The sequence below is a fragment of the Mobula hypostoma genome, chromosome 10, assembly GCF_963921235.1.
Source record: "Mobula hypostoma chromosome 10, sMobHyp1.1, whole genome shotgun sequence".
Classification (NCBI taxonomy): Eukaryota; Metazoa; Chordata; class Chondrichthyes; order Myliobatiformes; family Myliobatidae; genus Mobula; species Mobula hypostoma.
This window is the reverse complement of record NC_086106.1, coordinates 82,981,018-83,053,106: the sequence shown is the minus strand read 5'-3', so window position 1 is coordinate 83,053,106 and position 72,089 is coordinate 82,981,018.

Sequence of the window (72,089 nt, the reverse complement as noted above, 5' to 3'; positions counted from 1 at the left end):
ATTGATTCAATTTAAAATTGTACATCGTTATCATTTGACAAAGGAGGGACTTTCTAAAATCTTTTCTAATGTTGATAGTCATTGTGATAGATGTAAAACTGAGATAGCTACATTGGTACATATGTTTTGGTCTTGTTCTATATTGGAACAGTTCTGGAAGTCGGTTTTTTCAACAATTTCTAAAGCACATAAAATTAATTTACAACCTAATAAATTAACTGTGCTTTTTGGAATAATTCCTCAAAATATTCATGGTATTTCTGTGTCTGACCAACATGTTATTGCATTTGTTACATTGATAGCTAGGAGGGCCATTTTGTTGAAGTGGAAGGAAACATCAGCTTCCACTTTGTCACAATGGTTCTCTCAAGTGATGCTATGTCTTAGTTTGAAGAAAATTAGAAGTTGAACCTTTGAACCATTATTTGACTTTGAGAAAAGATGGGGCTCATTTGCTCGTTATTATCATTTGAGTTAATTGATATAATTTTTCCACGATCTAATTGTAAATTTTAATTGTAAAATTTTAATTGTAATTGTAATTGTAAATTTTAATTGTAAAATTTTAATTGTAAAATTGTAAAATTAGAAGTTGAATCTTTGAGCCATTATTTGATTTTGAGAAAAGATGGGGCTCATTTGCTCGTTATTATCATTTGAGTTAATTGATATAATTTTTCCACGATCTAATTGTAAATTCTTTTCTTGCTGGCGGTTTGATGTTTATTTTTAGAAGATTTTTGTATGACGCATGACTCCGGGGTTGTACACCTAATAGGTTCTTTTTTTTCCCCTCACTTTTCTGCTTAGTAGGATTTTTTTGTTATTGCAAAATTTTCTTTCAATCTTTAAGATAATGTCTTTTTTGAGACATTGTAACTGTCGTTACTTCAATGTACTCTTGTTATTTTTCCTGTAGCATATAACATGTGACGAATACACATAGATAAGATGTTAGCTGTCCTGTGTGATCAGCAGTTGGTCTGCCACCTGTCTTCAAGAGAGAGATAAGGGACACAATGAAACAGCACCTGGAGATGTGTAGAGAGCAGTCTGGAGCGGCTCCCCCTTTGAACCCTGAACTGTTTGAAGTGATGGACAGGCGATACCCCAGCAGGGGGATAAAAAGGGACAGGTTCGCTAAGGCAGGACACACACGACACCCGAGGTAACGAGACCCTGGAAGCGGTGCGCCTCTCACGAGTCGGTGGGAAGTACCGGACAACGCCCAGGGTAGAAAGGTACGATCAGCGGGAGCCCGCTGTGTGTCCGCCCTTGCCTGGGTGCCGGGTTCACTGCAGAGGATCGACCGCATCTGGAGGAGGGGTCACAGTCGGTGACCTCAGGTGACATCACCAAGGACCTGCCCAAAAGCTGCTTGTGAGCCATATCGCCGGTCTGTGAGTGAAGCCGTGTCTGAATGATCAGTTGTTCCCGTTCTCTCTCTTTCTCTCCCCACGTTGTCTATCACCATGGCAACGATTACTGCGAACTGAACTACTTTGGACTGAACTGTTGTGTCACTTTGAAATTTGGTCATTTACTCCTAGACAACGATAGAGCTTGATTGATGCTGTTATCTTAATTCTGTGCACATGTGTGTTTATCATTGCTGAACTGTTGCATTTATTATCCTTTCGATTACTGTGTTGCTTGTTTCTTTAATAAAACTTTCTTAGTTCTAGTACTCCAGACTCCAACTGAGTGATCCATTTCTGCTGGTTTGGCAACCCAGTTACGGGGTACGTAACAAACAATAAAAAGATTTGAAAAGAAAGAGTACACTCAAATCAGCGTGAGTTAATCAGTCTGATGGCCTAGTGGAAGAAGCTGTTATGAAGCCTGTTGATCCTGGCTTTTACGCTGCGGTACCGCTTCCCAGATGGTTGCAGCTGGAATAGATTGTGGTTGGGATGGCTTGGGTCCTCAGTGATCCTATGGGCCCTTTTTACACAGCTGTTCTTGTAACTATCCTGAATCATGGAAAGTTCACAACTACAGATGTGCCAGGCTGTCTGCACCACTCTCAGCAGAGTCCATAAGACCATAAGACCATAAGACAAAGGAGCAGAAGTCGGCCATTCGGCCCATCGAGTTTGCTCTGCCATTTTATCATAAGCTGATCCATTCTCCCATTTAGTCCCACTCCCCCGCTTCTCACCATAACCTTTGATGCTCTGGTGACTCAGATACCTATCAATCTCTGCCTTAAATACACCCAATGACTTGGCCTCCACTGCCGCCCATGGCAAAAAATTCCATAGATTCACCACCCTCTAGCTAAAAAAATTTCTTCGCATCTCTGTTCTGAATGGGCACTCTTCAATCCTTAAGTCATGCCCTCTCATACTAGACTCCCCCATCATGGGAAACAACTTTGCCACATCCACTCTGTCCATGCCTTTCAACATTCGAAATGTTTCTATAAGGTCTCCCCTCATTCTTCTAAACTCCAAGGAATACAGTCCAAGAGCGGACAAACGTTCCTCATATCTTAACCCTCTCATTCCCAGAATCGTTCCAGTGAATCTTCTCTGTACTCTCTCCAACGTCAGCACATCCTTTCTTAAATAAGGAGACCAAAACTGCCCACAGTACTCCAAGCGAGGTCTTACCAGCGCCTTATAGAGCCTCAACATCACATCCCTGCTCCTATACTCCATTCCTCTAGAAATGAATGTCAACATTGCATTGGCCTTCTTCACCACCGACTCAACCCGGAGGTTAACCTTAAGGGTATCCTGTACGAGGACTCCCAAGTCCCATTGCATCTCAGAACTTTGAATTCTTTCCCCACTTAAATAATAGTCTGCCCATTTATTTCTTCTGCCAAAGTGCGTAACCATACACTTTCCAACATTTTATTTCATTTGCCACTTCTTTGCCCACTCTTCCAATCTAACCAAATCTCTCTGCAGACTCTCTGTTTCCTCAGTACTACTGGCCCCTCCACATATCTTTGTATCATCAGCAAACTTAGCCACAAAGCCATCTATTCCATGATCGAAATCGTTGATGTACAACGTAAAAAGAAGCGGCCCCAACACGGACCCCTGAAACACCACTAGTAACCGGCAGCCAACCAGAATAGGATCCCTTTATTCCCACTCTCTGTTTCCCTGCCAATCAGCCAATGCTCTATCACATATGTAACTTTCCCATAATTCCATGGGCTCTTGTAAAGTAGCCTCATGTGTGGCACCTTGTCAAAGGCCTTCTGAAAATCCAAATATACAATATCCACTGCATCTCCCTTGTCTAGCCTACTTGTAATTTCCTCAAAAAATTGTAATAGGCTTGTCAGGCAGGATTTTCCTTTAAGGAAACCATGTTGAGTTCTGCCTATCTTGTCATATGCCTCCAGGTACTCCGTAACCTCATCCTTGACAATCGACTCCAACAACTTCCCAACCACTGATGTCAAGCTAACAGGTCTATAATTTCCTTTTTGCTTCCTTGCCCCCTTCTTAAATCGCGGAGTGACATTTGCAATCTTCCAGTCCTCTGGAACTATGCCAGGATCTATCGACTTTTGAAAGATCATTGCTATTGCCTCCGCAACCTCCACAGCTACTTCCTTCAGAACACGAGGGTGCATTCCATCTGGTCCGGGAGATTTATCTAACCTTGGACTATTCAGCTTCCTGAGTACTTTCTCTGTCGTAATTGTGACTGCGCACATTTCTCCTCCCTACCACCCTTGAGTATCCAGTATTCATTCTACAAATTCCCGCTCTTGAGATCCAGTGCCGACCTGATTTTCCCAACCCACTCGCATGTTAAAGTCCCCCACAATTATCATAACACTGCCCTTCTGACAAGCCTTTTCTATTTCCTGTTGTAATTTGTAGTCCACATCACTGCAGCTGTTAGGAGGCCTGTATATAACTGCCATCAGGGTCCTTTTACCCCTGCGATTTCTTAGCTCAACCCATAAAGATTCTGCACCTTCCGATCCTATGTCACCTCTTTCTAATGATTGAATATCATTTCTTACCAATAAAGCCACGCCACCCCCTCTGCCTACCTGCCTATCCTTCTGACACAGTGTGTATCCTTGGATGTTCAGCTTCCAGAGACATGCATCCTCTAGCCACGTCTCAGTGATGGCCATAATATCATACCTGCCAATCTGTAGCTGTCTGACAAGATCATCCACCTTATTCCTTATGCTGCATGCATTTAAGTATAACACCTTAAGACCAGTATTTGGTAGTTTTTGCTTTGATTTCACTGCAACTTTATTGCACTGCAACTCATCCCAATGGCTGCAAATTTGCCGCATCACCTGCCTGTATTTCCTGACATCTTTACTGCTCACTATCTTAGATTTATTTCTGTTTTCCCCTTCCTCTGCTCTATCATTCTGGTTCCCATCGCCCTGCCAAATTAGTTTAAACCCTCCCTAACAGCTCTATTAAACTTTCCCGCCAGGATATTGGTCCCCTTCGGGTTCAGGTGTAACCCGGCCATTTTGAACAGGTCACACTTCCCCCAGAAGAGATCCCAATGATCCAAGAATCTGAAGCCCTGGCCCCTGCACCAGTCTCTCAGCCACGCATTCACCTGCCTGATCCTACTATTCTTACCCTCGCTAGCACATGGCACGGGTAGCAATCCCGAGATTACTACCCTGGAGGTCCTGCTTCTCAGCTTTCTTCCTAACTCCCGGAAATATCTCTTCAGGACCTCCTCCCTTCTCCTATCTATGTCATTGGTACCAACATGTACCAAGACAGCTGGCTGCTCGCCCTCTCCCTTCAGAATATTCTGGACCCGATCCGAGACATCCCGTACCCTGGTACCTAGGAGGCAACACACCATGCGGGTATCTCTATTAGGCTATTAAGGGAGTCCTGCAATTAAGGGAAGGATGTAAGAAATAAAGTCAACTTAATTCAATTCAATTTGTTCTATTCCTCTCTCCTTCCACTTTCTCTCCAATTTAAACTTTTTCTATCTTTCCCAGTTTTGATAAATGTCCTAAATTGACATTGAATCTTTGGACACTATCTCTCTTTTTTAATATACAGTATTTCTGTTCTTGCACGTTTTTTAAAATCTATTCGATATACGTAATTGATTTACTTGTTTATTTATTAATATTATTATTATTTTTTCCCTCTGCTAGATTATGTATTGCATTGAACAGCTGCTGCTAGGTTAACACATTTCACGTCACATGCCAGTGATGATAAACCTGATTCTGATTCTGAACAGAAATGTTACATCTGCCTGAGTCAGAGTCACAACATCAATGCTGGTTCTGATAGAAACAAAGTTATTGGATGTTGGCAAAAGTAAGACCATAAGACCATAAGATATATGAGCAGAAGTAGGCTATTTGACCCATTGAGTCTGCTCCACCATTCAATCATGCGCTGATCCAATTCTTCCAGCCATCCCCACTCCCCTGCTTTCACCCCATACCCTTTGACGTCCTGGCTAATCAGGAACCTGTCTATCTCTGCCTTAAACGCACCCAGTGACTTGGCTTCCACAGATGCTCGTGGCAACAAATTCCACAGATTTACCACTCTCTGATTAAAGTAATTTCTCCTCATCTCCATTCTAAATGAACTTCCTTTAATCCTGAAGTCGTGACCTCTTGTCCTAGAATCCCCTACCAGGGGAAATAATTTTGCCATATCTAATCTGTTCAGGCCTTTTAACATTCGGAATATATCTATGAGATCCCCCCTCATTCTCCTGAACTCCGGGGAATACAGCCCAACGGCTGCCAGACATTCCTCGTACGGTAACCATTTCATTCCTGGAATCATTCTCGTGAATCGTCTCTGAACCTTGTCCAATGTCAGTATATCCTTTCGAAAATATGGAGCCCAAAACTGCACACAATACTCCAAGTGTGGTCTCACGAGTGCCTTAGAGAGCCTCAACATCAGATCTCTGCCCTTATATTCTATACCTCCAGAAATGAATGCCAACATTGCATTCACCTTCTTCGCCACTGACTCAACCTGGAGGTTAACCTTTAGGGTATCCTGCACAAGGGCTCCCAAGTCCCATTGCATCTCTGCATTTTGAATTCTCTCCCCATCTACATAATAGTCTGCCCATTTATTTCTTCCACCAAAGTGCATGACCATACCCTTTCCAACATTGTATTTCATTTGCCGCTTCTTTGCCCATTCCCCTAAACTATCTATGTTTCCCCGCAGGCTCTCTGTTTCCTCAACACTACCCACTCCTCCATCTATCTTTGTATCATCAGTAAATTTAGACGCAAATCCATTAATCCCATAGTCCAAATCACTGACATACATCATACAAGGCGGCGGTAGAATATACCCAGACAGAAGATAAGATGCCTATCCTCCTGTCTGCACAGGGCTCCTGTATAACAGTGGAAGAGATCATGGGTTGCTAGGTCAGAGTGATAATCTGATGGAGGATTAAAGTACCAGGTCGCAGAAAGCTCAGACCACCATTATGGACTAAACACGGGCATTCCACAAAGCAGTCAGCCATTTTAAAAAAAGACTTCATTGTGAATATTGCATTAATTAAACTCTTTTGCAAGAAAATGCAAGAGAATCATGCTTCACTTGGAAAGATTGTTAGTGTCCCAGTATGGTGAGAGGGAAGAAGTGAACGGTTTGGTAATACAAACCGTACAGCTGCTTGGGTGCAATTTCCAAGAAATCAAACAAGGTTCCACCACTGAATACATGGCAACATACCACATTCCTTTCTGCCCCTAAGTCACATATTTCAGCAGTTCAAAGGCACCATTTATATTCTGACTTCCTTGTTCATTCTTCCACACTGAGCAACCAATTACCACCCTACAATATATCCCCAAGCAATGCCAGAAGCCTGCATTTCCTGCTATGTATTTTGATGTTATTGCATTGTATATAGTTACTGTAAGTATAACCAGGGAGCCAGATCAGTGCTCAGACATCTTACTTGATTGGTATTCCTGATAAATCCCTCACTTAGCAAATTGATCGCGAAGTGTAAGCATGATCTTATCGTACGTTTTAAACTTGATAGCAATTTATTGTTTGTCATAAATATTTCTGATGGTGTAGTTTCTTCCACTCGTCCACCTTTCTCATTAGATCATTGCCAATTACCTGTGAAAGCAAGCAATTGCTCTTTTCAAGGCACAGTTTACTTGTTCTATCCTTTTAGAACTTCCTCAAGATTTGGATGTCCTAAAATCAATATACAGTGTGGCCTCCTGTGTGTCGATGAGACCCAACGTAGATTGGGAGACTGTTTCATTGAGCACCTATTCTCTGTCTGCCAGAAGAAGCAGTGGCCACCCATTTGAATTCCACCCCATTGCCATTCTGATATGTCAATCCATGGCCTCCTCTACTGTGGCAATGAGGCCACACTCAGACTGGAGGACAAGACCTTATATTCCAACTGGTTAGCCTTCAACCTGAAGGCATGAACATGGATTTCTCGAATTTCTGGTAATGCCTTGCCCACCTCCATCCACCCTTCACCAGTCCCCATCCCCATTTTCCCTCTCGCCTTATCTCCTTGCCTACCCATTGCCCCCCTTTGGTGCTCCTCCCCCCTTTTCTTTCTTCCATGACCTTCTGTTCTCTCCATCTAGATTCCCCCTGCTCCAGCCCTGTATCTCTTTCAACAATCAACTTCGCAGCTCTTTATATCATCCCTTCCCCTCGTGGTTTCAGCTTTCACCTTGTCTTTCTTCCTCTCCTCCCCCCACCTTTTAAATCAGCTCACCATCTTTTGTTCTCCAGTCCTGCTGAAGTGTCTCAGCCCAAAATGTTGACTGTACACTTTTCCAGAGATGCTGCCTGGCCTGCTGAGTTCCTCCAGCAGTTGTGTGTGTTAACCAATATACTTATTACTTAATTTGCAAAGTGGGCATAAAATAACAAGATTGAGAGGTCCATTCTATGCTAGCGACCATGTTTGTTGTTCTCATGGCTTGCTCATCGCAGTTATCATTAATGCTCACCAACACTACAAAAGTTAGCCTGAAGGGAAGGTGCATTATGCCTCCTGCAGACACTGGCATTTATTCTGGTAGTCATTTTGACCTGGAGAGCATATATAAGAGAAGGAGAGAGAGAGAGCGGAGGCCTTGATTGATGAGGAGCAAATGAGTAATCAGGTCCTCTGCAGCTGTCCGGGAGCCCATCAGCCACACGTGGTCAGTTGATACCTATGGCAGTCAATGCAAAGAGAAGCATGGAGAATCTGGATAAAGAATAAACACCTGTGGTCTGTGTTAGAGAAACTGACTTGAATTGCCATGTCCCAGCAAATGGACAATTTAGGTAGAGCTGCGTGCATCGTACCTACATCTCTAGGTCTTGATGAAGGATCTTCAACCTGAAACAGCAGTTCTGATTTTGGCAAAGGTCACCTCCATCAGCAACCAATCTTTTGGATATTTTACGTCCTTCATACCCACTGTCTCTGATCAGTGTTCTGGGGCTGAAATATTGACATCGATTCTGGCTGACTTGCTGATTTCCTCCAGCAATTTGTGTGAGTTATTCAAGGTTTCAAGCATCTGCAGAATCTCTTGTATTTACCATACCTTAATGGTGTTCTATCCCAGGCTGTCTGTAATACCAAGCAGAGCAACACAGCCCTACGGTTTAAGGACGAAGGGTCTAGACCTGAAACATTGAGTGTACATCTTCCTATATATGCTGCCTAGCCTGCTGCATCCCACCATCATTTTGTGTGTGTTGTATGAATTTCCAGCATTTGCAGAACTTCTCGTGTTTGGAATACTCATGCCTGCATCCCGGCATGTTGCCATTCATCTGTTTGAGCTAACCCATGCCTTATAGTTAATCTTCAAAAGAACATGCACAACCTGTTGGGTTCAGATACCTCTCCAAATCTCAAATAGTGGACAAGTTCTCTAATGACCTTCTCTTATAATGTAATCATACAAGGACCCACACTTCCCTGACACAAAGAGTAATTCCTTATATTTAATTCACCTTGTCTGACTTTATCCTCTCCCATCATTGTGCTAGAGCTTGTCATCGGTGGAAATGAATAAACAGTCGACGTTTTAGGCCGAGATCCTTCTTAGTCATAGTCATAGTCGTAGTCATACTTCATTGATCCTGGGGGAAATTGGTTTTCGTTACAGTTGAACCATGAATAATAAATAGTAATAAAACCATAAATAGTTAAATAGTAATATGTAAATTATTCCAGGAAATAAGTCCAGGACCAGTCTATTGACTCAGGGTGTCTGACCCTCGAAGGGAGGAGTTGTAAAGTTTGATGGCCACAGGCAGGAATGACTTCCTATGATGCTCAGTGCTGCATCTCGGTGGAATGAGTCTCTGACTGAATGTACTCCTGTGCCCACCCAGTACATTATGTAGTGGATGGGAGACATTGCCCAAGATGGCATGCAACTTGGACAGCATCCTCTTTTCAGACACCACCGTCAGAGAGTCAGGACTGGAAAGGAAAGGGGAGGACACCAGAATAAAAAGACAGGGGAGGGGAAGGAGGATAGCTGGAAGGAGGTAGGTGAAGCCAGGTGGGCAGGAAAGGTATAGGGCTGGGCAGGAAGGAATCTGATTGGAATGAAGAGTGGAAGATACGAGAAAGGGAAGGAAGCGGGGACCCGAGGGCGGTGATAAGCAGGTGAGAAGAGGTAAGAGGCCAGAGAGGGGAATAAAAGAAGAGGGAATTGGGGACAGAAAACATTTTTTTTAACGGAAGGAGAAATTGATATTCATGCCATCAGGTAGGAGGCTATCCAGACGGAGTATAATCTGTTTCTCCTGCACATCCACGCTGACAGTGGCTTCATCTCAACAGAATAGATGGCCATAATCCACCATGTCAGAACAGGAACGGGAATCAGAATTAAAACGTTCAGCTACCAGGAAGTTCCACTTTTGGCAGATGGAGCTGAGGTGCTCAACGAAGCGGTCTCCCGATTTCTGATGGGTATCATCAGTGAAGTAGAGCCCAGATCGGGAGCACCAGACACAATAGATGACCCCAGCAGATTTGCTGGTGAAGTGTTCTTCACCTGGAAGGACTGTTTGGGGCCCTGAATGGAGGTGAAGAAGTAGGTGAATGGGCAAGTTTAGCACTCGGCCACTTGCAGAGATAATTTTCGCGAGGGATATTAGTGTGGAGCGATGAATGGAGAAGGGAATCACAGAGAGAACAATCCCTGTGGAAGATGGGGAGAGGGTAGGATATAGAGATATGTATGGCGGTTGGATCATTTTGGAGATGGCGGAAGTTGTGGAGGATGATATGGCAAGGTTATTTCCCACGGTAGGGGATTCTAGGACAAGAGGGCATGACTTCAGGATTGAATGATATCCTTTTAGAACTGACATGTGGAGAAATTACTTTAGGCAGAGGGTGGTAAATCTGTGGAATTTGCTTTAGGAATATTCCTTTAGCCTTATTATGTATGTTATGTTAACATTTGCAACAAGCTAACTGGTCAGTTTTGTCCTGTTCATATATAAAATTCCCTATAAAAAGTATTCAACACCCAGAAGTTTTGACGTTTAATTGTTTTACACCATAGAATCACAATGGATTTAATTTGACACTGATCAACAGAAAACGTGTCTTTCATTTGAAAGTGATAAATAATTCTGCAAGTTGGTCTATATTTATTACAATTATTAAACATAAAATAACTGATTGCGTAATTACTCACCACTTCAAGTCAGTATTTAATAGGTATGCCTTTGGCAGCAATTACAACCTTGAGCCGATGAGCGTAGGTCTCTACCTGCTTTGCACATCTGGATACTGCAATTTTTCTGTATTATTCTTTACAAAACTGCTCAAGCTCTGCTGGATTGCATGGAGATTGTGAGTGAACAGCCCTTTCCAACTCCAGCCACAAATTCTCAATTGGATTGAGGTCTGAACTCTGACTTGGCCACTCTAGGACATTAACTTTGTTGTTTTAAAGCCATTCCTGTGTGGCTTTAGATTTATGCTTGGGGTCGTTGTCTTGCTGGTAAACAAATCTCCCAAGTCGTAGTTCTCTTGGAGACTGCATCAGGTTTCCCTCCAGGATTTCCCTGAAAGTTGCTGCATTCATTTTACCCTCTATGCCCACAACCCTTCCAGGGCCTGCTGCAGTGAAGCATCCTCCCAGCATGATGCAGCCATCATCGTGCTTCAGAGTGGGGTTGGTGTATTTTTCAGGATGTGCAGTGTTTCGCTTATGTCAAACATAGCGTTCAGTCTGATGGTTGAAAAGCTCAATTTTGATTTCATCAGACCATAGAACCTTCTTCCAACTGACTTTAGAGTCTCCCACATGCTTTCTGGCAAACACAAGCTAAGATTTCATTTGAGTTTCTTTCCAACAGTGGCTTTCTCTTTGCCACTCTCCCGTAAAGCTGTGACTGGTGAAGCACCTGGGCAACAGTTCTTGTACGTATGTGCAGTCTCTCCCATCTCAGCCACTGAAGCTTGTAACTCCTGCAGTTTCATAGGTCTCTTGGTGGCCTCCCTCACTAGTCCCCCTCTTGCACAATCACTCAGTTTTTGAGGATGGCCCGCTCCAGGTATATTTTCAGCTGTGCCATATTCTTTCCATTTGTTGATGATGAACTTAACTGTACTCCAAGGGATATTCACTGATTTGGAAATTTTCTTGCATCCATCTCCTGACTTGTGATTTTAACAACAACCTCTTACTCAATGTCAGCAAGACCAAGGAATTGATTATCGACTTCAGGAGGCAGAAACCAGAGATCTGTAAGCCAGTCCTTATCAGAGGATGAGAGGTGGATGGGGTCACCAATTTTAAATTCTTCATAGTTATCATTTGTAAGACTTGTCCTAGGCCCAGCACTTAAGGGCAATGATGAAGAAAGCATGGCAGTGCTTCAACTTCCTTAGGAGTTTTGAAGATTCATCATAACATACAAAACTCTGACAAACTTCTGTAGATGTGTGGTGGAGAGTATATTGACTGGCTGCATCACAGTCTGGTCCGGGAACACCAATGCCCATGAATGGAAAATCTTACAAAAAGTAGTGAATGTGGCCCAGTCTATCATGGGTAAAACTCTCCCACTCTTGAGCATATCTACACAAAGTGTTTTTGATGGAAAACAGCATCTATTATCAGGAACCTCCATCACACAGTTCATGCTCTTTTCTCACTGCTGCCATTGCGAAGAAGGTACAGGAGCCTCAGGACTCACATCACCAGGCTCAGAAACAGTCATTACCTCTCAATCATCAGGCTCTTGAACTAAATGTTGAGTCACATTCCTTGATATACTTCAAAATATATTCCCACAAGATAAGGTGGGATGGGGAATAACTTCTGTCTTTGCTGGTAATTTCAGTGTTTTGGCAAGTCTGACAATGTGGTTGTACTTCCCCGATACATGGGCAGAGATTGAGGACTGTGATACCAAGCGGAGAGGATCATGAAGGTATGGCAAAGGGAGGCAGAGGAGCATTTATTTACAAGACTGCTTTGAATCACTGGACTGTAGAATATTTATGCATTCAACTTCAGATCTGAATGAATATGCCACAATCATCAGTGACTTCATCAAGACCTGCACGGATAACTGTGAGTCTCCGAGAATTCAGTGAGTCATCCCAAATCAGAAGCCTTGGATGAACTGTGATATTTGCAGTCTGCTGACAGCTAGATTGATGGTGTTCAAACCTGACGATCTGGATTCCTACAGAAAGTCCAGGTACCACCAAAGGAATGCTATTGTGAGAGCAAAAAGGAAATTCCGAGTGAAATTAGAGACACATCCCAGTGCACCACAGCTGTGGCATGGTTTGCATGTCATTACATTCTGGCAGGGAAAGCCACAGAGCGTAACTGGCACTACTCCAGTGAGCGCCACGTCATTGATGCACGCTTTACAGGGGAGAGCGTGATCTGCTTTAGGGATCTTCTCCTCTGCTCTGCCAGGACCCCTGAGCCCTTAAGAGTTTCCTTAGCAGGAAGAGAGAATGGTTTTAGAGAGGAGTATGAATAAACACTGAGTAAACGGTTCTGTAGTCATGAACTACCCACTATTTAGGACAGTTACAAAGACAGTTGTGTAAAAAGGGGCCGAAGTATCACTGGGGACCCAAGTCATCCCAACCACAATCTATTCCATTTGTTATCATCCTGGAAATGGTACCGCAGCATAAAAGCCAGGACCAACAGGCTCCGGGACAGCTTCTTCCACCAAGCCATCAAACTGATTAACTCACACTGATTTGAGTGTACTCTATATTACATTGACTGTTCTATTTATTTTAAATGATTATAAATTACTATGATTGCACATTCCTCATTTAGATGGAGATGTAACGTAAAGATTTTTACTCCTCATGTACATGAAGGATTTAAGAAATAAAGTCAATTCAATACAATTTGTTCTATTCCTCTCTCCTTCCACCTTCTATCCAATTTAAACTTTTTCTCTCTTTCCCAGTTTTGATAAATGTCCTAAATTGACATTGAATCTTTGGACACTATCTCACTTTTTTTAAAATGTACAATATTTCTGTTCTTGCACTTTTTAAAAATCTATTCAATATACGTAATGGATTTACTTGTTTATTTATTAATATTATTTTCTATTTAATTTATTTTTTTCTCTCTGCTAGACTATGTATTGCATTGAAGCACTGCTGCTTGGTTAACACATTTCATGTCACATGCCAGTGATATTAAACCTTATTCTGATTCTGAACTGAAATTTTGCATCTGACTGAGTCACTGAGTCACAACAACAATGGCCGGTTCTGATGGAAACAAAGTTATTAGATGTTGGCAAAAATAGGGCCATAAGACCATAAGATATAGGAGCAGCAGTGGGCTATTTAGCCCATTGAGTCTGCTCCACCATTCAATCATGGGCTGATCCAATTCTTCCAGTCATCCCCACTCCCCTACTTTCTCCTCATACCCTTTGATGCCCTGGCTAATCAAGAACCTATCTATCTCTGCCTTAAATGCACCCAATGACTTGGCCTCCACAGCCGCTCGTGGCAACAAATTCCACAGATTTACAACTCTCTGACTAAAGTAAATTCTCCACATCTCTGTTCTAAATGGACATCCTTTAATCCTGAAGTCATGCCCTCTTATTCTTGACTCCCCTATCAGGGGAAATAATTTTGCTGTATTTAATATGTTCAGGCCTTTTAACATTCAGAATGTTTCTATGAGACCGCCCCCATCCCCCATTCACCTGAACTCCAGGGAATATAGCCCAAGAGCTGCCAGACGTTCCTCATGCTGTAACCCTTTTGTTCCTGGAATCATTCTCGTGAATCTTCTCTGAACCTTGTCCAATGTCAGTTTTGTCATTGTCATTCGGTCGCGTCTGTAATTTCCAGTTGGCGGAAGATTTCCCTCCACGCCGCTCTGACCCGACACTTGTCCAACTCACCCCTAGTCTTGTCCAGCTTGGTCCAATCCTTGATGTTATCCAGCCACGTCGTCCTTTGCCTTCCTCTTTCTTTCTTTCCCTCCAACTTTCCATATTGCAAGTCCGACAAGATGTTATCTCTCCGTGTAACATGTCCAGAATAAGCAACTTTTAACTTCATAATCTTCCCCAGCAATAGCCGTGATCTATCAACTTCGGACAAAACCCTCTCATCTGAAACTTTCTCTACCCAGCTAATCTTCAACATTCGTCGATAGCACCACATTTGAAAAGCACCTATTCTTTTCACGTCATCCTTCTTCAGGGTCCACTTTTCTGATCCATACCTCAGCACTGACCATACGTAACACTCGAGGAAGCAGATTCTACTTTGGATGTCTACCTTCCAATTGCATAGTAGATCTTTTAGGTTCATGAACTGGGTCTTAGCTGCACCTATTGTCATACTGATCTCAACTTCACATCTCCCATCATCTGTCAGACAACTGCCAAGGTATTCAAACTTTCACACCTGTTCAATGTCTTGTCCATTCACTTGTATCAATACCATTGTGAATGAATCTTTAGTGTTTGTTTTGCTTACGGCCATTGATTTTGTTTTCTTAGTCCGTAGTCAAGGCTTTTCTCATTCACTTTATTCAGCATAATTTGCAGTTCGCATTCGTTGTCAGCTAACAATGCATTGTTGTCCACATGCCTGATGTTATCCACCTTCCGGCCTCCGATTGGAAATGCTGTATCCTGCTGGTCAAATTCCCGAAAAATCCATTCTCTTTCGAGGTTAAAACTCCAACACAGCCTTGCCTTATGCCTCAGGGGTCCGTGTTGGGGCCGCTTCTTTTGACATTTTACATCAACAATTTGGATTATGGAATAGATGGCTTTGTGGCTAAGTTTACTGACGATACGAAGATAGGTGGAGGGCCGGTAGTACTGAGGAAACGAGGAGTCTGAATAGATTGACTTGGATAGATTGGAAGAATGGGCAAAGAAGAGGCAAATGAAATACAATGTTGGAAAGTGTATGGTTATACATTTTGGCAGAAGAAATCAACGGGCAGACTATTACTTAAATGGGGAAAGAATTCAAAGTTCTGAGATGCAACGGGACATAGGAGTCCTCGTACAGGATACCCTTAAAGGTTAACCTCCAGGTTGAGTCAGAGGTGAAGAAGGCGAATGCAATGTTGGTATTCATTTCTAGAGGAATAGAGTATAGGAGCAGGGATGTGATGTTGAGGCTCTATAAGGTGCTGGTGAGACCTCACTTGGGGTACTGTGGGCAGTTTTGGTCTCCTTATTTAAGAAAGGATGTGCTGATGTTGGAGAGGGTACAGAGAAGATTCACTAGAGTGATTCCGGGAATGAGAGAGTTAACATATGAGGAACGTTTGCCGCTCTTGGACTGTATTCCTTGGAGTTTAGAAGAATGAGGAGAGACCTCATAGAAACTTTTCGAATGTTAAAAGGCATGGACAGAGTGGATGTGGCAAAGTTGTTTCCCATGATGGGGGAGTCTAGTATGAGAGGGCATGACTTAAGGATTGAAGGGCGCCCATTCAGAACAGAGATGCGAAGGAATTTTTTTAGTCAGAGGGTGGTGAATCTATGGAATTTGTTGCCACGGGCAGCAGTGGAGGCCAAGTCATTGGGTGTATTTAAGGCAGAGATTCATAGATATCTCAGTAGCCAGGGCATCAAAGGTTATGGTGAGAAGGCGGGGGAGTGGGACTAAGTGGGAGAATGGATCAGCTCATGATAAAATGGCGGAGCAGACTCGATGGGTCGAATGGCCGACTTCTGCTCCTTTGTATTATGGTCTTATGGTCTCTTTTAATACATGTCCATGGTGATAGCTGATTTTCTACCCTGACTGCCACTTTCTGTTCCCAATACAAGTTCCTTATTATCTGCACATTCTGCCATCCCAGATCGTACGTTTTCAGCACCTCTATTACTTTCTCGTGTCTCACTTTATCAAAAGCCTTTTCATAGTCAATAAAGCATAAGTAGATGGTCTTTTGTGCCTCAGTGCATCTCTCCATGATGTTTCTCATCACAAATATTCCTTCCCTTGTTCCTGAGACTTTACAAAAACCAAACTGAGTTTCTCCAATTTCATCGCTGATTGTACCTTTCATTCTGCCGAATGCTATTTTCAACAGTAGCATGACGCAGTGAGACATTATGCTTATCGTCCTGTGTTTGTTACATTTTATTGTCCTTGGCTTTTATGGTAAGGTGATAAATACAGATTTGAGAAAGTCCTCTGGACGATTTCCTGTCATATAACTGTTGTTTAATATCGCTAAAATGTTTGTTTTTCCCTTCAGACCAAGTGATTTCAGAATTTCAGTGGAAATCTTATCTTCACTTATACTTTACACTTTATACTTTATTGTCGCCAAACAATTGATACTAGAATGTACAATCATCACAGCGATATTTGATTCTGCGCCTCCCGCTCCCTGGATTACAAATATTAAATATTAAAATTATTAAAAATAGTAAAAATTAGTCAATATTAAAAATATAAATTACACATCATAAATAGAAAATAGAAAAATGGAAAGTAAGGTAGTGCAAAAAAACCGAGAGGCAGGTCTGGATATTTGGGGGTACGGCCCAGATCCAGATCAGGATCCGTTCAGCAGACTTATCACAGTTGGAAAGAAGCTGTTTCCAAATCTGGCCATACGAGTGTTCAAGCTCCTGAGCCTTCTCCCGGAGGGAAGAGGGACTAAAAGTGGGTTGGCTGGGTGGGTCGTGTCCTTGATTATCCTGGCAGTACTGCTCCGACAGCGTGCGGTGTAAAGTGAGTCCAAGGACGGAAGATTGGTTTATGTGATGTGCTGGGCTGTGTTCACGATCTTCTACAGCTTCTTTCGGTCTTGGACAGGACAACTTCCATACCAGGTTGTGATGCACCCTAGAAGAATGCTTTCTACAGTGCATCTATAAAAATTAGTGAGGGTTTTAGGGGACAGGCCAAATTTCTTGAGTTTTCTCAGGAAGTAAAGGTGCTGGTGGGCCTTCTTGGCAGTGAAATCTGCTTGGTTGTACCAAGTCAGATCATTTGTGATATTGACCCCAAGGAACTTAAAGCTTTTGACCTGTTCCACTTGTGCACCACAGATGTAAATTGGGTTGTGTGGTCCGCGACCTCTTCTGAAGACAACAACCAAACCCTTCGTCTTGCTGGCGTTGAGGGATAGGTTGTTGTCTTCGCACCATGCCACCAGGTTCTTAATTTCTTCTCTGTACTCAAACTCATCATTACCTCAGATACGGCCTACAATTGTTGTGTCATCAGCAAACTTATATATTGAGTTTGATGGAAACTTGGCTACACAATCATGGGTGTACGGTGAGTACAGCCGGGGGCTGAGTACACAGCCTTGTGGAGCGCCGGTGCTCAGAGTGATTGTAGAGGAGAGCTTGTCCCCTATTTTTACAGCCTGGGTCCTGTCTGTGAGGAAGTTGAAGATCCAGCTGCAGATCTGAGTGTTAAGGCCCAGGTTCCAGAGCTTAGGAATCCGTTTATTTGGAATGATTGTATTAAAGGCAGAGCTGTAGTCAATGAAAAGGAGCCTTATGTATGCGTCTTTATTCTCCAGGTGTTCTAAGGTGGAATGTAGGGCCAGAGAGATGGCATCTGCCATTGACCTGTTGCTCCCGTAGGCGAATTGCAAAGCGTCGAGGTTGACCGGTAGGCTGTGGTTGATGTGTGCCACAACCAATCTCTCGAAGCACTTCATAGCAATTGATGTCAGAGCCGCAGGTCGATAGTTATTCAGAAATGCGACCTTGCTCTTCTTCGGCACTGGGATTATCGTTGCCTTCTTAAAACACGTGGGGATCTTAGACTGAAGCAAGGAGCAGTTGAAGATGTCAGCAAACACTCCAGCTAGCTTGCTTGTTCAGACCTGGATAACCCGTCCCAGGACGCCATCTGGGCCCATCGCCTTCCTTGGATTTATCTTCAGGAAGGCTCTTCTATCGTCCTCCTCGGAGAAGAGGGATCTCGATGTCACCAGGTCTGGTTCATCCAGAGGGAGCGGGACCCCTTCTGTTCGAATCTTGCGTAGAATTCGTTAAGTTCGTCAGGAAGAAAAGCGCCACAGTTATTGATATTCCCAGCCTTTTCATTGCGCCCAATGATCTCATTTAGACCCTACCATAGTCTACTGGCATCCCCCTGGTTAGCCTGGGCTTCCAACTTGACTCGATATTGCCTCTTGGCGCCCTTAATGGCTATCCGGATTTCACGCCTGGATTCCGTGTAGCAATGTGTGGTTAAGTGCCTTGCTCAAGGACACACACACTGCCTCAGCCAAGGCTCTAAAAAGCAACCTTCAAATCACTAGACAAACACCTTAACCACTTGGCCATGCGCCTATCATTGTACAATCAGCAAATTTAGCCACATATCCATTAATCCCATAGTCCAAATCATTGACATACATCGTACAAAGCAATGGTAGAATATACCCAGACAGAAGAAAAGATGCCTATCCTCCTGTTTGCACAGGGCTACTTTATAACAGTGGAAGAGGTCATGGGTTGCTAGGACAGAGTGGTAATCTGATGGAGGATTAAAGTACCAGGTGATAGGAAGCTCAGGCCTCCATTATGGACTAAACACGGACATTCCACAAAGCAGTCAGCCATTTGAAAAAAGACTTCATTGTGAATACTGCATTAATTAATCACTTTTGCAAGAAAATGCAAGAGAATCATGCTTCACTTGGAAAGATTGTTAGTGTCCCAGTATGGTGAGAGGGAAGAAGTGAACGGTTTGGTAATACAAACCCTACAGCTGCTTGGGTGCAATTTCCAAGAAATCGAACAAGGTTCCACCACTGAATACATGGCAACATACCACGTTCCTTTCTGCCCTACCTCACATATTTCAGCAGTTCAAAGGTACCATCTATATTCCAAATTCCTTGTTCATTCTTCCACACTGAGCAACCAATTCCCACCCTACAATATTTCCCCAAGCAACGCCAGAAGCCTGCATTTCCTGCTATGTATTTTGATGTTATTGCATTGTATATAATTACTGTAAGTATAACCAGGAAGCCATATCAGTGCTCAGATATTTTACTTGATTGATATTTCCGATAAATCCCTCACTTAGAAATATTGATCACGAAGTGTAAACATGATCTTATTGTACGTTATAAACTTGATAGCAATTTATTGTTTGTCATAAATATTTCTGATGGTGTAGTTTCTTCCACTCGTCCACCTTCCTCATTACATCATTGCCAATTACCTGTGAAAGCAAGCAATTGCTCTTTTCAAGGCACAGTTTACTTGTTCTATCCTTTTAGAACTTCCTCAAGATTTGGATGTCCTAAAATCAATATACAGTGTGGCCTCCTGTATGTCGACGAGACCCAACGTAGATTGGGAGACTGTTTCATTGAGCACTTATTCTCTGTCTGCCAGAAGAAGCAGTGGCCACCCATTTGAATTCCACCCCATTGCCATTCTGATATGTCAATCCATGGCCTCCTCTATTGTGGCAATGAGGCCACACTCAGACTGGAGGACAAGACCTTATATTCCAACTGCTTAGCCTTCAACCTGAAGGCATGAACATGGATTTCTCGAATTTCTGGTAATGCCTTGCCCACCTCCACCCACCCTTCACCAGTCCCCATCCCCATTTTCCCTCTCTTGCCTTATATCCTTGCCTACCCATGGCTTCCCTTTGGTGCTCCTCCCCCCTTTTCTTTCTTCCATGACCTTCTGTCCTCTCCATCTAGATTCCCCCTGCTCCAGCCCTGTATCTCTTTCAATAATCAACTTCACAGCTCTTTATATCATCCCTTCCCCTCGTGGTTTCACCTTTCACCTTGTCTTTCTTCCTCTCCTCCTCTTACCTTTTAAATCAGCTCACCATCATTTGTTCTCCAGTCCTGCTGAAGGGTCTCAGCCCAAAATGTTGACTGTACACTTTTCCAGAGATGTTGCCTGGCCTGCTGAGTTCCTCCAGCAGTTGTGTGTGTTAACCAATATACTTATTGCTTAATTTGCAAAGTGGGCATAAAATAACAAGATTGAGAGGTCCATTCTATGCTAGCGACCATGTTTGTTGTTCTCATGGTTTGCTCATCGCAGTTATCATTAATGCTCACCAACACTACAAAAGTTAGCCTGAAGGGAGGTGCATTATGCCTCCTGCAGACACTGGCATTTATTCTGGTAGTCATTTTGACCTGGAGAGCATATATAAGAGAAAGAGAGAGAGAGAGAGCGGAGGCCTTGATTGATGAGGAGCAAATGAGGAATCAGGTCCTCTGCAGCTGTCCGGGAGCCCCATCAGCCACATGTGGTCAGTTGATACCTATGGCAGTCAATGCAAAGAGAAGCATGGAGAATCTGGATAAAGAATAAACACCTGTGGTCTGTGTTAGAGAAACTGACTTGAATTGCCATGTCCCAGCAAATGGACAATTTAGGTAGAGCTGCGTGCATCGTACCTACATCTCTAGGTCTTGATGAAGGATCTTCAACCTGAAACAGCAGTTCTGATTTTGGCAAAGGTCACCTCCATCAGCAACCAATCTTTTGGATATTTTACGTCCTTCATACCCACTGTCTCTGATCAGTGTTCTGGGGCTGAAATATTGACATCGATTCTGGCTGACATGCTGATTTCCTCCAGCAATTTGTGTGAGTTATTCAAGGTTTCAAGCATCTGCAGAATCTCTTGTATTTACCATACCTTAATGGTGTTCTATCCCAGGCTGTCTGTAATACCAAGCAGAGCAACACAGCCCTACGGTTTAAGGACGAAGGGTCTAGACCTTCTGGAAGGGTCCCTGACACAAAGAGTAATTCCTTATATTTAATTCACCTTGTCTGACTTTATCCTCTCCCATCATTGTGCTAGAGCTTGTCATCGGTGGAAATGAATAAACAGTCGACGTTTTAGGCCGAGATCCTTCTTAGTCATAGTCATAGTCGTAGTCATACTTCATTGATCCCGGGGGAAATTGGTTTTCGTTACAGTTGAACCATGAATAATAAATAGTAATAAAACCATAAATAGTTAAATAGTAATATGTAAATTATTCCAGGAAATAAGTCCAGGACCAGTCTATTGATTCAGGGTGTCTGACCCTCGAAGGGAGGAGTTGTAAAGTTTGATGGCCACAGGCAGGAATGACTTCCTATGACACTCTGTGCTGCATCTCGGTGGAATGAGTCTCTGGCTGAATGTACTCCTGTGCCCACCCAGTACATTATGTAGTGGATGGGAGACATTGCCCAAGATGGCATGCAACTTGGACAGCATCCTCTTTTCAGACACCACCGTCAGAGAGTCAGGACTGGAAAGGAAAGGGGAGGACACCAGAATAAAAAGACAGGGGAGGGGAAGGAGGATAGCTGGAAGGAGGTAGGTGAAGCCAGGTGGGCAGGAAAGGTATAGGGCTGGGCAGGAAGGAATCTGATTGGAATGAAGAGTGGAAGATACGAGAAAGGGAAGGAGGCGGGGACCCGAGGGCGGTGATAAGCAGGTGAGAAGAGGTAAGAGGCCAGAGAGGGGAATAAAAGAAGAGGGGATTGGGGACAGAAAACATTTTTTTTAACAGAAGGAGAAATTGATATTCATGCCATCAGGTAGGAGGCTATCCAGACGGAGTATAATGTGTTTCTCCTGCACATCCACCCTGACAGTGGCTTCATCTCAACAGAATAGATGGCCATAATCCATCATGTCAGAACAGGAACGGGAATCAGAATTAAAATGTTCAGCTACCAGGAAGTTCCACTTTTGGCAGATGGAGCTGAGGTGCTCAACGAAGCGGTCTCCCGATTTCTGATGGGTATCATCAGTGAAGTAGAGCCCAGATCGGGAGCACCAGACACAATAGATGACCCCAGCAGATTTGCTGGTGAAGTGTTCTTCACCTGGAAGGACTGTTTGGGGCCCTGAATGGAGGTGAAGAAGTAGGTGAATGGGCAAGTTTAGCACTCGGCCACTTGCAGAGATAATTTTCGCGAGGGATATTAGTGTAGAACGATGAATGGAGAAGGGAATCACAGAGAGAAGAATCCCTGTGGAAGATGGGGAGAGGGTAGGATATAAAGATATGTATGGCGGCTGGATCATTTTGGAGATGGCGGAAATTGTGGAGGATGATATGGCAAGGTTATTTCCCACGGTAGGGGATTCTAGGACAAGAGGGCATGACTTCAGGATTGAATGATATCCTTTTAGAACTGACATGTGGAGAAATTACTTTAGGCAGAGGGTGGTAAATCTGTGGAATTTGCTTTAGGAATATTCCTTTAGCCTTATTATGTATGTTATGTTAACATTTGCAACAAGCTAACTGGTCAGTTTTGTCCTGTTCATATATAAAATTCCCTATAAAAAGTATTCAACACCCAGAAGTTTTGACGTTTAATTGTTTTACACCATAGAATCACAATGGATTTAATTTGACACTGATCAACAGAAAACGTGTCTTTCATTTGAAAGTGATAAATAATTCTGCAAGTTGGTCTATATTTATTACAATTATTAAACATAAAATAACTGATTGCGTAATTACTCACCCCCTCAAGTCAGTATTTAATAGGTATGCCTTTGGCAGCAATTACAACCTTGAGCCTATGAGCGTAGGTCTCTACCTGCTTTGCACATCTGGATACTGCAATTTTTTCCCCATTCTTCTTTACAAAACTGCTCAAGCTCTGCTGGATTGCATGGAGATTGTGAGTGAACAGCCCTTTCCAACTCCAGCCACAAATTCTCAATTGGATTGAGGTCTGGACTCTGACTTGGCCACTCTAGGACATTAACTTTGTTGTTTTAAAGCCATTCCTGTGTGGCTTTAGATTTATGCTTGGGGTCGTTGTCTTGCTGGTAAACAAATCTCCCAAGTTGTAGTTCTCTTGGAGACTGCATCAGGTTTCCCTCCAGGATTTCCCTGAAAGTTGCTGCATTAATTTTACCCTCTATGCCCACAACCCTTCCAGGGCCTGCTGCAGTGAAGCATCCTCCCAGCATGATGCAGCCATCATCGTGCTTCAGAGTGGGGTTGGTGTATTTTTCAGGATGTGCAGTGTTTCGCTTATGTCAAACATAGCGTTCAGTCTGATGGTTGAAAAGCTCAATTTTGATTTCATCAGACCATAGAACCTTCTTCCAACTGACTTCAGAGTCTCCCACATGCTTTCTGGCAAACACAAGCTAAGATTTCATTTGAGTTTCTTTCCAACAGTGGCTTTCTCTTTGCCACTCTCCCATAAAGCTGTGACTGGTGAAGCACCTGGGCAACAGTTCTTGTACGTATGTGCAGTCTCTCCCATCTCAGCCACTGAAGCTTGTAACTCCTGCAGTTTCATAGGTCTCTTGGTGGCCTCCCTCACTAGTCCCCCTCTTGCACAATCACTCAGTTTTTGAGGATGGCCCGCTCCAGGTATATTTTCAGCTGTGCCATATTCTTTCCATTTGTTGATGATGAACTTAACTGTACTCCAAGGGATATTCACTGATTTGGAAATTTTCTTGCATCCATCTCCTGACTTGTAATTTTAACAACAACCTCTTACTCAATGTCAGCAAGACCAAGGAATTGATTATCGACTTCAGGAGGCAGAAACCAGAGATCTGTAAGCCAGTCCTTATCAGAGGATGAGAGGTGGATGGGGTCACCAATTTTAAATTCTTCATAGTTATCATTTGTAAGACTTGTCCTAGGCCCAGCACTTAAGGGCAATGATGAAGAAAGCATGGCAGTGCTTCAACTTCCTTAGGAGTTTTGAAGATTCATCATAACATACAAAACTCTGACAAACTTCTGTAGATGTGTGGTGGAGAGTATATTGACTGGCTGCATCACAGTCTGGTCCGGGAACACCAATGCCCATGAATGGAAAATCTTACAAAAAGTAGTGAATGTGGCCCAGTCTATCATGGGTAAAACTCTCCCACTCTTGAGCATATCTACACAAAGTGTTTTTGATGGAAAACAGCATCTATTATCAGGAACCTCCATCACACAGTTCATGCTCTTTTCTCACTGCTGCCATTGCGAAGAAGGTACAGGAGCCTCAGGACTCACATCACCAGGCTCAGAAACAATCATTACCTCTCAATCATCAGGCTCTTGAACTAAATGTTGAGTCACATTCCTTGATATACTTCAAAATATATTCCCACAAGATAAGGTGGGATGGGGAATAACTTCTGTCTTTGCTGGTAATTTCAGTGTTTTGGCAAGTCTGACAATGTGGTTGTACTTCCCCGATACATGGGCAGAGATTGAGGACTGTGATACCAAGCGGAGAGGATCATGAAGGTATGGCAAAGGGAGGCAGAGGAGCATTTATTTACAAGACTGCTTTGAATCACTGGACTGTAGAATATTTATGCATTCAACTTCAGATCTGAATGAATATGCCACAATCATCAGTGACTTCATCAAGACCTGCACGGATAACTGTGAGTCTCCGAGAATTCAGTGAGTCATCCCAAATCAGAAGCCTTGGATGAACTGTGATATTTGCAGTCTGCTGACAGCTAGATTGATGGTGTTCAAACCTGACGATCTGGATTCCTACAGAAAGTCCAGGTACCACCAAAGGAATGCTATTGTGAGAGCAAAAAGGAAATTCCGAGTGAAATTAGAGACACATCCCAGTGCACCACAGCTGTGGCATGGTTTGCATGTCATTACATTCTGGCAGGGAAAGCCACAGAGCGTAACTGGCACTACTCCAGTGAGCGCCACGTCATTGATGCACGCTTTACAGGGGAGAGCGTGATCTGCTTTAGGGATCTTCTCCTCTGCTCTGCCAGGACCCCTGAGCCCTTAAGAGTTTCCTTAGCAGGAAGAGAGAATGGTTTTAGAGAGGAGTATGAATAAACACTGAGTAAACGGTTCTGTAGTCATGAACTACCCACTATTTAGGACAGTTACAAAGACAGTTGTGTAAAAAGGGGCCGAAGTATCACTGGGGACCCAAGTCATCCCAACCACAATCTATTCCATTTGTTATCATCCTGGAAATGGTACCGCAGCATAAAAGCCAGGACCAACAGGCTCCGGGACAGCTTCTTCCACCAAGCCATCAAACTGATTAACTCACACTGATTTGAGTGTACTCTATATTACATTGACTGTTCTATTTATTTTAAATGATTATAAATTACTATGATTGCACATTCCTCATTTAGATGGAGATGTAACGTAAAGATTTTTACTCCTCATGTACATGAAGGATTTAAGAAATAAAGTCAATTCAATACAATTTGTTCTATTCCTCTCTCCTTCCACCTTCTTTCCAATTTAAACTTTTTCTCTCTTTCCCAGTTTTGATAAATGTCCTAAATTGACATTGAATCTTTGGACACTATCTCACTTTTTTAAAAATGTACAATATTTCTGTTCTTGCACTTTTAAAAAATCTATTCAATATACGTAATGGATTTACTTGTTTATTTATTAATATTATTTTCTATTTAATTTATTTTTTTCTCTCTGCTAGACTATGTATTGCATTGAAGCACTGCTGCTTGGTTAACACATTTCATGTCACATGCCAGTGATATTAAACCTTATTCTGATTCTGAACTGAAATTTTGCATCTGACTGAGTCACTGAGTCACAACAACAATGGCCGGTTCTGATGGAAACAAAGTTATTAGATGTTGGCAAAAATAGGGCCATAAGACCATAAGATATAGGAGCAGCAGTGGGCTATTTAGCCCATTGAGTCTGCTCCACCATTCAATCATGGGCTGATCCAATTCTTCCAGTCATCCCCACTCCCCTACTTTCTCCTCATACCCTTTGATGCCCTGGCTAATCAAGAACCTATCTATCTCTGCCTTAAATGCACCCAATGACTTGGCCTCCACAGCCGCTCGTGGCAACAAATTCCACAGATTTACAACTCTCTGACTAAAGTAAATTCTCCACATCTCTGTTCTAAATGGACATCCTTTAATCCTGAAGTCATGCCCTCTTATCCTTGACTCCCCTATCAGGGGAAATAATTTTGCTGTATTTAATATGTTCAGGCCTTTTAACATTCAGAATGTTTCTATGAGACTGCCCCCATCCTCCATTCACCTGAACTCTAGGGAATATAGCCCAAGAGCTGCCAGACGTTCCTCATATTGTAACCCTTTTGTTCCTGAAATCATTCTCGTGAATCTTCTCTGAACCTTGTCCAATGTCAGTTTTGTCATTGTCATTCGGTCGCGTCTGTAATTTCCAGTTGGCGGAAGATTTCCCTCCACGCCGCTCTGACCCGACACGTCCACATCACCCCTAGTCTTGTCCAGCTTGGTCCAATCCTTGATGTTATCCAGCCACGTCGTCCTTTGCCTTCCTCTTTCTTTCTTTCCCTCCAACTTTCCATATTGCAAGTCCGACAAGATGTTATCTCTCCGTGTAACATGTCCAGAATAAGCAACTTTTAACTTCATAATCTTCCCCAGCAATAGCCGTGATCTCTCAACTTCAGACAAAACCCTCTCATCTGAAACTTTCTCTACCCAGCTAATCTTCAACATTCGTCGATAGCACCACATTTGAAAAGCACCTATTCTTTTCACGTCATCCTTCTTCAGGGTCCACTTTTCTGATCCATACCTCAGCACTGACCATACGTAACACTCGAGGAAGCGGATTCTACTTTGGATGTCTACCTTCCGATTGCATAGTAGATCTTTTAGGTTCATGAACTGGGTCTTAGCTGCACCTGTTGTCCTACTGATCTCAACTTCACATCTCCCGTCATCTGTTAGACAACTGCCAAGGTATTCAAACTTTCACACCTGTTCAATGTCTTGTCCATTCACTTGTATCAATACCATTGTGAATGAATCTTTAGTGTTTGTTTTGCTTACGGCCATTGATTTTGTTTTCTTAGTCCGTAGTCAAGGCTTTTCTCATTCACTTTATTCAGCATAATTTGCAGTTCGCATTCGTTGTCAGCTAACAATGCATTGTTGTCTACATGCCTGATGTTATCCACCTTCCGGCCTCCGATTGGAAATCCTGTATCCTGCTGGTCAAATTCCCGAAAAATCCATTCTCTTTCGAGGTTAAAACTCCAACACAGCCTTGCCTTATGCCTCAGGGTCCGTGTTGGGGCCGCTTCTTTTGACATTTTACGTCAACAATTTGGATTATGGAATAGATGTCTTTGTGGCTAAGATTGCTGACAATACAAAGATAGGTGGAGGGGCCGGTAGTGCTGAGGAAACGAAGAGTCTGCAGAGAGTCTTGGATAGAATGGAAGAACGGGCAAAGAAGTGGCAAATGAAATAAAATATTGGAAAGTGTATGGTTATGCACTTCGGCAGAAGAATTAAACGGGCAGACTATTATTTAGATGGGGAAAGAATTCAAAGTTCTGAGATGCAACGGGACTTGGGAGTCCTTGTACAGGATACCCTTAAGGTTAACCTCCGGGTTGAGTCAGTGGTGAAGAAGGCAAATGCAATGCTGGGATTCATTTCTAGAGGAATAGAGTATGGAGCAGGGCTGTGATGTTGAGGCTCTATAAGGCGCTGGTGAGACCTCACTTGGGGTACTGTGGGCAGTTTTGGTCTCCTTATTTAAGAAAGAATGTGCTGATGTTGGAGAGGGTACAGAGAAGATTCACTAGAGTGATTCCGGGAATGAGAGAATTAACATATGAGGAACGTTTGTCCGCTCTTGGACTGTATTCCTTGGAGTTTAGAAGAATGAGGAGAGACCTCATAGAAACATTTCGAATTTTGAAAGGTATGGACAGAGTGGATGTGGCAAAGTTGTTTCCCATGATGGGGGAGTCTAGTATGAAAGGGCATGAGTTAAGCAGGGCGCCCATTCAGAACAGAGATGTGAAGAAATTTTTTTAGTCAGAGGGTGGTGAATCTATGGAATTTGTTGCCACGGGCAGCAGTGGAGGACAAGTCTCTGGGTGTATTTAAGGCAGAGATCTGAGTAGCCAGGGCACCAAAGGTTATGGTGAGAAGGCGGGGGAGTGGGACTAAATGGGAGAATGGATCAGCTCATGATAAAATAGCGGAGCAGACTCGATGGGTCGAATGGCCGACTTCTGCTCCTTTGTATTATGGTCTTATGGTCTCTTTTAATACATGTCCATGGTGATAGCTGATTTTCTACCCTGACTGCCGCTTTCTGTTCCCAATACAAGTTCCTTATTATCTGCACATTCTCCCATCCCAGATCGTACTTTTTCAGCACCTCTATTACTTCCTCGTGTCTCACTTTATCAAAAGCCTTTTCATAGTCAATAAAGCATAAGTAGATGGTCTTTTGTGCCTCAGTGCATCTCTCCATGATGTTTCTCATCACAAATATTCCTTCCCTTGTTCCTGAGACTTTACAAAAACCAAACTGAGTTTCTCCAATTTCATCGCTGATCGTACCTTTCATTCTGCCGAATGCTATTTTCAACAGTAGCATGACGCAGTGAGACATTATGCTTATCGTCCTGTGTTCGTTACATTTTATCGTCCTTGGGTTTTTTGGTAAGGCGATAAATACAGATTTGAGAAAGTCCTCTGGACGATTTCCTGTCATATAACTGTTGTTTAATATTGCTAAAAGGTTTGTTTTTCCCTTCAGACCAAGTGATTTCAGAATTTCAGTAGAAATCTTATCTTCACTTATACTTTACACTTTATACTTTATTGTCGCCAAACAATTGATACTAGAACGTACAATCATCACAGCGATATTTGATTCTGCGCTTCCCGCTCCCTGGATTAAAAATATTAAATATTAAAATTATTAAAAATAGTAAAAATTAGTCAATATTAAAAATATAAATTATACATCATAAATAGAAAATAGAAAAATGGAAAGTAAGGTAGTGCAAAAAAACCGAGAGGCAGGTCCAGATGTTTGGAGGTACGGCCCAGATCCGGATCAGGATCCGTTCAGCAGACTTATCACAGTTGGAAAGAAGCTGTTCCCAAATCTGGCCGTACGAGTGTTCAAGTTCCTGAGCCTTCTCCCGGAGGGAAGAGGGACGGAAAGTCTGTTGGCTGGGTGGGTCTTGTCCTTGATTATCCTGGCAGCACTGCTCCGACAGCATGCGGTGTAAAGTGAGTCCAAGGACGGAAGATTGGTTTATGTGATGTGCTGGGCTGTGTTCACGATCTTCTGCAGCTTCTTTCGGTCTTGGACAGGACAACTTCCATACCAGGTTGTGATGCACCCTAGAAGAATGCTTTCTACAGTGCATCTATAAAAATTAGTGAGGGTTTTAGGGGACAGGCCAGATTTCTTTAGTTTTCTCAGGAAGTCAAGGCGCTGGTGGGCCTTCTTGGCAGTGAACTCTGCTTGGTTGTACCAAGTCAGTTCATTTGTGATATTGACCCCGAGGAACTTAAAGCTTTTGACCTGTTCCACTTGCGCACCACAGATGTAAATGGGTCATGTGTTCCGCTACTCCTTCTGAAGTCAACAACCAATTCCTTCGTCTTGCTGGCGTTGAGGGATAGGTTATTGCCTTCGCACCATGCCACCAGGTTCTTAATTTCCTGTCTGTACTCAAACTCATCATTACCCGAGATACGGCCTACAATTGTTGTGTCATCAGCAAACTTATATATTGAGTTTGATGGAAACTTGGCTACACAATCATGGGTGTACAGTGAGTACAGCAGGGGGCTGATTTCACGGCCTTGTGGGGCACCGGTGCTCAGAGTGATTGTAGAGGAGAGCTTGTCCCCTATTTTCACAGCCTGGGTCCTGTCTGTGAGGAAGTTGAAGATCCAGCTGCAGATCTGAATGTTAAGGCCCAGATTCCAGAGCTTAGGAATCCGTTTATTTGGAATGATTGCATTAAAGGCAGAGCTGTAGTCAATGAAAAGGAGCCTTATGTATGCGTCTTTATTCTCCAGGTGTTCTAAGGTGGAATGTAGGGCCAGAGAGATGGCATCTGCCATTGACCTGTTGCTCCCGTAGGCGAATTGCAAAGCGTCGAGGTTGAGCGGTAGGCTATGGTTGATGTGTGCCATAACCAATCTCTCAAAGCACTGCATAGCAATTGATGTCAGAGCCGCAGGTCGATAGTTATTCAGGAATGCAACCTTGCTCTTCTTTGGCACTGGGATTATCGTTGCCTTCTTAAAACACATGGGGACCTTAGACTGAAGCAAGGAGCAGTTGAATGTGTCAGCAAACACTCCAGCTAGCTCGCTTGCTCAGGCCCGGAGAACCCATCCCGGGACGCCATCTGGGCCCATCGCCTTCCTTGGATTTATCTTCAGGAAGGCTCTTCTAACGTCCTCCTCAGAGAAGAGGAACTTCGATGCCACCAGGTCTGGTTCATCCGGAGGGAGCGGGACACTCCTCTTCTGTTCGAGTCTTGCGTAGAATTCGTTAAGTTCGTCAGGCAGAAAAGCACCACAGTTATTGATATTCCCAGCCTTTTCTTTGCGCCCAGTGATCTCATTTAGACCCTACCATAGTCTACTGGCATCCCTCTGGTTAGCCTGGGCTTCCAACTTGACTCGATATTGCCTCTTGGCACCCTTAATGGCTTTCCGGAGTTCACACCTAGAGTCCGTGTAGCAATGTGTGGTTAAGTGCCTTGCTCAAGGACACACACACTGCCTCAGCCAAGGCTCTAACTAGCGACCTCCAAATCACTAGACAAACACCTTAACCACTTGGCCACGCGCCTATCATTGTACAATCAGCAAATTTAGCCACGAATCCATTAATCCGATAGTACAAATCATTGACATACATCGTACAAAGCAGTGGTAGAATATACCCAGACAGAAGATAAGATGCCTATCCTCCTGTTTGCACAGGGCTACTTTATAACAGTGGAAGAGGTCATGGGTTGCTAGGACAGAGTGGTAATCTGATGGAGGATTAAAGTACCAGGTGACAGGAAGCTCAGGCCACCATTATGGACTAAACACAGACATTCCACAAAGCAGTCAGCCATTTGAAAAAAGACTTCATTGTGAATACTGCATTAATTAAACACTTTTGTAAGAAATGCAGGAGAATCACTACTTCACTTGGAAAGATTGTTTGTGTCCCAGTATGGTGAGAGGGAAGAAGTGAATGGTTTGGTAATACAAACCCTACAGCTGCTTGGGTGCAATGTCCAAGAAATCGAACGAGGTTCTACCACTGAATACATGGCAACATACCACGTTCCTTTCTGCCCTACCTCACATATTTCAGCAGTTCAAAGGTACCATCTATCTTCCAAATTCCTTGTTCATTCTTCCACACTGAGCAATCAATTCCCACCCTACAATATTTCCCCAAGCAACGCCAGAAGCCTGCATTTCCTGCTATGTATTTTGATGTTATTGCATTGTATATAGTTACTGTAAGTATAACCAGGGAGCCAGATCAGTGCTCAGACATCTTACTTGATTGGTATTCCTGATAAATCCCTCACTTAGCAAATTGATCGCGAAGTGTAAGCATGATCTTATCGTACGTTTTAAACTTGATAGCAATTTATTGTTTGTCATAAATATTTCTGATGGTGTAGTTTCTTCCACTCGTCCACCTTCCTCATTACATCATTGCCAATTACCTGTGAAAGCAAGCAATTGCTCTTTTCAAGGCACAGTTTACTTGTTCTATCCTTTTAGAACTTCCTCAAGATTTGGATGTCCTAAAATCAATATACAGTGTGGCCTCCTGTGTGTCGATGAGACCCAACGTAGATTGGGAGACTGTTTCATTGAGCACCTATTCTCTGTCTGCCAGAAGAAGCAGTGGCCACCCATTTGAATTCCACCCCATTGCCATTCTGATATGTCAATCCATGGCCTCCTCTACTGTGGCAATGAGGCCACACTCAGACTGGAGGACAAGACCTTATATTCCAACTGGTTAGCCTTCAACCTGAAGGCATGAACATGGATTTCTCGAATTTCTGGTAATGCCTTGCCCACCTCCATCCACCCTTCACCAGTCCCCATCCCCATTTTCCCTCTCGCCTTATCTCCTTGCCTACCCATTGCCCCCCTTTGGTGCTCCTCCCCCCTTTTCTTTCTTCCATGACCTTCTGTTCTCTCCATCTAGATTCCCCCTGCTCCAGCCCTGTATCTCTTTCAACAATCAACTTCGCAGCTCTTTATATCATCCCTTCCCCTCGTGGTTTCAGCTTTCACCTTGTCTTTCTTCCTCTCCTCCCCCTACCTTTTAAATCAGCTCACCATCTTTTGTTCTCCAGTCCTGCTGAAGGGTCTCAGCCCAAAATGTTGACTGTACACTTTTCCAGAGATGCTGCCTGGCCTGCTGAGTTCCTCCAGCAGTTGTGTGTGTTAACCAATATACTTATTACTTAATTTGCAAAGTGGGCATAAAATAACAAGATTGAGAGGTCCATTCTATGCTAGCGACCATGTTTGTTGTTCTCATGGCTTGCTCATCGCAGTTATCATTAATGCTCACCAACACTACAAAAGTTAGCCTGAAGGGAAGGTGCATTATGCCTCCTGCAGACACTGGCATTTATTCTGGTAGTCATTTTGACCTGGAGAGCATATATAAGAGAAGGAGAGAGAGAGAGAGAGCGGAGGCCTTGATTGATGAGGAGCAAATGAGGAATCAGGTCCTCTGCAGGTGTCCGGGAGCCCCATCAGCCACACGTGGTCAATTGATACCTATGGCAGTCAATGCAAAGAGAAGCATGGAGAATTTGGATAAAGAATAAACACATGTGGTCTGTGTTAGAGAAACTGTCTTGGATTGCCATGTCCCACCAAATGGGCAATTTAGGTAGAGCTGTGTGCATCATACCTACGTCTCTAGGTCCTGATGAAGGATCTTTAACCTGAAACATCATTTCTGATTTCGGCAAAAGTCACCTCCATCAGCAACCAATCTTTTGGATATTTTACATCCTTCACACCCACTGTCTCTGATCAGTTCTCTGGGGCTGAAATATTGACCATCGATGCTGGCTGACTTGCTGATTTCCTCCAGCAATTTGTGTGAGTTGTTCAAGTTTTCAAGCATCTGCAGAATCTCTTGTATTTACCATACCTTAATGGTGTTCTATCCCAGGCTGTCTGTAATACCAAGCAGAGCAACACAGCCCTACTGTTTAAATTAATACTTTGGCTTTCACATCATGCAAGTTTTACATTATCCTGTTTTCACACATTTTTGGATGGCATTATATTTGACATCAAATTTACAATATGTATGTACTGTATATGGTTTGGAATTATCAAAATAATTAAATAGAGCTGATGAATACTTTTAGTTGTCTAACAGGAGATTAATTATTTGTGGAGCAAAAATCACTTTAATATCTCAATTACATGCTACGCATTCTGTGCAAATTTTCACTGGGGAAAACATGATAATAAAAGCTTTTATTCAGTATTCCTTTTCCAAACAATTCCATCTTGAAAAAGGATCTACTTCTTCTCAGAGTACATGATGAATAAACTCTTCTCGGGCTTCCAGCTGGGTACAGTTGTCAATTGTAATTGAGATCTGACGATTGGGCCGGAAGCCCAAGTCGAGTTAATTCCACCTTGGTCTCTGCCATAGGATTTCTCTCTGCTTTCAACTGTACAAACTCAAAATCTCAATCACTTTTAACTCTCCATTTTAATTTGTTCGGACCAATATTTCATAACCTCTCTATGGGATTTGTGTGGTCTGTATTACTGTTTCACTCCTGAGTTATATTAACCATTCATGATCTCCTGTGCATGTTAGGGACTTGTTGCTGAGTACAAAACATCTTCATGTTCCTTCAAAGTAAATGCCTCTCTGGCAACCACCTACAGTGGAAGACTCAGAAAATGCTGATGGAACACAGCAGCCCAGGCTGCATCTGTAGGAAGAAGTACAGTCAACGTTTCAAGTTGAGACCCTTCGTCCTGATGCTGCCTGGCCTGCTGCGTTCCCCCAGCATTTTGTGTGTGTTGCTTGAATTTCCAGCATTTGCAGGTTTTCTCGTGTTTGGAACACTCATGCCTGTATCCCAGCATGTTGCCATTCATTTGTCTGAGCTAACCCATGCCTCACAGTTAATCTACAAAAGAACATACACTACCTGTTGGGTTCAGATACCTCTCCAAATCTCAGATAGTGGACAAGTTCTCTAATGACCTTCTCTTATAATGTAATCATACAAGGACCCACACTTCCCTGACACACAGAGTAATTACTTATATTTAATTTACCTTGTCTGACTTTATCCTCACCCATCAGTGTGCTACAGCTTGGCACCGATGGAAATGAATAAACAGTCGACATTTTAGGCCGAGATCCTTCTTCAGGACTGGAAAGGGAAGGAGAGGACACCAGAATAAAAAGACAGGGGAGGGGAAGGAGGATAGCTAGAAGGTGGTAGGTGAAGCCAGATGAGCAGGAAAGGTATAGGGCTGGACAGGAAGGAATCTGATTGGAATGAAGAGTGGAAGATATGAGAAAGGGAAGGAGGCGGGGACCCGAGGGAGGTGATAAGCAGGTGAGAAGAGGTAAGAGGCCAGAGAGGGGAATAAGAGAAGAGGGGAGGGGGGATGGAAAGCATTTTTTTTAACGGAAGGAGAAATTGATATTCATGCCATCAGGTAGGAGGCTATCCAGACGGAGTATAAGGTGTTTCTCCTGCACATCCACCCTGACAGTGGCTTCATCTCAACAGAAGAGATGTCCATGAACCACCATGTCAGAACAGGAATGGGAATCGGAATTAAAATGTTCAGCTACCAGGAAGTTCCACTTTTGACAGATGGAGCTGAGGTACTCAACGAAGCGGTCTCTCAATTTATGATGGGTATCACCAGTGAAGAAGAGGCCACATCGGGAGCACCAGACACAATAGATGACCCCAGCAGATTTGCTGGTGAAGTGTGCTTCACCTGGAAGGACTGTTTTGGGCCCTGAATGGAGGTGAAGAAGTAGGTAAATGGGCAAGTTTAGCACTCGGCCACTTGCAGAGATAATTTTCGTGAGGGATATTAGTGTGGAGCGATGAATGGACAAGGGAATCACAGAGAGATCAATCCCTGTGGAGGGTGGGGAGAGGGTAGGATATAGAGATATGTATGGTGGTTGGATCCTTTTGGAGATGGTGGAGGATGTTGAGAATGATATGGTAAATTTAATTCTCATGGTAGGGGATTCTAGGACAAGAGGGCATGACCTCAGGATTAAATGATGTCCTTTTAGAACTGACATGTGGAGAAATTACTTTAGGCAGAAGGTGGTAAATCTGTGGAATTTGTTTCCATGAGCGGCTGAGGAGGCCAAGTCATTGGGTGTATTTAAGGCTGAGATAGATAGGTTCTTGATTAACGAGGGCATCAAAGGGTATGTGATGAAGGCAGGGGAGTGAGGATGAATTGGCTCAGCCCATGACTGAATGGCAGAACAGACTCAATGGGCTGAATGGCCTACTTCTGCTCCTATATTTTATGGTCTTATGATGTGTTGGATGCGGACGCTCATGGGGTGGTAGGTAAGGGCTATTAAGGTGACAGGAAGAAAAGGTGTGCACAGATATTAGGGAAATGGAGAAGATGTGGGTGAGGGCAGCATCAATGGTGGAGGAAGGAAAACCCCATACTTTGAAGATGGAGGATGTCTCTGATGTCTTGGAAAGGAAAGCTGCATCCTGAGAATAGTTGCAGTGGAGATGAAGGAACTGAGAAAAGGCAGTAGCATTTTTACAAGAGACAAGGAGGGAAGATGTATGGTCAAGATAACCGTGGGAAATGGTAGGTTTACTAAAGATGTCAGTCGACAGTTTGCCTCTAGAAATGGAGAGAGAGAGCATTCATGAAAGGGGAGGGAGGAGTCAGAAATGGACCAGGTCAATTTAAGGACAGGGTGGAAGTTGGTGGGCAAAGTTTATGAAATTGTTGAGTCCAGTGTGAGTGTATGAAACAGCACCAATGAAGTCATCAATGTAGCGGAGGAAGAGCTGGGGAGCATTACTGGAGAAGACTTGGAACATAGACTGTTCTACAGAGCCAACAAGGAGGTGGACATAGCTGAGACCCATGCTGGTGCCCATGGCGACACTTTGAGTCTGGAGAAAGTCGGAGGAGCCAAAGAAAAATTTATTGAGAGTGAAGACCAATTCTGCAAGACAGAGAAGGGTGGTGGTGGAGGGGAACTCTGTGGTTCTTTTACTGAGAAAGAAACAGAGTGCTTTTTTTTTGATTGGGGATTGAATTGTACATGGGCTGGATATTCATGGTGAAAATGAGGTGATCATGGCCAGGGAATTCAAAGTTCCTGAGGAGATTGAGATAATTCCCTTTGGGCATCTTGTCCCAGAAAACAGTAACAGTCCTTAATTTAGTTCGTTTAATTCCCTTACAGACAAAATCTCCAAAATTTTTCAAGATATCAATTTGAAGAAAATCATTTAAATTTATGAAATGACTGGAAACTGCTGTATTGCGTTGGAGATCTATAACCTATATCATAATTAGCACAAGGGTAAAATGATCCACTTTATGGAACAATATGTTTAAGACTACTTCAACATATCTCTCCATAATTGTCTCCACAATACCAACTCAAATTGTTCATTGGTTACCAATGTTTAAATATGGATATTTCATATTCACGATTAGACATACTCATGTAACTCACAATGTTAATCTAAATTGCACATAACCATTGTGAAATGTTGACTTTATTCCATCCAGTGTTGGTTCTAACAATTACCTATCACCAAATGGTATAAAAGATAGAACGAAAGAAAGGTAGACACAGAAATACATAGATCATGTGCTTGCGAGCTTCCTTCAAAGAACGATCATTCTTCGGTCTCTTTTGGGTTACAACTGGAAATGAAATAAAGTACAGAACGTTTCTCAACAGACCAATCTGAGATATGCCGGGACAGTATTTGGTTATGCAAAAGTATCCCTTTGATTCAACCCTCAGGAGCACAGAGTTTCAGCATGTGACTTAGAGTCAAATTACTATTTCCAGCCACTTTTCATTTAATAACCAGATGCCTTTCCAAGCCTGTCACAGCATATTGCTTTAGGAATATACCTTTAGCCTTATTATGTATGTTATGTTAACAACATCTTGCAAAGAGCTAACTGGTCAGTTTTGTCCTTTTCATATATAAAATTCCCTATAAAAAGTATTCAACACCACCCCCCCCAGAAGTTTTTAGGTTTAATTGTTTTACACCATTGAATCACAATGGATTTAATTTGACACTGATCAACAGAAAATGTGTCTTTCATTTCAAAGTGAAAACTAATTCTGCAAGTTGGTCTATATTTATTACAGTTATTAAACACAAAATAATTGAATGCATAATTACTTACCCGCTTCAAGTTAGTATTTAGTAGACGTGCCTTTGGCAGCAATTACAACCTTGAGTCTGTGTGCATAGGCCTCTACCTGCTTTGCACATCTGGATACTGCAATTTTTCTGTATTCTTCTTTACAAAACTGCTCAAGCTCTGCTGGATTGCATGGAGATTGTGAGTGAACAGCCCTTTCCAACTCCAGCCACAAATTCTCAATTGGATTGAGGTCTGGACTCTGACTTGGCCACTCGAGGACATTAACTTTGTTGTTTTAAAGCCATTCCTGTGTAGCTTTAGATTTATGCTTGGGGTCGTTGTCTTGCTGGTAAACAAATCTCCCAAGTCGTAGTTCTCTTGGAGACTGCATCAGGTTTCCCTCCAGGATTTCCCTGAAAGTTGCTGCATTAATTTTACCCTCTATGCCCACAACCCTTCCAGGGCCTGCTGCAGTGAAGCATCCTCCCAGCATGATGCAGCCATCATCGTGCTTCAGAGTGGGGTTGGTGTATTTTTCAGGATGTGCAGTGTTTCGCTTATGTCAAACATAGCGTTCAGTCTGATGGTTGAAAAGCTCAATTTTGATTTCATCAGACCATAGAACCTTCTTCCAACTGACTTTAGAGTCTCCCACATGCTTTCTGGCAAACACAAGCTAAGATTTCATTTGAGTTTCTTTCCAACAGTGGCTTTCTCTTTGCCACTCTCCCATAAAGCTGTGACTGGTAAAGCACCTGGGCAACAGTTCTTGTACGTATGTGCAGTCTCTCCCATCTCAGCCACTGAAGCTTGTAACTCCTGCAGTTTCATAGGTCTCTTGGTGGCCTCCCTCACTAGTCCCCTTCTTGCACAATCAATCAATCTTTGAGGATGGCCCGCTCCAGGTAGATTTACAGCTGTGAAATATTCTTTCCATTTGTTGATAATGAACTTAACTGTACTCCAAGGGATATTCAGTGATTTGGAAATTTTCTTGCATCCATCTCCTGACTTGTGCTTTTAACACCAACCTCTTACTCAGTGTAAGCAAGACCAAGGAATTGATTATCGACTTCAGGAGGCAGAAACCAGAGATCCATAAGCCAGTCCTTATCAGAGGATCAGAGGTGGAGGGGGTCAGCAATTTAAAATTCTTCAGAGCTGAAAAAGTTTGGTTTGGGCCCCCAGATCGTAAGAACTTTCTACAGGGGCACAATTGAGAGCATCCTGACTGGCTGCATCGTGGCCTGGCATGGGAACTTACTTCCCTTAATCGCAGGATTCCACAAAGAGTGGTGTGGATACCACAGCGCATCTGTAGTTGTGAACTTCCTGCTATTCAGGACAGTTACAAAGACAGATGTGTAAAAAGGGCCCAAAGTTATCACTGAGGACCCAAGTCACCCCAACCACAAACTGTTCCAGCTGCTACCATCCAGGAAATGGTACCGCAGCATAAAAGCCAGGACCAACAGGCTCCGGGACAGCTTCTTACACCAGGCCATCCGACTGATTAATTTATTCTGATGCAATTGTATTTCTATGTTATATTGTACATACTGTTGTACATGCTATTTATTACAAATTACTATAAATTGCACATTGCACATTTAGACGGAGACGTAACGTAAAGATTTTCACTCCTCATGTATATGTAGGATGTAAGTAATACAGTCAATTCAATTCAATTCAAACATCTTCAAGACAGCAGTGTGAAGTGAATCATGATGGTTGATCCCTGGCACTGTAAAGAGTTGTGCTGGTATCCCAAGAATAAATATTTGCATTTCTACCTACCTGAGTGATAATGTATCCGGACTACAGAAGGAAATGGTTGAGAAATTTCATTGCATCTCAAAATAGGCATTAGAATAGATTCAGAAAACAAAATCAACTCATTATAATCATGGTATAATTTTTGAAATACCCTATGAACGCTTTCTGGAGAGTGGATTGTGGGGGTAGCAGGTGGAATACTGCAGCTTCCTGGTTACAGTACTATCCTGGAGGGTCATTTGAATTGAATTGACTTCATTTCTTACATCTTTCACATATGTGAGGAGTAAAAATCTTTACATCTCTGTCTGAACGTGCAATGTGCCTATTATAATAATTTGTAATAAATAGTATGTATAGTAAGATATACAACAGAACAGTCAACATAGGTTAGAAATATAATTGTATAAGTGTGAATTAATCAGTCTGATGGCCAGATGTAAGAATCTGTCCTGAAGCCTGTTCCTGGATTTTATGCTGTGGTACCATTTCCTGGATGGTAGCAGCTGGAGCAGTGTGTGGTTGGGGTGACTCGGGTCCCCAATGATCCTTTGGGCCCTTTTTACTCACCTGTCTTTGTAAATGTCCTGAATAGTGGGAAGTTCACATCCACAAGTGTGCTGGGCTGTCGGCACCACTCCCTGTAGAGCCCTGTGACTGAGGGAAGTACGGTTCCCATACCAGGCAGTGATGCAGCCTGTCAGGATGCTCTCAATTGTGCCCCTGTAGACCAGTTCTAATTTCTGGATTGACTGTATTTCCCTTAATAAATTAAAACAAAAACATTGATCTCTTTAATGAAAGTATTCATCAACTGAGCTTCCAGAGACAACTCTGATAAAGAACTCCAAAAATTTACTAGCCTCACTGTGCAGAACTTTCTGTTCAGCTCTGTCCTGAACGGCTGGCCCCTTGCTTTGAGATGGTGACCCTTTGTTTTGGACAAGCAGTAGAAATATTAACTCCACATCAACCAGGTCATGCCTCTTCAGAATACTGTACATCCTTGGAATCAGTCTAGTGATCTTTTATTGTGTTCCTTCTAGTGCAAGAATATCTTTATTTACTTACTGTAGGTAGACCAGACATTCACAATATTCTAGAGTTAATCACCCCAAAACTCTGTGTAATAAAGTAGTTTTCTGTTTAAATTATCTTGCAAAAAAAAACTAACCACACACTTGCCTTCCTACTTGTTTGCTGAACCTACATGTTAACTTCCAGTGATTTGTAGACAAGGATTCTGGAATGTCCTGAACAGTGACGTTTTTCAATCTCTCACTACTTAAAATAAAACTTTCTGCTTTTTTTTCCAACTTGCACACAGACCATCACTCCCTGGCCTACTGGTAAGATAATTACCAGGGCAAATCTGCTTCCCTGTGCCACCTGCTGGGTGTTCAACAAGTGTGCAAAAAACAACAACTTGTGCAAGTACAAAAATAAAGTGTCACCCGGTGTGGATATGGCCCAAGTGCGGAGTGAGAGACACTGAAGCAGGTCAATAGTTCACAGACTTCAATGCGAACAGTGTTAAAGGGAAAAGAAAACAATAAACACTAGGCCAAACAGGGCTGTTAGCTAAAACTCTCAAATGGTAAATGAAGCCTACACTGCGGCTGGAAAGAACAACTAAGAATAAAATGGATACCGCTTGTCTACAGAGTCAGTTGAATGGACAGTCCAATTTCTCAGGCAAGGCCGAATGCAATCAGGCAGTGAAGCATTGCCGTGCTGTGTCCAAGTCTTGACAAATACTACAACAGAATTAATAGAGTTAAATACTATCACAATAATCAGCTGACACGTATATATTCACAAGCGCAATTGCCGCATCTACTGGGCTGCCAAATCAGTGATTGTGACATAAAGAGATAATAATAAATAAATAAGAATACATATTGAGAACAGGAGATGAAGAGTCCTTGAGAGTGAGTCCGTAGGTTGTGGGAATTTTTCAGTGATGGGGCAAGTGAAGTTTTCCCCTTTGGTTCAAGAGCCTGATGGTTGAGAGGTAATAACTATTCCAGAACCTAGTGGTGTGAGTCCTGAGGCTCCTGTATCTTCTTCATGAAGGCAGCAGTGAGAGAAGAGCATGGCCTGGGAGTTGGGGTCCTTGATGATTGATACAGATTTCCTGTGACAACACTCCATGTAGATGTGCTCAGTGCTGGGGAGGGCTTTACCTGTGATAAACTGGACTGTATCCACTATTTTTCGTGCCATTTTCCGTTCGAGGGTGTTGGTGCTTCCATACCAGGCTGTGATGCAACCAGTTAATATGCTCTCCACCACACACTAACAGAAGTTTGTCAAAGTTTTAGATGTCATTCCAAGTCTTCACCAACCGATAAGCAAGTGAAGATGCTGTCATGCTTTCTTCATAATTGCAATTACATGCTGGGTCCAGGACCGGTCCTCCAAAATGAATTCAGCTAAGAATTTAATTTGCTGACCCTCTCCACTTCTGATCCTCCAATGAGGACTGCTCATGTACCTTTTGTTTCTCCTCCTGAGGTCAATGATCAGCTCCTTGGTCTTGCTGACATTGAGTCAAAGGTTGTTGTGGTACCACTCAGCCAGGTTTTCAGTCTCCTTCCTATATGCTTATTGGTCACAACCTTTGATTTGGCCAATGACAGTGGTATCATTGGCCAACTTGAATATGGTATTGGAGCTGTGGCTAGCCACACAGTTCCCAACAAAGCTGCAACCGATTGGGGTGTGGGGTTTCTTCTTGCTGATAAGACCTGCCATCCCACAGGTGGCCCAGTCCATATCTAATGGTCATTCAATGCATTAATTGAAAGGTCAGGGGTCAAATCAAATTTTAGGAGATTGAAATCACCACCAGATACTCACAATTTGACAATATTCCCGCTATGGATTGTGTAGCTACCTGCAGCCTTAAATAGGATTGTTATATTCTCCAGTTCCCTAGACAATGATGAATGTTGCTTTGAATGTGTATTCTGCTATGCTGTTTTTGAATAATTCCTCAATATTTTTTAGAATAACACATTGGAGAGTTTCCATTGCAGTGAGGCGCCTGAACATAAACGTAATTCTCTAATCACATGTGGGATGCAATAAATGTACAGTGAGAAAAATCAGCTTTTTTCTAAAAAAGGGGTAACTCAAGCAGGAATCCCCTGTAGTTAGAGGTGGCACAGTAGGGTAGTAGTTAGCGTAGCGCTTTATAGCACCGATCGGTAGATTGGGTTCAATTCCCACTGCTGTCTGTAAGGAGTTCATATGTTCTCCCACATAGGTTTCCTACAGATGTTCCAGTTTCCTCCCACATTCAAAAGACGTGGGCATGCTATGTTGGTGCTGGTAGCTTGGTGACACTTGCAGGCTACCCCTAGCATATCTTTGGAATGTATTGGTTGTTGATGCAAAATGATGTATTTCCCTGTTTCATTGTACACATGACAAATAAAGCTAATCTTTATCTTTATCTCCTTAATAGGCATCCGTTAGTCTCATGAGATCATGGATTTGCGCCTTGGAAGGTTTCCAGGGCGCAGGCCTGGGCAAGGTTGTATGGAAGACCAGCAGTTGCCCATGCTGCAAGTCTCCCCTCTCCACGCCACCAATGTTGTCCAAGGGAAGGGCATTAGGACCCATATAGCTTGGCACCAGTGTCGTCACAGAGCAATGTGTGGTTAAGTGCCTTGTTCAAGGGCACAACATGTTGCCTCAGCTGAGGCTTGAACTAGCGACCTTCAGATAACTAGACCGATGCCTTAACCACTTGGCCATGCGCCAACACTCTTTTCTGTATTGAAATAAGTGACGCACTGAGTTAGTCAGGAGCACAACTGCTCTTCCCTCCCCATCATCCTCAATAAGGACTGTGCGCTGAACTTACTGCCGTACTCTCTGTCTGCATGGCCGGACACCTGAGTAATGACATTGTTAAGTTCACTGAAGACACAGTGGTGGGCCTCATCTCCAACAAAGATGAGGCGGCCTACAGAGCGGAGGTGGAAGAGCTCGAGTCCTGCTACCAGACAAATAACCTGTTCCTTGATGTTAACAAGACGAAGGAGATAGTCATTGACTCAGGAGAATTCACACCACTCTTTACATTGATGGCACAACAGTGGAAACAGTGAGCAGTTTTTAACTCTTGAGAGTGCACATCTCGCATAATCTCTAGTGGTCCCAGAACATATCTTATAGAATCAAAAAAGCTCAAAAACACCTCTACTTTCTGAGGAAGTTGACGAGAGCTAGACTATACTCAGCTATAGTTCCGGTGGTGCCACTAAGATGGTGACTCATACCAGCATCTCGGATGGAAATCATCAAATATTCCCATTTTTGACTGCTACATCTGAAATCCACAGCAATAGCCATGGACAATACAGAATAGGAAGGGTCTACAAAGGGTAGTCAATACTGTCCTACATATCACTGGCATTAACCGACCTGCCATCTTGGACATAATTACAGAAAGGTGCCAGAAAAAGACCTGGAAAATCATGAAGGATCCCACCTACACTGCTCATGGACTGTTTGTCCCACTCCATTCAGAGAGGAGTCTATGTAGCATCCAGACCAGGCATACCAGACTCAAAAATGGTTACTTTCTCCAAGCAGTAAGGCTGATCAACACCTCTACCCACTAACCACAACCCCACCACTGCTACTTTATCATTTCCTGTCAGTCACCTTACATATAGACATTCCTGTACACAGTGAACTTCATGCGCATACAGTTAATCTATGAATAAATGCTATCCTATGTATTTATTGTGTTTTTCTTTGTGTTGCATTAGATCCAGAGCGTTGGCACGTGGCCAAGTGGTTAAGGCGTTGGTCTAGTGATCTGAAGGTCGCTAGTTCAAGCCTCAGCTGAGGCAGCGTGTTGTGTCCTTGAGCAAGGCACTTAACCACACATTGCCCTGCGGCGACACCGGTGCCAAGCTGTATCGGTCCTAGTGCCCTTCCCTTGGACAACGTCGGTGGCATGGACAGGGGAGACTTGCAGCATGGGCAACTGCCGGTCTTCCATACATCCTTGTCCAGGCCTGTGCCCTGGAAACCTTCCAAGGCGCAAATCCATGGTCTCACGAGACTGACGGATGCCTATTATTATTAGATCCAGAGTAACAGTTATCTTATTCCCCTTTACATGTGCGTACTGGAAAAGACAGTAACCAAACTTGAATATTGAATCTTGAATGAAGTATGATGTACACACCAACAATTTTGTGGTGGCTTATTTCAGGATTGTGTTATAAATACGATGGTATTATTTTCATTATTATTCATAATTTTCATAAGCACAACAGCGCCTCTTTCACCTCAGATGGTTGAAGAAGTTTGGTATGGGCCCCCAAATCCCAGGAACTTTCTACAGGGGCACAATTGAGAGCATCCTGACAGGCTGCATCACCGCCTCGTATGGGAACTGTACTTCCCTCAATCGCAGGACTCTGCAGAGAGTGGTGCAGACAGCCCAGCGCATCTGTAGATGTGAACTTCCTACTGTTCAGGACATTTACAAAGACAGGTGTGTAAAAGAGGTCTGAAGGATCATTGGAGACCTGAGTCACCCCAACCACAAACTGTTCCAGCTGCTACCATCTGGGAAGCGGTACCGCAGCATAAAAGCCAGGACCAACAGGCTCCGGGACAGCTTCTTCCACCAGGCCATCAGACTGATTAATTCATGCTAATACAGCTGTATTTCTGTTATATTGAGTGTCCTGTTGTACATACTATTTATTATAAATTACTATAAATTACACATTGCACATTTAGATGGAGACATAATGTAAAGATTTTTACTCCTCATGTATATGAAGGATGTAAGTAATAAAGTCAATTCAATTCAATTTCAAGGAGTGTCTTTACAGATTTGAATCATAAAGTTAGACAACATGAATTACAGTCCTATTCAAGAGAAAATCTGCAGAAGCTGGAAATCAAAGTAATACACACGAAATGCTGGAGGAACTCAGCAGGCCAGGCAGCATCTATGGAAAGGAGTAAACAGTTGATGTTTTGGGCCAAGACCCTTCTGTCCTAATGAAGATTCGTGGCCTGGCCTGCTGAGTTCCTCTAGCATTTAGTGTGTGTTACAGTCATATACTTCCTCTTCTTATTACTTCAAACTAGTCTGGCCACATTTTTATGAATCTTTCTTACATCTTTTCTAGTTTAATGGCATCCTTCCTATAGCTAAGCGACCAGCATTGTAACGTCTAGTTTTGTTTTGTCCAGTTTGGCACTTATTTAAGCTTCTATAGAAGCTTTAACTCAGCGAATTTGAAGTATCTATAATCACATTTTGGTTTTATTTATTGAACAAACTGATCTTCTTAAAGTTTTTATTTTCATTTTGTGGCATATTATAAATAAGCAAACATGATAAACAAATGTGTAATATATACTGACGTTACATTGCTGTGACATAGTCCATTTTGATATACTGCAGAAATAAATCAAGTTTGTCTTAGATAAGAATTACTTCAAGGGCACAGAGAAGAAAAAGAAAGAAATTTATTATCACTGATATTTATCATATGATTTATTATCATATGTCACACAATTTTGTGCAGTACATAAAAATGACTACTTGTAGAGCTGTCAGAAAAATAAATAAATAACTAATGCAAAAGAGGAATTGTGAGCGAGTGTTTATGCATTCATGGATTTAGAAATCTACTGCCAGAGTGGAATAAGCTGTTCCAAAGGCGGGAGGGGAAGATGGCGGCACGCCTACGTGTGCGCAGCCCTCCGGTGAAAAATGATATCGTATCTGTTAAATAGAGGCCATGGGCAATTCTGATTTGATCGGGAATGGACGTGAAAGCACAGAGGAACATCTGGAGAAAATTTCTGAAACGCTCGTTCGCTGCTGTCGTTACTGCGTGGTCGGGAATCTTTTGGAGGGTAGGCCTCAAAATCCCCGGCCTTGCCTGCTTTTGGCGACCGAGAAGGAGGTTGAATCGCTCAGACAGAGATGGCGCTCAGTACTCGGTGTTGGAGAGCTGATCAGAGCTCGAAGTTTTTGGATGACTCAGAGTCGGATTGTGGTCGGCATGGCAGGGAGAGTTTTTCTTCCTTCTCCCGTCTGCGTGAGATGTGGGACATTTGAGAGACTTTGAACTTTACTGTGCTCATGGACTTCTTCATCAAGTTATGGTATTGTTGTACTGTTGTAACTATATGTTATAATTATGTGGTTTTGTCAGTTTTTTCGGTCTTGGTCTGTCCTGTGTTTTGTGATATCACACGGGAGGAAATATTGTATCATTTCTTAATGCATGCATTACTAAATGACAATAAAAGAGGACTACGTGTCTTCATAATCCAGCATATTGACTGTGGATTTTCATGGTCCTGTACTTCCTCCCTGATGGTAATAATGAGAAGAGTGCATGTTCCTGGCTGGTTGGGTGGTGTCACAAAAAAACATCCTAGCACTCAGGGTCAAACCAAAGAATTCATTGTGGATTTCAGGAAAGAGAAGTCAGGAGATTGCAAACCAGTCCCCATTGAGGGACCACAGTGAGCAGCTTCAAATTCCTGGGCCTCATCATGTCAGAGGATCTGTCCTGGGCCCAACACAGTGATGCAATCATGAAGAAGGCACACCAGTGACTTTACTTCACTGGGATCTTGAAGAGACTTACTATATCACCAAAGACACTGGTAAATTTCTACAGATGTATGTATGACCGCCTGGTATGGAAGTTCCAGTGCAGAGGATCACTGGAGGCTGCAGAGGGTTGTAAAGTCTGTCAGCTCCATTGTGAGCATAACCCTCACACCATCAAGGACATCTAAAAGGGTAGTGTCTCAAGAAGGTAGCTTTAGATACAGATTCAGAATTATTAAGAGTAGTAACACCATTTAACAAAGTCATGCACGGTTCAAATAATAACTTGCTCCATTTTTTTGAGCTAATCAAGAATATCAATCAATTCTGTCATGAATTTTGCAAAAAGAATATAACAGCATGAAAACTATAAAACAGATGTACAAAGACATACCAGAACCATCACGAAAGACAAACCACTTTTTGTTTCTGTTGCCTCCAAAAGAGGAGTCTGTGGTATACCTTGCAAACGTCCTTAAGATTATGAAGCAGGGTGAATCTGGAGATGAATTAGAACTGGAATTGCAATTTGTTTATTATTGTTTCTTGTGCAGAAGCAGAATGAAAATCTAGTTTTGCATATTGTTCATACAGATCAATGCATTTCACTATGCATAAAGGTACTGTACATATACAAAGTAAAACTGTAACAGAATGCAGAAAAAAGTTTAACAGCTACGGAGAAAGTACAGTGCAGATCATAGACAATAGAGTGCAAGGTTTTCACGAGGTAGAATGCAAGGTTATGAGTCCATCATACTGCACTAAGGAACCATTCAATTATCTTATAACAATGGGGTAGAACCTGTCCTTGAGATTGATGATGCACTTTGAGGCTTTAAAAAAAATTCAGCAGTATAGGAGAGGGGAGAAGAGAGAATGTTGGGGTCGGTGGGGTATTTGACAATGTTAGCTGTAGAATAGACATAGTCCATGGAGGGCAGACTGGTTTCTGTGATGTGATGAATTTATCAGGTGATGATTCTGTTTGTGTGGATTACAAAACTAGGTCATCACTGCTGCCTTCAGAAGAGATGCATTTGAACAGAGGCAACACATTTCATGGTGTTGAAAGGAATAAAATGATCTGTGATATGGTACAAGAAAATAAATGAATGATATTAACTTTCATATTAAATTTATTGGCCGACACTAGACAGTCACTTTTCAGCTTTGTTAGGACAGATGATTACTAGGGAATAATATTCAGTGACATTTTCAATGAATGCATCATCCCCACTGACTACTGAATTGTCAATGTGAAGACAAGGCTTACAAGGCAGCACTGAGAACCTCAGGGTATGTGTTGGATGCACAGGAGAGCCCTGTACAAGCAGCAGAAGGAAAATGTCATCTCACAAAATGCCCACATGCTCATCCCCCTCCCTCATCCCCACTTTCAGATCTGCCTATCTGTAGAAAAGCCTGTGGTTTCCATTGTGATCTCATTAGCTGCTTTAAAACCTACAAAACTGGAGTAAAAGCAAATCACTCTCTTCCCCGAAGAGCCACCGAAGAAGCTGAAGAAGAAGTGCACCAATAATTGTATTTACGATACCAAGAAAAAATGATTAGACCAAGGTTAATAAGCAAACCAGTTGTAGATTTGTTGAATAATTCTCAAATATCAAATGATCTGATATACATTGCAGTAGTTCAGAAAATAAAATATCTATCTTACTTTTTAACTTTTTCCAGTAACAGTTAAATCCAAAGCAGTGCCACTTGAACCATGAAAAGTATAGTCCTCTACTGTTACCGTCACACAATATTCCCCAAATATCCATAGGACAAACTGGTAATCTTGGTCTTGCACTTGGATTATTCTGCTCAAGTGTTATAGGAGTTGAATCAGCTCCACCCAGAGTGTGATTGTTGACAGAGGAAAGGGCAGCAATGAAAAAAAAATTAATAACATAAGGGCAGACAATTTTTGGAAATTTGCATTTAGTTTTGTCTTATAGTTCTGCTGTAGAACATAACAATCACTCAGTGAAATCTATACTTAGTTCAACTAAAGAGGATTTATTGATTCACCATTCATCTGTAGAATGGAGAAGAGACTAATCACCATCCAGATGTGGCCCACACACTCTCTTTGTAGAAAACAATATTTTTATACACATTTCATGCATTTTCATGGAGATGAGATACAGTATCTCCACTAAAATATAGAGGTTCAGTTAATGTCCAAAACATGATCAGTAATTTTCCCACATGGCTCCTGGTGATCCCTGACATTGATGAATATCGAACAATGTTGAAAGCATTCCTTCAATCTAATCAATCAAACAATTTACCTGTCTGTTAGCACTAGCCACATTTTCAATGGAATTGTCAGCGCTCAGCAGGCATGTCACTCCTTCCTACATTCCTACAGAGATTAAATATTCTGGGGATCTCTTTTCCTTATTCTTGGTAGCACTGTTATGTTAATATAGCACCAGTGATCAGCAATAGGAGTTCAATTCCCGCTGGAAGAAGTTTCTACATTCTCCCTGTAAATGCCTGGGCTTCTTCCAGTTACTCTTGTTTTCTTCCACATTTCAGAAGGGGTTAGTAAGTTGAGGCTTGCTATGCTGGCACAGGATGCTTGTCACATTCGCGGGCTGCCCCTCAGTATATATTTGGGCTGTTTTTAACGCAATGGTGCATTTTACATTTTGTTTTGATGTTTTAATATACATCTGCTTATCTTATCTTTTAGACTTTATTGTTGCACTGGCAAGGGAACAAGATGGGTAAATGGTGAAAGATAGTAGTCATTTAAGACAGTTTCATTGTAAAATTTTATTGTGTCATTGCTACATATCTGTGAGTTTATTAATATCATTATTATAATCTCAGATTGGAAAACAATAATGTAGTGTCTACTGTTTTCTGTACATCACAGGGTTGTCTAGAATTTATGATTGCCTGCAACCTCTAGAGAACAGACACAGTCTGGGTAAGCTCTCATTTTACAAGCCAGTTGCCCCCGGAAACTCTCTGACGAACCTTCAGTCACACCTAATTCAGAAGACTGGACCTGTCCTCGATACTCCAGACGTGGTCTCATTAGGAACCAATATCATCTCTCTACTTCTGCATAAAACATTGTACAATATGGACCAAAATATTAGTGTCACGTACCCCATGACGGGTTAAAGAACCAGCAGAAATGGAAAACACCTTGGATTCCGGTATTGCTATTAACTAATAATATTTATTAGTAACTATGCAATACAGTAATATAAATGCAGATAAATCAAACGGGTCAGCAATGATTATATATAAGTAAGTGTGGAATATACATGAAAACCAAGCTTCTTCAGTCTAGGAGTAAATAGATAGTCTTACGATAATGAGTAAAGTTCAGTTCAGTTCGTGGTGTTGAGTTAAGTAGTGATGGAGAGAGAGAGAGGGAGAGATTTGAGTCTTCAGGTGAGCTGACGCCGTCGATATTCCCATTGTCCTCTGAAATCCTTCAGAAGTCACCAATAATGACCACAAAAAAAGGGGACCGTTCTTCTGTGGTGGAGCTATCAACTCAGGCAAGGGTTGGACACACAAATAACTCCCCACCGATCATGCCCTGTTCACACTGCAAGAGCCACTAATCGATCCACCTGATCAATCCTCCAAAAACCCACTTTTTCTGTGGGCACAACAAAGCTCATTCAGTGTCCAAAATGATGTGTCTCAGATCTATTATCTAACCTTCTATTTATCTCCCTGTACTGAGTACCAACTGTCATTCAAACAGCTCCTCCCTTCTCTGTCTGTAAGAACGTACAAGCAGGCCATGTCCTTGGGAAAGTATAAACAAACCATGAACAGTTTTCGTCTCTCTCTCTCTTAAAAACAAGATGTCGATGTAAAATAACTCTCTCTCTCTTTTCAAAAGCACAGTTCATAGGGGTAATTCAAGACCTCGTCACATTAGTGTCATTCTGATTACTTGCTGAAATCTACATGGTTACATTCAGTGAGCTGTGAACCAGACTAAATCTCTCTGAACACAGAAATCTTTCTCTTTTCCAATATTTGTAATACACCCTGTTTTCTTTAAATCACATGTAAACAGCTCATTCATCATGACTCACTGGAAATCCACTTCCTTGTGATGCCATTGACATAATAAAAAGGAGATGGATTCCCACAACTTGAGTAGGGAGCATCTGTATCATCCCAGATTCACTGGGTGGCTGCAAGCACAAAAATACAGCTTTAACCAGCCACAGACGATTCAGATGAATGGTGTGAAAAGATTACAACCAATGTGAGATTCATGTCCACAGACAGAACATTCCAAGTACACATCTATGTCCACTGGTTACAGTTGATTAATCGGAAGTGATTAACTCATGTGAAAATACGTGATAACAAATAAACTGCTGCAGAGCCCGATGGAGATGGACGTGATCATGCATCTTTGCTGCTAGCAAGAGTTCCAAAGGCATTCCTGTGAGGTCTCTCAAATTTAGAATGCAACAAGGCTAGCCAATTGATATAGAAACATAGAAACATAGAAAATAGGTGCAGGAGTAGGCCATTCGGCCCTTCGAGCCTGCACCGCCATTTATTATGATCATGGCTGATCATCCAACTCAGAACCCCGCCCCAGCCTTCCCTCCATACCCCCTGACCCCTGTAGCCACAAGGGCCATATCTAACTCCCTCTTAAGCATAGCCAATGAACTGGCCTCAACAGTTTGCTGTGGCAGAGAATTCCACAGATTCACCACTCTCTGTGTGAAGAAGTTTTTCCTAATCTCGGTCCTAAAAGGCTTCCCCTCTATCCTCAAACTGTGACCCCTCATTCTGGACTTCCCCAACATCGGGAACAATCTTCCTGCATCTAGCCTGTCCAATCCCTTTAGGATCTTATATGTTTCAATCAGATCCCCCCTCAATCTTCTAAATTCCAACGAGTACAAGCCCAGTTCATCCAGTCTTTCTTCATATGAAAGTCCTGCCATCCCAGGAATCAATCTGGTGAACCTTCTTTGTACTCCCTCTATGGCAAAGATGTCTTTCCTCAGATTAGGGGACCAAAACTGCACACAATACTCCAGGTGTGGTCTCACCAAGGCCTTGTACAACTGCAGTAGTACCTCCCTGCTCCTGTACTCGAACCCTCTCGCTATAAATGCCAGCATACCATTCGCCTTTTTCACCACCTGCTGTACCTGCATGCCCACTTTCAATGACTGGTGTATAATGACACCCAGGTCTCGTTGCACCTCCCCTTTTCCTAATCGGCCACCATTCAGATAATAATCTGTTTTCCTATTTTTGCCACCAAAGTGGATAACTTCACATTTATCCACATTAAATTGCATCTGCCATGAGTTTGCCCACTCACCCAACCTATCCAAGTCACCCTGCATCCTCTTAGCATCCTCCTCACTGCTAACACTGCCGCCCAGCTTCGTGTCATCCGCAAACTTGGAGATGCTGCATTTAATTCCCTCATCCAAGTCATTAATATATATTGTAAACAACTGGGGTCCCAGCACTGAGCCTTGCGGTACCCCACTAGTCACCGCCTGCCATTCTGAAAAGGTCCCGTTTATTCCCACTCTTTGCTTCCTGTCTGCTAACCAATTCTCCACCCACACCAATACCTTACCCCCAATACCGTGTGCTTTAAGTTTGCACACTAATCTCCTGTGTGGGACCTTGTCAAAAGCCTTTTGAAAATCCAAATATACCACATCCACTGGTTCTCCCCTATCCACTCTACTAGTTACATCCTCAAAAAATTCTATGAGATTCGTCAGACATGATTTTCCTTTCACAAATCCATGCTGACTTTGTCCGATCATTTCTCCGCTTTCCCAATGTGCTGTTATCACATCCTTGATAACTGACTCCAGCAGTTTCCCCACCACCGACGTTAGGCTAACCGGTCTATAATTCCCCGGTTTCTCTCTCCCTCCTTTTTTAAAAATTCGGGTTACATTAGCCACCCTCCAATCCTCAGGAACTAGTCCAGAATCTAACGAGTTTTGAAAAATTATCACTAATGCATCCACTATTTCTTGGGCTACTTCCTTAAGCACTCTAGGATGCAGACCATCTGGCCCTGGGGATTTATCTGCCTTCAATATGTAGGGCTTCCTCCAGTGGCCAGACTTCAGCATCTGCGGCACAGACTGATGATCATACATAGACTGCCTGGGGGCATAAGAGTCAGTTGCTGATCCATGAGTTTGACAACATCACTGACATACACAATGAACATCAGATGAAAGATATCCCAATATGTTTTGCAAAATGCTAAATTAAATTGTGTTGCACAATCCAATTCCATGGGCAATATCTGTTGAACAAAGTTTTAACCTGAGTGGCATGTGTCTCCTTGGGTGCTCATGGAGTATCTTATAAAGCAGTTTGATGGAAAAAGGTCAGAGGGATTCAGTCCTTTCGTCATTATCAACCGATCTCTCAAAGTTGGGGTGGAGTAAACTTATGCTCCATAAGTTCTACACCCTGAAATTTAAGAATAAATTAATCATAGGTTTTCTGCGGACAATAAAATTACATGACTGGATAATTATAGCCTTCGTAAGGGGATTACCGAACATATCAGTTTAGCTTTTGCGGTGAAGTGAGGCACTTGAGTTTGGGTGTGGTTTCCTGAGCATGTTTCAGGTAACATATGGGTGTGGATATAAAATAGGCTGGTTAACAGTGAGCAGAGAAAGTAAACAAGAAACTTCCCAGTTAACAAAATAAAATTAGTAGTGTGCCTTAGGGATAGGTGCTTAATTTTTTACAATTATATAAGTAACTTAGTTGGAGACAATGAAGGAATACTTATTAATTTTGCTACTGACACAAGACCCTAACCTGGAGTTACACACTGACTACGGCTTTTTGTGGGAATGGGACCCACTCTTGGGGTTTCATAACCGGCTGTTGTTCAGCACGCCAAGGGCTCGGCCTAAGAGTCCGGCTCATCTTAGGAGGCCTAGGATCTTGGGGCTCTGGAGACGGGTGGATCGAAGGTCGGTGTTATGACAGGAGACCTGTGTGTCGTTGGGGGAGTTGGAATATCTCCGGCTGCGTGCCCAGATCTTGGGCACAGAGCTCAAAAAATGGTGATGTAATGGACTTTTAACATCATAAACCAGTGAGTTGTTTGTTATGTCTCCCCGCTCACTGTGAAAACGGAGACATCCCTTTCTCCCTTATTAGCGAGAGAGAGAGTCTGGTATTTTGAATACCAGGTGGAACGCGAAGTCTTTGGGTAACTGCAAGTCTGTGTCTTTGCCGTTGCTTTGCTCATGCTTAAGTGCTTGGTGGCGGGTGCCCATGCTTTTCTGGTTGGTGGAGGGGAGGGGGATCGTTGCTTGTTGCCGCTTACACATGGGAGGGAGGGAGTTCTTTGGGGTTCTGACATTTAATTGTCATTCATTCTTTGGGGCACTCTTCTGTTTGTTTTTGTGGATGGTTGTGAAGAAAAAGCATTTCAGAATGTATATTGTATACATTTCTCTGACATTAAATGTACCTTTGAAACCTTTGAATATGTTAGGAAGTAAATTGCAAGTAGTAAGGAGGAAGGTGCCTTCAAGATTTAGATATATTAACTGAGTGGCAAAGATCTGAAAAATATAATGTGGTGTGGACAGTAAGAAATTGCTTACAAGCTTCAATCTTCAAAATCTTCAAAAGATGGTGGCTGAAGAAGGCTGCATCCATCTTTAAGGACACTCACCATCCGAGACATGCCTTCTTCTTATTACTACCATCAGGGATATAACTACACATAAGGTCCTAACTTCTATGCTCAACATCCTGACGGATGAATGTCAGCATGACAAACACCTTCTTTACACAGCCTTCGAAATTGGAAATATACTGCTATTTGTTCAGCATTGTTGGACGAAAATCTTGGAACTCCCTCCTGAATAACATTGTGGGTTTACCCTCATCTGACAGATTGCAGTGGTTCAAGAACACCTCCAAAGTCAAAGTTAAAATCAAAGTCAAAGCCGAGTTTGTATGTCAAAAGCACAAGCACATGTATGCACAGGAGCAATGTAAACTTACTTGCAGCACCATCAAAGTCACATACCATCATATAAGTAGCATTCTCAAGAAACAAACTCAATTTAAACATAAAGTTAACAGATTTTTCAATGAACACATTTAGAACAAAAGAACATAAAATTCATTTTAGTGCAAAGTTATCAAAATATTCATACTGTTGCTAAACTTTAGCATCTACTGGTCAGAAACCTTGATGACCGATAAGCAATTGGAGAAGGCCAATTGTGTTTTGGCTTAGCCTTCAAAGTCTATGTCCCTTGAATGAATAATTTAATTAATACGCACCGAGGGGCAAAGGCTTAGTGACTTAACATTGAACTTTGATGCTTTACAATAACAATTAGATAATAGTTGAAAATCATCATTTCCATGAATCTATGTGACTTCATGTACATTTCCTACTATTACCATTACCTTCTTTATCCAATAACAAAGTTGAATTGCTTTCTGCCAAAATTGTCCATCAAAACCACAAAAGATCCAGCCTCCATTTTCATTTTTGCCCCTTCAAATAAACCATGGTCAGTTTGATGATGTTAGTCTGCACTTGGAGAAATTATGAAGTGTTAAATGAGTTACTATACTCACAGTAATGCTATTTCTCTGGTCCCAGGAAAGGGTAGGGAATTAATGGAGTTTGACAATGTACATTTAAGGCAGTTTAAACTTAACTTTGCTGTGTCATTGCTAGGGGTTGTGATTATGTGTTATGCATAACACGAGTTCAGATAACTAGAAACGCATTGAAAAAAATTTAAAGTAGTGAATATTATAACGGGTCTTTTAAATAAAAATAAACGGTCGGGATTTAAGTAATTGCATTTCCTAAAATACAGATGTGTAATGTTCCTGAAGTGCAGCATGTATATGGTAAAATGCAGGTGACGGATCTCTGTCCTGTAGCTAACAGGGGAGTGTGCTAGGAATTATTCCGGATTTATCGAATTATGTGAATAGCAGGCTTTAGTACAAACAGGGACCAATCTTCAAAAAAAAACTGTTTGAATATCAACTAGAAGCTTTTGAAATTAAAAAGACAGCTGTCTAATGAGCAAATGCTACTGGCCCACTGCATGAGGCTGGGAACTCAAGGGATATGGTTTGTAACCGACAACACCAAAAGGTATTCTAGTGTGCTTTAGCCATAGGTAAGAAAATTAGGCTCTGTTAATTGATCTACTACTAGGTGTCAGACACTCTCAGGTAAGTTACTTTGCATTATTGTGTCTGAGATCTAGCAAGATTAAAAATCAGACTTATTTTGTCACTTGGCACATTAGACATGTAATCAATAATTGGGCTGTTTGTGTACCCAGAGAGTCAGCCTTGATAGCACTAATTTTGGGTGTCTGTGTTCTCTGTCCTCAGAAGCTTTAAGATGATTCATATGAATTACTATGTCCCAGCAAATATGTTCGAACATTCAGAGGCATCTTTACTGTCACAGTGTGCACCAATTTTAAATATGCAGTTGAATGGCACCATTTCTCAGACACAAAATAATGAAGTAAACAGTATCATAAGGCCATAAGACTATAAGAGATAGGAGCAGAATTAGGCTATCTGGCCAATCGAGTCTGCTCCGCCATTCAAACATGTCTGACCCTTTTTCTTCTCCTCTTCAACCCCAGTTCCTGGCCTTTTCCCCATAACCTTTGATGCCATGTCCAATCAAGAACCTATCAATCTCTGCCTTAAATACACCCAATGACCAGGCTACAGCTGGATGTATCAACAAATTCTACAAATTCACCATTCTTTGCCAAAAGCAATTTCTCCACTTCTCTGTTTTGAAAAGGTGCCCCTCTATTCTGAGGCTGTGCCCTCTTATCCTAGACTCTCCCACAATGGGAAACATCCTTTCCACATTTACTCTGATTAGGTCTTTCAACATTTAAGGGGTTTCAAAGAGATCCCCCTTCACTCTTCTGAAATCTGGTGAGTACAGACCCAGAGCCATCAAACATTCCTCATATGATAAGCCTTTCATTCCTGGAATCATCGTTGTGAACCTGCACTGGACCATCTCCAATGCCAGCCCCTCATTTCTAAGATGAGAAGCCCAAATCTATTCACAATATTCAAGGTAAGGCCTCACCTGTGCTTTATAAAGCCTCAGCATCACATCCTTACTCTTGTATTCTAGATCTCTTGAAATGAATGCTAACATGACATTAGCCTTCCTCACCACCGACTTAACTTACAAGTCAAACTTTAGGGTGTTTTGCTCAAGAAATCCCAAGTCCCTTTGCATCTCAGATTTTTGGATTTTCTCCCTGTTTAGAAAATAGTCTGCACATTTATTTCTGCTCCCAAAGTACATGACTATACAGTTTCCAGCATTATATTTCATTTGCCACTTTCTTGCCCATTCTCCTAATCTGTCTATGTCCTTCTGCATCCTTTCTGTTTTCTCAAAACCTCCTGCCCCTCCATTAATCTTCGTATCATCTGCAAACTTGGCAACAAAGCCATCTATTCCATCATCTAAGCAACACACACAAAACACTGGTGGAATGCAGCAGGCCAGACAGCATCCATAGGAAGAAGCACAGTCAACGATTCAGGCCGAGACCCTTCATCAGAACATCCTGAGTCCTGATGAAGTGTCTCGGCCTGAAACGTTGACTGTACCTCTTCCTAGAGATGCTGCCTGGCCTGCTGTGTTCACCAGCAACTTTGATGTGTGTTGCTTGAATTTCCAGCATCTGCAGAATTCCTCGTGTTTGCGTTTTACAATCTCTAACAATACCATTTTCAGAACCCTAGGATGCAGTTCATCTGGTCCAGGTGACTTATGTACCTTTAGGTCTTTCAGCTTTTTGAGCACCTTCTCTCTTGTAGTAGTAACTGCACCCACTTCTCTTCCTTCACACACTAAACATCAGGCATACTGTTAGTATCTTCCACAGTGTAGACTGATGCAAAATACATATTTAGTTCATCAGCCATTGACTTGTGCCCTAATATTATTTCTCCTTCCTCATTTTCTAGCGGTCCTATATCCACTTTCATTTCTCTTTTATTTTTACCATACTTGAAAAAACTTTTACTATCCACTTGGTATTATTTGTTAACTTGCTTTCATATTTCATCTGTTCCCTTCTAATGACTTTTTTAGTTGTTCTCTGTAGGTTTTTAAAAAACTTCCCAATCCTCTATCTTCCCACTAATTTTTGCTTGTTGTATGCCCTTTTTTTTTGTTTTTACAATAGCTTTGACTTCCATTGTCAGTATCATAGCAGCTATTGAAATTGTGTTGAATGACCCGCTGGTATCTTTGTTAGTAAGAATTTAAAACCCGTCTTTCGTCTCTCTGGTTCCCCATGGTCAGCAATGTGTTGCAATAGTTTGTCCAGTCTCTGAAGTAAATTAAGCCCTCATTTGCATTTTACCACACATACAGAATTTCAAAACCGTTATATATTTGCATTCTAGGAGACGAGAATGACCTAAATCCTGCCTACAAGACACTTGAATTACACTAAAATTGAACTTTCCAAAATAATTCTAAAATTTAAAATTAGGTGTTGACTATACCTTATATACTTTAACCTTTTGGAAAGGAAAACAGTCTTATTAAGAAAAACAATGAGTAAGATGTCTCTCCCAAAGTAGCAATTTCAAATTCCAGTTTGAGTATATGGTAATCACCAATTTCTAAAACTTCTCTCCAAAATGTGGGAATCTCCTATCCCAAAGAGATACCTTCACATTTCTGACAGCTTAACCAGGAGTTTACATTCCAATGAGCACTTGTTTTCTCCGTTCAATGTAAATTTCGAAGGAACAAGTCAAAGAACCCAAAATAAAATAAAACACAGGAAATACAAAGTCAAAAAATCAATGCTTGCACTTTTCTTCCTTTTGAACCTTTACAAAGATTAGAATTAATAGCTAAATTTCATAGTTACAATGTTTACACACTTTCCAAAGAATAAAGGCAAAGAAACGTTGGGATGTCCTCTCGAACACCTGCACTTGAAAAAAGTGCCACCTGTTTTTAAACACTTGCTGAAGTCATTGAGAGGATGAAATGTATCCAAAGAGAGGAAATGATCAAATACCAAGAACAATGTTTTATTGCCATCACTACGAGAATCTTGTAAACACCCATGTTTTAAACTGGGTGGCATCAGTCACCTTGGACACTCAGAATACTGAAAGCAAGTCAGTGAATTTCTCTCCTTTTATCACTTTCATTCTGTCTCTTGATGTTGTGGTGGAGTGAATGTACACCTCAACAATTCTACACCTAGCAGATTAGAATTGTTGAGGCTTATAACAGAAAATGAGATTACATGTATTGTGTGATTAGATAATTGCAATCTTTGCAAGGGAGATACTGTATCAGCCTTACATTGGTAGTGTAGTTCGGTGTGACTCCCTGATTACACTTCAGGTATAATATTGACATGGATGCATATTAAATTGGTTAGCTGTGAACAGAGAAAGCATGCAATGGACCAATAGACTTCTTTTCTGGTTGGTAACATAAAGACAATTTTGTGCCTTTAGAAATAAGGAATGCAACCTCAGCCTTTATACAATGATTCAATGGTTCAATTTAATACCAGAGAATGTATACAGTGTACAACCTGAAATTCTTACTCTTCTTTTTGTTAAAGATGAAAGAGTAGCTTTATTTCGAACCATACAGTGAAATGCGTCGCTTGTGTCAATGACATCTTGCAATTGTTGCCATGCTTCCGGTGCCAATACAGCATACCCACCACTTACTGAACTTAACCCGCACATCTTCTTGGAATGTAGGAGGAAACTGAACCACCTGATGGTATCGCACACAGTCATGGGGAGAACATACTAACTCCTTACAGACAGTCGTGGGAACTGAACATGGAACTTACAGCTGCCATTATAAAGCGCTACACTAACTGCAACACTTGCTAACTTTGTTATTGACACAAACGTAGGTTGGAAGGAAAACTGTGAGGAACATATAGGTATATTATGTGACCTGGGAGTCATCGTGTCCAGCTCTGCTCTGCAGATACAACAAGAGCTGAATGGTAATGGAGCTGGACTACAAAATGTTGTCATACAAAGGGATTGGGGTCCAGGTGTATAGATCATAAAATAATGCCTTACCCAATAGAGCAAGTAATTGAGAGAACTGAAGGAGTGTTTGGTTTTGTAGCCAGATAGAAAGTTTAAAAGTAGAGAAATTCGGATGCAATTTTACTGGGTACTGACTTGGCCACTTCTGCACTATTCTGCACTTGCACTGTACTGCTGTCAGAAAGAAACCAATTCCGTGACCTATAGTATGTCAGTAATATACCGTCAACCTGATTCTGATTCTGATTCAGTCTGTATTTTGGTTTCGTATTTAAGAAGGAATAGCTCTGAGCTGGACACAGTGCAGTGAAAGATCAGTAGGTTGTTGGCAGAGGTGAAGACCGTAGCATATGAAGAAAGAAAAGCAGACTGGGATTACACTCAGGTGAGTTTCGAAAAGTAAGAGTAGATCCTACTGAAATATATAGGATCCTCAGTGAGGCTGCTTTCCCTAGTGGGGGAATCTAGTTATTTATTTATTGACCTACAGCACGGAGTAGGCCTCCAGCTCTTCGAGCCACACCACCCAGCAGTCCCCCAATTTAATCCTAGCCTAATCACGAGAGAATTTGTAATGACCAGTTACCCTACCAACTGGTACACCTTTGGAATGTGGGCGGAAACCAGAGGGCACGGAGGAAACCCACACGGTCACAGGGAGAAGGTCTAAACTCTTAGACTAGGGGTGTCATGATCTTGTTTAATGGAGGAGCAGGCTCCGTCTAACAAGTCATCGAATCATAGAGCTCAGAAACAAGCGCTTGGGCCTAATCAGTCTGCGTCAACCAAAATACTCAGCTAAACTAGTCCTAGTTACTTGCATTTATCCAGAAACCAGAAACACAACACAACATGAATCACAGAGTCCAATCCACTACCTGCATCAATTAAACCTTGCCCAAGATGGAAGACTAAGGGACTATCCTTCAGCAGCATCATGTGAGAGACCGATCAGTGCAGGAACCATCCTCCGGGAGTAGAAGGTGTTGGCGAGAGAAAGACCAGTCACTCAGATACCACCCCCTGGCAGCAGTGAGTGGGAGCAAGGATGAGAGAGAGAGAAAGGGACGGGTCACTCACAGGCACTCCCTCTAAACCTTTCATATCTATGTACCTATACAAGAGATATTTACATAAAACATAGACATTGGAAGATAAAAGATAGAACATAGAACAATACAGCACAGAGAGTGGCCTTTCAGTCCACAATGTTGTGCCTAACTAATTATATGTGTAATCAAATGCCTAACTAAATTCATCCCGTCTGGCTAAACAATGATCATATCCTTCCACGTCCTGCACATTCATGTGCCTATCTAAGTGCATCTTGAATCCCCTGTCATATTTACCTCCAGCACCACCCTCGGAAGCACGTTCCAGGCACCCCTACTGTCTTCGCAAGGACACACTGTATCCTGTGAGCTCCCCTCTCTCACCTTAACTGCACGCCATCTAGTATTAGACATTTCAACCTTGGGAAAAAGATATTAGCTGTATACTCTATCTATGTTTCTCATTATCTTATAAACCTCGATCCGATCTCCCACCACCTCTGCCACACCAGAGAGAACAACACATGCTTGTCTAACCTCTCCTTTTAACGCATGGCCTCTAATCCAGGCAGTCTCCTGATGAAACCTCTCCTCCACCCTCTCCAATGTCTCAGCATCCTTCCTATAACCAAGGTGACCAGAACTGAAAGCAAGTGCTCTTGGTGCAGGTTTAATTGATGCAGGTAGCGGATTGGTCTCTGTGGCTCATGTTGTGATGTGTTTCTGGTTTCTGGCTAAATGCAAGTAACTAGAGTTTTACAAAGCATCAGTACAACTTGAATTCAATTTCTTGACTAATAAAGACAAGCATGCCATTTTTCTTTTTACCACCATACCAACTTTTGTAGCCATCTTCAGGGAAATATGGACTTGGAACCCAAGATTACTATGCTCAGAAACACTCTCTCTTTACATTTGATCTCCCAATGTGCAACACTGCACATTTGGCTTGGTTAAGCTCCATCTGCAACTTCTCCAGCCACATCTGCAACTGATCAATTTTCTGTTGCATCCTTTGCCAGTCTTCTATACTAACTACACCACCACATATCTTCACATCATCTGCATACTTACTAACCCAGCCATCTATGTTTTCATCTAGGTAATTTATATACTGCCGAGGTCCCAGCATGATCGGTGTGGAACACAGCTAGCCTCTAACCATTGACTACTACCCTCTATCTTCTACTGAGGAGCCCTTAATCTGTCTCAACTGCAGGACGAAGTCCTTCTGAGGTGGACTTTGAGGAGATGCAAGCTTGAGTGCAAGCAATCACCCAGGAACAGCACAGCCTATGAGATATTGGTTGTGGAGTGTGATGCATTACAATATAGAGTCATAGGGAAGTACAGCACGCAAGCAGGCTCTTTGGCCATACTAGTCCTTGCTAAAACCATTTAATCTGCCTATTCCCAATGACCTGCACCTGGACCATAGCCTTCCATATCCCTACTACCCACGTACCTATTCAAACTTCTGTTAAATGTTGAAATTGAGCTCGCATGCACCAGTTTTGTTGGTAGCTCGTTGTAAACTCTCATGACCCTCTGAGTGATGAGTTTTCCCCTCATGCTCCCCTTAACCTTTTCACCTTTCACCCTTAAGCCATGCTCTCTGGTTGTAGTCTCACCCAACCTTAGTGGAAAAAGCTTGCTTGCATTTACCCTGTCTATACTCCTCATAACTTTGTATACCTTTATCAAATCTCCTCTCATTCTCTACATTCTAAAGAATACAATCCTAACCTATTCAATCTTTCCTTATAACGTATATCATTGTAAATTTTCTCTGTACTCTTTCAACCTTGTTTACATCTTTCCTGCAGATAAGTCACCAAAACTGCACACAATACTCCAAATTAGACCTCATCAATGTCTTAAACAACTTCAACATTGCATCCCATCTTCTGTACTCAATACGTTGATTTATAAAGGCCCATGTGCCAAAAGCTTTCTTTACAATCCTATCTACCTCTGATGCCACTTTCAATAGGTTTTGTACCTGTACTCCCAGATCCCTTTGTTGTCCCACACTCCTCAGTGCCCTACTGTTCACTGTGTAAGACCAACCTGGTGGTCCTACAGCAGTGCAAAACCTCACATTTGTTTGCATTAAATTCTGTCTGCCATTTTCAGCCCAGTTTTCCAACTGATGCACATCCCTCTGCAAGCCACAATAACCTTCTTCACTGTCCACTACATCCCCAATCTTAGTGCCATCCGCAAATTTGCTGACCAGTTAACCACACATGAAGCTATACACACTATCTTTAATCAGTCCATGTCTATCCAAATACTTATATATCCAGTCCCTTAGAATAACTCCCAGTAACTTTCCCACAACCAATATCAGACTCACCAACCTATAATTTCCTGATTTCTGTTTGGAGCCTTTTTAAACAACAAAACAACATTGGGCACTGAAAAGAGGCATCTCAGCACATCAACAGAGTGCGAGGCTGTAGTGGGGGGGGGGGGGGGGCTACTGGGAACACTTCCAGTCACTCTATAGCCACATCCGCTACTACCAAGAAATTTGTGCCTGTGAATAGTCTGGCAAAGTCCACATGCAGCCTCTGAAAGGGCAATGCAGGCAATTCGCATGGATGGAGAGATACTGCTCTTGGCATTTTCTGTATGTGTTGGCATCCTGAACAGTACATGGCAGCAGCTTGATCTGCTGACCTATCCCAGGCCATCAGACAAAGCCTTGAGGCAATGCTTTCATGTTTGACTGTGCCTGTAGCACCTGCAATGCCTTAGCTCTCAGCTTGGGTTGTACAACTCTCAATCCCCACATAAGGCAACCCCCTTCAAGAGCAAGTTCATCCAGGGGATGGTGAAAAAGGGGGAACTTGAATTTTTGCTGCACATCTCAGCCACTTTGTTTTGTCATGCAGACCTAAGACAGTGTGGGGTCTTTCTTGTTTTCCCTTTGGGTCATCACTGCTGTAATAAGGAGATTTTCAATTTGCATTAGGGAGAATACGTCAAGAGGAGTGTCTTCTTTTGTAAATTTTTCAGGTACTTCCTTTTCCAAAAGTAAGTGGTATAATCCATTATCATTTTAATGATTAGTTATTCTGTTGAATTCAAACGTGATTGTAACATCAAAGAAACAGAGCCCTTCTCTGCATTCATGTTGCTACTGTTCGTGGAACACCCTTCTATGGATGGAGATTAGACACAAGTGATCGATAACCAGTAATGAGGGTAAACATACTCTCTCACATACAACGACTGATTGAAATTTTTTTTACCCTCCAAACCAGACTCAAAGCCGCTCTGTCAATCTGTGCGTAATTTTTCTGTGCAGCGGTAAGGGAACAGGATGCAAAGGCCATGGACATTCATTTCCATCACTCATAACATGTGACTTAACTGCACCTATACCATAAGGTGAAGCGTCACAGGTGGATCATAATGTGTGAGTACATCATCTGATGCAGCCATTTCCTTTATCTTCTGGAGAAGTGCCTCACACTGCTTTGTCCATTGCCTTTCCTGATCTGTAGCAATGAGTTCAAAGGGTAAAGCTCAATAACCAGGTTTGACAGGAATCTGTATAATATTGACAGATCCTAAAAGGAGTCACAACTATGACACATCCACCACTGCTTGAAAATTTTCAGCACACTTGTGTAAGACTTGTGCTTCAATTGTGTGAGCACATTAAGTGATGCTTGGTTTAAGGAATTCACACTTCTTGTATCTTGCTCTGAGCTCGTAATCTGCAAAACTTTTTAACACTGTCTTGAGATTTTGGAAATATTCCTTGTCACCCTTACCAGTAACAATGACGTTGATGTCATCCCAGTAACACTGAGTGCCTGGGCAGTCTTGCAGCAGCTGGTCCATAGATTTCTGCCAGAGTGCAGATGCTACTTCGGCAGATTCTTACTGTGTGGATGAGAGTGGGGGCTGTAGGAAGGATGAGCAACCTAACGGTGGCACCATGGATTAGGGAGCCATTCAAGAGGGGGGAGAGAAGAGAAATGTAATGGCAATTGAGGATAGTATAGTCAGGAGAATAGACAAAGTTCTCTATCATAGGTGGAATGAGGAAAGAGGTTCTGCGGAGGGACTAAATTAAAAGCAGAACCAAAAAGGTGGTAATCTCTGGATTACTACCCGAGCCACGTGCAAATTGGCATAGGGTCAAGAAGATTAGAGAGTTAAATGCGTGGCTCAAGGATTGGTGTGGGAGAAGTGGGTTTGAATTCACGGGAAACTGGTGCAAGTGTTGGGGAAGGAGAGGGCTGTTCCATTGGGATTGGCTCCACCTGAACCACGATGGGACCTGGATCCTAGTGAATTGCATATCTAGGGTACTGGATCTGGATTTAAATTAAATAGCAGGGGGAGTGGGTTCAACAGACTGGAGAAGTACGGATAAAGTAAAAGGGAAAAGTGTGGATAAGGTAAAGTAAAAGCAAGAGAAAATAAGGGGAGGAATGCAGAAAACTCACGGGCAAAAGAGACAAAGATTATTCGATTTTAAAAGCACAATGAGTGTAAGGATACTTTAGCTGAATGACTGTAGTATTTCAAGCAAGGTCATTGAATTTGTGGCACAAATCAGTATAAAGGGATATGATTTAGTAGCCATTACAGAAACGTGGTTGCAAGGTGGAGAGTATTGAAAATTAAATATCCAAGGATATTAGATGATATGGAAGGATAGGCAGGAAGGTGAGGGAGGTGGGATAGCGGTCTTAATTAAGGATGAGATCAGGGCGATAGAGAGAGAGACGATATAAGATCTAAGGAGCAGAATGTTAAATCCATCTATGTATAGATTAGGAATATTAAAGGGAAAAAGGTCACTGGTGGGAGTTGTCTAGAGACCACCGAATGATAACATTACAGTGGCACAGGCAGTAAACAGAAATATCTGAGACATGGAAGAATGGAACCGCAGTTATCGTGGGGGACTTTAACTTGCACAAAGATTGGGTGAATCAAGTTGGCAAAGGCATTCTTGAGGAGGACTTCGTAGAATCCATCCATGATCGCTTTCTTGAACAGCATGTTACTGAACCTACAAGGGAACGTGTTATCTTGGATCTGGTCCTGTGCAATGAGACAGGTAAAATTATTGATCTTGTAGTTAGGGATCCTCTTGGAAAGAGTGATCACAGTATGATTGAGTTTCTCATGCAAATGAAAGGAGCAATAATTTGATCTTAAACCAGTTTATTATTCATAAACAATGGAGACTACAATGGGATGAGGGAGGAGTGGGATATGGTAGACTGGGAACACAAGCTATATGGTGGGAAGGTTGAGAAACAGTGCAAGACTTTCAAAGCGATTTTTCACAGTGCCCAACATAAATATATTCCAGTTAAAACCAAGAACAGTAAGGGTGAGGAGAGCCAGCCATGGATAACTAAGGGAATAAGAGAAGGCATCAAACTAAAAGATCATACATACAAAGTCACCAAGAGTAGGGGGAAACTGGAAGATGGGGAAATCTTTAAAAAGCAACAAAGAACCACTAAGCTAGCAATAAAGAAAGGAAAGATGGATTATGAAAATAAGCTAGCACAAAATATAAAAAATGGATGGTAAAAATTTTTATTGTTGTGGCATGAATGAAATCACTAGAGAGAGAGAGTTACTGGTAGATACAAAGCAGCTTCTTTATTCGACAAAACAAGGTTCAGCAGGCATCATACGGATGGAGACGCTTTCGGTGGAAAAGGTCTGCTGCCCAACATGGGGTTTGATATTTATTTGCTACACAAATAAAGGACAATTCCATATCTACAAAGTATAGACAAAGTTTTTTTCTGAAGCTACATACAAAACTTAACACCTGATTACATTCATCTGACAGATGCCAGCAGGTCTGGGCTGGTATTCACAGTTTTTGGGAAATATATCGTTGCAAATGGACACGAGTTCTGATATTCACAGCTTTTAGGAAGTGCATTATTATGGAAGACTGGTGGCCAAAGCCATTTGCTAAGTGTGAATGACCTAAACCCAAAAATTACTCTAGCAAATATATAAAGCAAAAAAGGGTGGCTAAAGTGAATGTACTGTAGGTTCCTTGGAGGACGAGAAGGGGTAATTGATATTGGGTAATGAGGAAATGGCCAAGGCTTTGAATGACTATTTTGTGTCAGCCTTTACTGTGGAGGACACATCTAACATGCCAAAAAGAGATAATATTGATGCAATGGAAGATGAGGACTACAATACAATAGCTATTGCTAAAGAGGTGGTGCTGAGCCTGAAGACAGGCAAGTTCCCTGGTCCTGATGGAATGCATCCCAGGTACCGAAAGAAATGGCACAGCTTATAGTTGAGGCTTTGGTGATAATTTACCAAAATTCTCTGGACACAGGGCAGGTCCCAGGGCTTGGAAGATGGCAAATGTCACGCTATTGTTCAAAAAAGATGTAGGCAAAAGGCAGGTAACTATAGGCCAGTTAGTTTAACATCTGTAGTTGGGAAAATGTTTGAAGCTATCATTAAAGAAGAAATAGCGAGGCATCAGAAATGAAACGGATCCATCAGGCAGACGCAGCATGGATTCAGCAAAGGCAGGTCCTGTTTGACAAACTAACTGGAGTTCTTTGAGATTATAGTGAGTGCAGTGGATAGAGGGGATCATATGGTCTTTATTTGCTTGGATATCTAGAAGGCGTTTGATAAGGTGCCGCATATAAGAATTAGCCATAAGATAAGGATCCATAAGAGTAGGGGGTGATGTAATAGCATGGATAGAGGATCGGTTAACCAATAGAAAGCAGAGAGTTGGGATACATGGTTGTTTCCCTGGTCGGCAATCAGTGGTGAGTGATGTGCCGCAAGGATTGGTGCTGGGCCTGCAACTGTTTATGATATACATAACGATCTGGAAGAGGGGATTGACTGTGGTGTATCTAAGTTTGCTGATGACACTAAATTGAAAGGAAAAGCAATTGTACAGAGGATATGGAGAGTTTGCAGAGAGAGATAGAGAGGTTAAGTGAGTGGGCAAGGGTCTGGCAGGTGGAGTATAATATTGGTAAATGTGAGGTCATCCACTTTGGAAGGAAAAATGGAAGATCAGATTGTTATTTAAATGGTAAAAGATTACAGCATGCTGCTGTGCAGAGGGACTTTGAAGTGTTTGTGCATGAATTGCAAAAGGTTGGTTTGCAGATGCATCAGGCTATCAAGAAGGCAAATGGAATGTTGTCCTTCATTACTAGAGGAATTGAACTTAAGAGCCAGGAGGTTATGCTGCAACTGTACAAGTACCAGTGAGACTGCATGTGGAGTACTTCGTGCAGTTCTGGTCTCTTTACTTGAGGAAGGATATACTGGCTTTGGAGGCGGTGCAGAGGAGGTTCACCAGGTTGATTCCAGAGGTGAGGGGGTTAGACTATGAGAAGAGACCAAGTCGGCTGGGACTATACTCGCTGGAATTCAGAAGAATGAGAGGACATTTTATAGAAACACATAAAATTATTAAAGGGTAAGATAAGATAGAGGCAGGAAAATGTTTGCACTGGTAGGTGAGACTAGAACTAAGGGGCATAGCCTCAAGATTTGGGGGAATAAATTTAGGATGGAGATAAGAAGGAACTGCTTTTCCCAAAGAGTGGTGAATCTCTGGAATTCCCTGCCCAATAAAGCAGTGGAGGCTACCTCAGTAAATATATTTAAGACAAAGTTGGATAGACTTTTGCATAGTAGGAGAATTAAGGGTTATGGGGAAAAGGCAGGTAGGTGGAGATGAGTCCATGGTCAGATCAGCCATGAATGACAGAATGGGTTCGAGGGGCCTGATGGCCTACTCCTGCTCCTATTTCAATAAAGCCTTTAGTAAGTATTTATGATGAGAAACACTTTGGACTCTTCTTCCATCTCCATCTGTATGTAGTCCTCAGTTAAGTTCACTTTGCTGAAGTGACTTCCTCCAGAAAGATTTGCAACTGAAGTTAAGTTAAGACAAGTTAAAATCAAGACTTTAATTTTCAGTCTTGTGTCATAAACACTGTTCTATCATCCTGTAATGAATGCCCACAAGGACTGACTTTGCAATATGATAGTGTGTTCATTATGTTTGACTTGACTCGTGAAAATCATTTTAGATTGTTGAATTCAAGATAATATAGGGAGTACAAAGAAGGTTCACCAGATTGTTTCCTGGGATGGCAGGACTTTCATATGATGAAAGACTGGATGAACTAGGCTTATACTCATTGGAATTTAGAAGATTGAGGGGGGATCTGATTGAAACGTCTAAAATCCTAAAGGGATTGGACAGGCTAGATGCAGGAAGATTGTTCCCGATGTTAGGGAAGTCCAGAATGAGGGGTCACAGTTTGAGGATAAAGGGGAAGCCTTTTAGGACCGAGATTAGGAAAAACTTCTTCACACACAGAGTGGTGAATCTGTGGAATTCTCTGCCACAGGAAACAGTTGAGGCCAGTTCATTGGCTATATTTAAGAGGGAGTTAGATATGGCCCTTGTGGCTAAAGGGATCAGGGGGTATGGAGGGAAGGCTGGTACAGGGTTCTGAGTTGGATGATCAGCCATGATCACACTGAATGGCGGTGCAGGCTCAAAGGGCCGAATGGCCTACTCCTGCACCTATTTTCTGTTTCTATGTATAACCATATCTATAAGTGAATTTTAATAACATTTACGGTATCTGATTGCATTATGTTTCTCAATCTTTCCTTTCATGCTATTCTGTTTACCAAACAAAATATCACAAACAAATGTGTTTAAATACAGAAAGCTGATTAGTGTGCGATGAAACAGTTTTAAAGATAGTGTTCAGATGAAATAATTTTAAATGAGGTGTACAGAAAGAGTCTATGGGTACAGAATCTTAAATCATTAAGTGTTGCAACAGAGATTCACAAAGTCAAATGTCCCAAACTCCATTCCTTGAGCAATACAATCACACGGGGACAGGTTATGTTGAATATTTAGAATCCAATATGGAATATCGTCTGATGAGCATTTAAGATTACTGAGCATGGTTCTGTTTTCATGAAACAAGATAGAGATGGAAACAGTTATTAATGCTAAATAGCTCCATAATGATAACACAAGAACTCTCAGAAAAGACTAAATTGTCCTTGCTTTTATCCTAAAAGCATAAGATATAGATACAATCTAACGAGGACTCTGAATGTTATCTAGTGAAAAGATGGGGTAAAGAGACAGTGATTCTGCTTGTGTGCACTCCTAAACTCCATCCTTCAGTGGTGCCTGCACCATAACGCAAGGATAAAAGAATTAAGAAAATATGCTGATATATTGAGCTAAAATAAACTGGATTGAAGCTGGTGTGAATTAGGATTGAAGCCTGGTGTGAAGCAGAATTAAAGGAGGAGGCAAAGTTGTTTGGGTGAAATGGTTTTTGAATGAACTGCATGGTATTGAAAGGAAAGACAGTTGTTCAGTGTTTGGTGAGAAAGTTATTTCACATTTGTTGTTAGGACGAAGTGATAAAGTAGTAAAAGAGACCAAGGTCAAGTCAGCAGTTTGTTTGTGACTAGAGAATTAAATGCATGCAGCCCATAATCCTGTCCATGATGCTATAATTTCTCATGGATCAATTTCAGACTGAGATAAGTTAAATTAGTCATAAATTGGACTTACTTCAGTGTCAGTTATTAGAATATTCTGATGTGCAAGGAAGTCAATAGCTTTATGAACTAAGTTTAAAAATTCACTTTTTAATTTTCTCTGGTAACATTCAGACCATAGGATGCATTAGATGAAGCCACAAAAATTATGATTTCCATTGTTTGAATCACAGAATGCTTTGATTAGATTCAATTCTATTAATGAAAAAAAAGCCTTCAAAAAATCAATATACCAAAGGTAAAATGGAAAAAAAAGTTATCACATTGAACTTGCTCAATAATTCCCCCGTGGCCTTTACTGTATTTGGAGAATATTGCTCAATTGTAACATTTTGACACAAGAATTATTATAATTAGATAAGAATATGTTTCTAAGGGAGGTTGAAATTGATTTTATTATGTTATTGCTAAATGAGAGTGATATCATTGCTATCATTTTGGAAATCATTACAGAATTGTTGACTGTTGTCTGGAAGTCAGAAAAAGTTCTGGAATCTGTGTCTTAGAAATTCAGTAATAATAATAGTAAATAATTTATGTAGTTCAGCACTTCTAGGAATATCTTTTTGGAAATGAAAATATTTACTTATATTAGTAATGCTATGTTATTTACATTTATTGTTGAGATATTTTAAAATTATGTTTACCCTTTTCAGCTTGTTCAGAATGTCAGATAAACCAGCAAAGGATCAAAAGCATTCAAATGATGGGAGAAGCCGCAGAGATTTTCAAGAGCAGTGGAGTGAAAAATTTGGCATGGTTAAAAAGGGTGATAAAGCATTATAAATCCTATGTTCTTATACAGTATTTCTTATGTTATATATGAGGTACAGAATTAATGATAAGAAAAATGAGGTTGGAAATGAGGTTATTTTTCAATTGTCTTTTTAAAAGATTAATATTAATAATTTTGAACAAGTTTTCTGCAATGCTTTATTTATTTCCAATCTGTTTTTGTTATAAAGAACTTTTAATAATAGTAAAATAATAAATATATCTAAATAAGCAACAGGATTAAATTTTTTTCCTTAAAAATGTCCATAATTATTCATACCACTTCAGTCATCAATAATAATTTTTGTTTCAAATTACCATGGCACAGAAGAGAATATTTTTGGAATATTTTTGCCTTTTGGCCACTGGCTCTCAAAAAGGTTCACCACTCCTGGTTTAAATGCAAGGCTTAGATGTATATTCATGCTGGCCATTGAGAATAGAAAGTTAAATTGATTAAAGAAAATAAA